The sequence below is a fragment of the Sinohyriopsis cumingii genome, unplaced genomic scaffold (genome assembly GCF_028554795.1).
Source record: "Sinohyriopsis cumingii isolate HCF-2022 unplaced genomic scaffold, ASM2855479v2 utg002173l, whole genome shotgun sequence".
In the NCBI taxonomy this organism is placed as follows: domain Eukaryota; kingdom Metazoa; phylum Mollusca; class Bivalvia; order Unionida; family Unionidae; genus Sinohyriopsis; species Sinohyriopsis cumingii.
Window position 1 is genome coordinate 50,206 of NW_028316146.1, and position 60,948 is coordinate 111,153.

The 60,948-nt window shown below is 38.6% G+C and overlaps 1 protein-coding gene across 2 annotated transcripts; it reads right to left on the reverse strand.

Moving 5' to 3' along the window:
* Positions 1-35,765: 35,765 nt before the first annotated feature.
* On the reverse strand, positions 35,766-60,508 carry LOC149770964 (intraflagellar transport protein 57 homolog). 2 transcript variants are annotated; one of them, XM_089948929.1, is made up of 11 exons: positions 60,389-60,508; positions 57,053-57,224; positions 54,243-54,351; positions 51,641-51,694; positions 50,745-50,863; positions 48,342-48,432; positions 45,053-45,133; positions 44,258-44,377; positions 41,810-42,076; positions 37,361-37,427; positions 35,766-36,724 (listed from the first exon to the last, which is right to left on the reverse strand). In XM_089948929.1, the coding sequence occupies exons 2-11, from the start codon at positions 57,208-57,210 to the stop codon at positions 36,546-36,548; spliced, it is 1,245 nt and encodes a 414-aa protein (XP_089805055.1). In that variant the 5' UTR covers positions 57,211-57,224; positions 60,389-60,508; the 3' UTR covers positions 35,766-36,545. The 2 variants fall into 2 exon arrangements, with proteins under 2 accessions (XP_089805055.1, XP_089805054.1); XM_089948928.1 differs by having other exon boundaries at positions 44,258-44,380.
* Between the last annotated feature and the right edge of the window lie 440 nt (positions 60,509-60,948).

Here is a 60,948-nt window from a genome sequence, read left to right on the forward strand (position 1 = left end):
AGTGACAATGAACTATTGGTCTTGGACGTTGTCCATTTTTATATGCTGACTAATATCGATGTGACCGTACGGCAACGTAAAGTGATTGGGAAGTCTCACTCGCTTCTGGTACACGATTTGATAGATTTTTTTCCAGGGGTCGACTGACGATGTGGTGAGTGGGTAAACGTACAATCTTGTTCGGTTGGTGAGTGGTCACTTTAAAGTTTCCATCCTCTCCCGATTGCAAGGCTTCTTTCAATACCCCAAAGTTGACCACACGACTGGTACGATAATTCAGAGTCAGTCCTTTCACTTTACACTCTGTGTGCACTTCTCCTTGTTTGTCCCGGTATTGGTAGCCGTAATTTTTAGGACCGCCACTCGCGAAACTTAGAATCTTGTCGTCGGGGTGTTCGTCTGTCCAGGCTCCTAAACGGTTTTCTTCGATGTCAGGGTGTTGCTGACCCGGTCGATCGATGTAGATGCAACTGTCCGTGTCAAAGTACAGGACGCGTTCCCCTAACAGTTCTAAAGCTTCGTACAATTTTAAGCGAGCATGAGCTGTCACGTAAGCAGCAATGATGACATTTCCAAAAGGGTCGTCTTGTACAAAGTCCAGATCTTCTTCGTAATTGACCAAGATCAAATTCTCTCCAACGACGTCCACGTGTTTCTTGTATTTGGTTTTGTCGTGAATCATCTGGAAGTAGCGGGAAGGTTCTGTCAAATAGTCCGTCTTGGGTAAACACGGTCGTTGTGCCATTTTACCCCACAAGCAATTTAACATCACTTTGGCAAACGATCGCCTGCCTTCGTTTTTCTCGATGTGGTCTAAAGAGATGCCTTCTTGTTCATAGTATTTCTCTTTGAATTGTATTTGGTCTTCGGGAGTGTGACACCAGGAAGGATAGCCGCTGGCTTCTTGTTTCAGTTTCAAAAAGGCATCCACGTAGTCAGCGAAAATGCCTTTCTGACTGGGGTCACCCTTGTGGTATTGTTGTGTCTTGGGAAAGTGACAAATTTCGTACACTTCTAACAGTTGGTATCCCATGTCCAGAGCTTTGAACAATTCTACGCTGACCCAGGTTCCTGTCAAGGCACGTTCTTCCTGGGTGTGATGACAAGGTTGGTCTTGGTTGCACGTTTCGGCACAAGTACGGCACAATGGAAACATCAGTTTGCCTTGACAATGGTGAGGTAAGACGGGATGGTATAGGTTCGTGGGAGGCAAAACTTTACACTTGATCAAGCCTTCGTATTGTCGAATGTTTTTCAGGTCGATGTGTTCCGTTAACAATTGCGGGTGCCCTACAGGAAAGCGACAATATTTGCACACGTAGGGATACAGCGAACACACGTCCAAGTATTTGATTTCTTCTCCTTTCTCTTCGTCGGCTTGGTACAGCAAACAGGTGGCATTGGTCCTTCCTCCGTACAAACTATCCCTCGGGTTCAGCGGGTCCATGAACTGGTAACTTTCCACGAGGCGTTTAAACTCGGGATCGGTTTTCATACGGTGATCGTACTCGTGTTCCCACATTTCCACCACTTGGTATCCTTCCTGTTCCAACTTTATGCGCCGCTGACAAGTGTCCTGGTACAAGTCTTCCATGGTTCGTTGCAAAAACTGATTTTTAGTGCTACGGTCAGGGTAACAGACGGGACATCCGTGAAATAAGCAACCGTTAAACTCGTACACGATCTTTGAGTTTTCTAAGTCCCAGCCATCGACCGAATACGTTCCGATGGTCTTTTCACCCCCTCCGTTGCGGGCATGCTGAATCCATTTGTTTTCCTTGTCGCACAAGTAATGTAACCAACGTAGGGCTTTGACCGAGTATTGACGTTTGACAAAGTTGGTCGTTTGAGGACTGATGACAGCCACGGTGTTTTCAGGCATGAATCGTTGTCGATACACTAAGGAACACGCTTTGGCAATGGTGCAAGCTTCTTTCAAAGGATCGACCCCTCCGTGTTCCATGAACAGTTCTCGAAATTTTCCACAGCAACGCCGTAAAATGTCCACGTCGGAACGACAATACTTTAGCATTTCTTCCTGAAAGTCGAAAGGGTCCGAGGCGTGAGCCTGGTACCAAGCGTAAAAAGCTTCTCGTTGTTCGGTACGCATGTTGTCGGGGTCGTAATAGTGAGCCTCAGGCAAATGGGGTAGAACGGCATGTTGATTGGCTTCCGTATTGAAAAAGTGTGGAAAGTACCCTTTAGCCATTTCTGTCATTCCAAACGTTTTAGGCATTCGACTCAAAGGCATGGCCAAATAGCTCATCGAATCTTTAAACTGTACTTGTCCCACTTGCATGAAAATGATTTTGGCTCCGTTCAAAGTCACTTTAGGACGCTCGGTGCCTTGTTCCGTATAGTACCTCAAAAGAAACTGTCCATCGTATCCGGAGAAATTGTGAGCCATCACCGTGGCATGACGATGACAATCTCCGTAACGTTCGATGTCCTCTTGGCTCCACGTCTTGTCGATGGGGTCTAAGACCCATCGAGCGAAATCGGCTATCGTGTTCGGTCCCCGAAAGATTTTTTCACGTCCTCCAGGAATCTTGCTGCAGTGAGGGCAATGACTGAAGATAGGTTCTTGAATGCACTTCTCGCACGCTCGATGAGCCACGCAGAAATTAGGAATGTGAATGCCAGTCTCTTGCATGCATTCGAAATCGAAAAAGATGAAATTGCTTTTCTTCTTGTGACCATCCTCTTTCTCTGGTTGGGGTTGGTATTTTTGCACGTAGCATTGGTGTTTCAAGTCCACGATGTGATGACAAATGTGACATTTTTTTTTTCCTGAACATACGTGTGCCTTGGTACTATTGGTACGTATGCCTTGTCTACACGTAGGGCACAATCTCAGGAGTTGACAAGCACATTTCTGCTGTGAACCTTGCGTCTTCAGATGTTGTTGGTAACAGGCAGGGCTGACAAACGTGCGCAGACAAGCAGGAGAATGCAATGGTTTTTGCCTTTCGCTCAGACAGGGTGGAGAGGCTAAACATCCTGGGCATTTCGATCCACAATGTTTGTGTTGCTCTCGATTATTATAACCACGGTCACATTTCTCACAGTAATATCTGTATCCCAGGAATCCGGGGATGGCAGTAATGGTATCGAAATGTTCATCGTGATAATAGACATGAATGTATTTTCCGTCCTTAAAGTCTTGGCCTCGAAACAACAGAGGTCCGCGCACTTCTTGAGGGTGCACTTTCAAGGTGTATCGTGGAGCTAGGGCATCTTGCAATTTTTGCATCTCAGGAATGCCACAGGGTGTGTCTTTGGACAGTCCGGCTTGTTGTAACAGGAGTTCTGCTTCATTTCGTTGTTTGGCTCGATCGGATCGTTGAATAGTTTTCCAGGTTCTTTTCCATTCTACCGTGTCGTTCTTGTTGGCATAGGTTCGTCCCACCACGATGGCACGGGCTAAACACATCTGGTCTTGAGGGTTGTTAATTCGGACGAGACTTGTTTTGGTGTTGCGAAGGTCGTCCACCAATAAGACCTTTTTGCGTCCAGTCCCTTGAGGAGGAGAGACGTGGGCCATTTTCAGTGTGGCTTTACCATCGGTGATGTCAAACTGATCATTAGATTGTTGTACGTGTTGAATCTTGTCCATGACTTTGGATGGGGTTAGTTCTGCGGGTCTGCTAAACTCGATCCAAACAGGGGATTTCAAGCTGTCGTGATCTATGGATAGTGTCAAGAAATCGTCTTCTTTGGGTTGACATTGTCGCTTTAGTGTGGTGAGCAAAGAATCCCACATCTCGGTGATAAACCCTTCTGCTTTCTCCAATGGTACGTCGGACTTGAAATCTTTAAACTTTACCGTGTAGGTGTAAGTCGTGGTTCTAAATTTTCTAGAGGGTCGCTTTTCCGTCTCTCGAATGTGATAGTACTTTTCAGGGTTAACTGGTGGACTTTGGTTTGGAGTGGGCTCTCTATGTCTGGTCGCAGACGTGGAAGGTGTTGGTTCAGATTTGCTCATGTCTTCGTTTTGAGCGAACACTTCTTTTCGTGTGTGAGGCGATACGTCACTTCGCTGCCTCTTACGTTCTTCTTCTCTCTCACTGAAATCGTGCGATCGTTTCATCTCGATTGCTGATTCAGAAATGATTTAACCAAGTTCATTCTTTCCATATATACCCTCTCTACTACTTGTTGTCACAATGACTTGGTATATTTCACAAGGGCAAGTGAAAGCCAAACATATAGGAGCCCAACGACAGCGGTGCGTCTTAAACACCTCATGCATCTTGATGACCCTTCGATTCAAACCCTACCACGAAAGAAAAAAGTTGCAAGAAAAAAAACCCAGACAGTTGGTGTCTTCAAGAGAGCTAGAGACGCCGGCACTGTGTCGCTGGGACACGTACGTACTCCAGAAAACTACGCCACTCGACAACGTTGTTTCCTTCTCTCAGTCACTTCTACTTTGTCGCTGAATACATTCTACCAACCCTGTTTTAACACACGTTTCTTCATCTGATATTTTTAAAAAATATACTAAACGCATTTTTAAAAGAACTACCCTTTTTCGACAGCAGTGACGGCGTCTCCTCCTACTGTTACCACTGTTGCTGCACAAAGATGATCTTTCCTTAAGATCAAAATATGAGACGGAGCAAGTAAGTTGTGAAGTTGAGCGGAGGTGTCTAAACAACAACTGTCAAGCCCCTATGTTCCATTTCTGTTTGTGATAATAACTTGTGATACTTCACATTTTCTAAAGTGGAAATCTTTACAAACCGTACAAAAGTTATATTACTTTGGCTTCTGACAGTTGTACAGATTCTTCACTTTATAAGTGTCACGAGAAAATAGTGTATCCAAGTTTTACCATTTTCCAAAACACCCACACACTTGCAACGTGACCAGAATCTGTACTTCTTTATTTGTGGATATCCAACAGACCCGTCCCAGCATATATAGCTGGTTAAGAACTGTAGGAATATCACCTCATTTTTTTCAGAAATATCAAAGCTTTTATGTGCATCTTCCCTGTTCCACCCTTTATTAGTGCTTAGGTATATTCCCTAAAAACACAAACAATTTGGAACAAAATTAAATTTTGAATTAAGGTTTCTCTCTGTTTATACGTTTTTTTTTTCAAGTTGTTGGTACATGGCATATGACATCCAAATACTTTCTCAAACTGAGAGGCATTTCTACACGTCATTGCCTTTGTTAAATTCGGTTTTGTTGGTTAGTCATCGTTAATCTTTAATTCTATTTTTATGATGTATTTCTTTTTTGCTAGAAGATTTAATTTATTTATGTTGTTTAGTCTGTTGCTGCAAAAAAGAAAATGCATGTATCTATAGCAAAGTGTTTAAGTTTGTTCAGTTTTTTATTTCAAGCTCTACAAAAGGTACCAAGTTTGTCTTGCAAGGGGATTGAAACTTTAAGTTACGCGGACGTGAAGGAAAACATACCTTTGTTACTACAATTTGCTGTCTGTGTTCGTTCTAATCATGCTTGCCTTATATCTTTTTGTTTTAGGATCATATTTCTTCTGATGTAAATACATACATCAATGGATAGACAGCTTGGGTTATCATCCTTGAGGTTCACTGTATTTTTAGTTTCTTTACTTCATACAAACCCCAAAATCACTAGCTTGAAGGGAAAAAAAATAACAAAAAACTGACACCTGGTACTGTAACACATCTGTCTCTGTTCATGTGAGTGTGCTTGACAAAGTGTTTGAGTAAGATTAAAAATGTTTGTCAGTTTCAAAACTCGAACCAGTACTGTGGCCGTTTAATATTTTCATGTGGCAAGAAGAAATGGTACAATACGCAACAAAGGGATTGTACATTTACACTCCAATCTGTCTGCACTGCAATGGTAACAACGCTCTTGCGTTGACATTATTTTGCCACACTACCTAAGAAAAAACAATTCATCACTCATCATAAACGATTTCATTGGTTATACATATTTTCTTACCGCTTTCGCTTCGAATTGACTTCAGTACCTTTTCGTACAGTGACAAGATCGGACGTGTTTTTTTTTGTTTTTTTTTTCTTCTGCGGCTGGTCGCTACACTACTTGCTCTGAATTTACAACCAAACATTGTGTTACGCATTGTAAGTGATTTCATTGGCCAACCGATATTTTACACTTCTGTCTCTATTCATGTGAGTGTGCTTGTCAAAATGTTTGAGTAAGATTAAAAATGTTTGTCAATTTCAAAACGCGAACCAGTACTGTGGCCGTTTAGTATTTGATCTGGCAAGAAGAAATGGTACAATACGCAACAAAGGGTTTGTACGTTTACACTGTCCAATCTGTCTGCACTGCAGTGGTAACAACGCTCTTGCGTTGGCATTATTTTGCCACACTACCTAAGAAAAAAAACAATGCATCACTCATCATAAACGATTTCATTGGCTATACTTATTTTCTTACCGCTTTCGTTTCGAATTGACTTCAGTACCGTTTCGCACAGTGACAAGATCAGACGTGTTTTTTTTTTTTTTTTTTTTTTTTTATTCTGCGGCTGGTCGCTACTCTACTTGCCCTGAATTTACAACCAAACAATGTGTTGCACATTGTAAGTGACTTCATTGGTCAGTCGATATTTTCCACCGCCTTAGCTTCAAATTGGTTTCACTTGTTATTCGCACCGCGAGATGATCAGACGCGTTTTTCTGTACCTGACCATTAGTCACTTCACAAACAATAAACTAACACACAAATGATCACGCCATGGGCGACTCGTGGAAATTATGTTAGTCATGTTACGAAATATATCACGACTTGTTTGGATGTACTTTTCTGTGGTCACTCTTTAATCACATGCGTCTTCAGTTCACTCTTGTGATATTTTTTAAAGGGTGTATTTTTTCTATGGATGTAATTGTTATGTTCTATATGTTCTTTCATGTTTTCAGTGATTTTATTATATATCTGTATTTTAATTTAGATGTATAGACTATGTAGTCTGAAATAAAGAATTCTTATCTTATCTTATATAAGTGGAATGAGTGTTTCTTTGAAACTTTCATAAGGAAAATATACCGTGAAAAAAAAACAAACGTACGTGTCGTGATATTTTTAAAGTGGGAATACATGCTCTCTCTCTCTCTCTCTCTCTGTGGTTTTGATTTATACCCTAATGAAATATGTTCCCGTTTGAAGCTACCTCTCCAAAATTGTGATCAGTGGTCACCATAATTACGCGAACTGTTCCGTTTGTCATCTTATTTTTTTCAAAAGTTTACACTCTAAAAAATTGTAGAACGATTTTTTTTTCTTCCATCAGTAAATCTTTGGATAAAATAAAAGCTTGAGTTTGCACAATTCTGGTATCTTAACTTTATCCTATTTTGGAACTGCAACATGTCACGGAATTTTTTTTTCTTCTAACATTAGATTTACAGTTTTTCAGAAAAAAAGACAATCACACGGCTTTTTCAAGAATGAAGCAAGCGACATTGCACTGTATAACCCTGCCTATGATTAACTCTGAATTCTAAAGTCAAAACATGGGTTCAGAAAAAATTGCAACAATGTTCGTCTTAGGAGGATAGGACGAACATTGTTACATTTTTTCTGAAAAAAGATACCAGAATTGTACAGAAAAACGCGTCTGATCATCTCGCGGTACGAATAACAAGTGAAACCAATTTGAAGCTAAGGCGGTGGAAAATATCGACTGACCACTGAAATCACTTACAATGCGTAACACAATGTTTGGTTGTAAATTCAGAGCAAGTAGTGTAGCGACCAGCCGCAGAAGAAAAAAAAAAAAAAAAAAAAAAACACGTCCGATCTTGTCACTGTACGAAAAGGTACTGAAGTCAATTCGAAGCGAAAGCGGTAAGAAAATATGTATAACCAATGAAATCGTTTATGATGAGTGATGAATTGTTTTTTCTTAGGTAGTGTGGCAAAATAATGTCAACGCAAGAGCGTTGTTACCATTGCAGTGCAGACAGATTGGAGTGTAAATGTACAATCCCTTTGTTGCGTATTGTACCATTTCTTCTTGCCACATGAAAATATTAAACGGCCACAGTACTGGTTCGAGTTTTGAAACTGACAAACATTTTTAATCTTACTCAAACACTTTGTCAAGCACACTCACATGAACAGAGACAGATGTGTTACAGTACCAGGTGTCAGTTTTTTGTTATTTTTTTTCCCTTCAAGCTAGTGATTTTGGGGTTTGTATGAATTAAAGAAACTAAAAATACAGTGAACCTCAAGGATGATAACCCAAGCTGTCTATCCACTGATGTATGTATTTACATCAGAAGAAATATGATCCTAAAACAAAAAGATATAAGGCAAGCATGATTAGAACGAACACAGACAGCAAATTGTAGTAACAAAGGTATGTTTTCCTTCACGTCCGCGTAACTTAAAGTTTCAATCCCCTTGCAAGACAAACTTGGTACCTTTTGTAGAGCTTGAAATAAAAAACTGAACAAACTTAAACACTTTGCTATAGATACATGCATTTTCTTTTTTGCAGCAACAGACTAAACAACATAAATAAATTAAATCTTCTAGCAAAAAAGAAATACATCATAAAAATAGAATTAAAGATTAACGATGACTAACCAACAAAACCGAATTTAACAAAGGCAATGACGTGTAGAAATGCCTCTCAGTTTGAGAAAGTATTTGGATGTCATATGCCATGTACCAACAACTTGAAAAAAAAAACGTATAAACAGAGAGAAACCTTAATTCAAAATTTAATTTTGTTCCAAATTGTTTGTGTTTTTAGGGAATATACCTAAGCACTAATAAAGGGTGGAACAGGGAAGATGCACATAAAAGCTTTGATATTTCTGAAAAAAATGAGGTGATATTCCTACAGTTCTTAACCAGCTATATATGCTGGGACGGGTCTGTTGGATATCCACAAATAAAGAAGTACAGATTCTGGTCACGTTGCAAGTGTGTGGGTGTTTTGGAAAATGGTAAAACTTGGATACACTATTTTCTCGTGACACTTATAAAGTGAAGAATCTGTACAACTGTCAGAAGCCAAAGTAATATAACTTTTGTACGGTTTGTAAAGATTTCCACTTTAGAAAATGTGAAGTATCACAAGTTATTATCACAAACAGAAATGGAACATAGGGGCTTGACAGTTGTTGTTTAGACACCTCCGCTCAACTTCACAACTTACTTGCTCCGTCTCATATTTTGATCTTAAGGAAAGATCATCTTTGTGCAGCAACAGTGGTAACAGTAGGAGGAGACGCCGTCACTGCTGTCGAAAAAGGGTAGTTCTTTTAAAAATGCGTTTAGTATATTTTTTAAAAATATCAGATGAAGAAACGTGTGTTAAAACAGGGTTGGTAGAATGTATTCAGCGACAAAGTAGAAGTGACTGAGAGAAGGAAACAACGTTGTCGAGTGGCGTAGTTTTCTGGAGTACGTACGTGTCCCAGAGCAGCAGGGAGGGCGAATCCTACAAAGGTCTAGAGACCGCCAAATGATAAAATAAGCCTTAAAAAAAAGCTAATCCTACAACAGCAACGAGACAAAAAAACGCGACCCCCCCCCCCTCAACTTGTTGTCGCCGCCCGGGCTGCTCTCTTCGAGTTTCTCACGTTAACCATACAATGTATCAAGGCCGACGCGGTATCGTGTTCGCGGGTCGTGTAAATTTATTGTTACAAATCCATGCGGGGTTCTTTGAGCGCGACTAAAGAAATTTTTAAATTTATTTAAATCCATATCGCCACCACACCAGGTTTGATGAATATTTCTCAGCGTATGAACATCAACTCCATTGAATATCGCAAGAAGATTACAGTTATCCCTGATTACTTTTGGTATTTGTGTGTAACGTTGAGTAACATAAATGACATCGGTGTTTTTATGACGACCCCGGGAGAATATCCTTGCAGGATTTTTTTGCTTGTCCAGCATCACATCATCATACACTACTAGGTTATTTATTTCCCCGTCGAGGTCCTCAACGCTGGGAGCTTCTTCGATATCAGTGATAAATTCAACTACTTCCTCACCGTCTTCACTCAGCGCTTTTGCACTCTCATTAAAATCTTTTATAACATTATAGCATCGCTGATCGTCTACAGATGGTGCTACCAAATACAGCTTATCCCACTTCATCCACTTCATAATCAGGTTCAGCAACAACTGCGTTTTACCCGATCCTGACGGTCCAATGATAATCATTCTGATAGAATTTGGCAACACCGAATTATGCTTGATTGGCTCCCTTCGCCGCGTCGCAGAAAAGTCTGTAATTTCCATTTGTATACAAAGAATAATAATTATGGATCTATATTGTGTGAAGTGTAAGGCACAAACCCCTACGAATGATCTAACAACCATTACAACAAAAAATAACAGACAAGCACTTTCTGGTAAGTGTGCGCGATGTGGCACAAAAAAATTTAGATTTCAAAAAAAAAGCCTGACAAAGTCAGCGGAGGTGACATCGCAGCAACCCTCGGACGACTTCCAGGTACCCCTTGGGCTAAATATCCCGGAGAAAAGCATCTCCCAGGATACAATTACTGCGGTCCAGGGACACGACTAGATATCAGACTTGATGAACAATCTAAACCAAAACCGGGAGAGTATCCGATAAACGCTATCGACGCAGCGTGTCACATGCATGATGTTGCTTATCGAAGTAAAGATCTGCAAGACAGGCATATCGCGGATGTGAAATTAATTCATGCACTAAGCGCCATAAAAAATAAATCATTTAAGGAGTCACTCGCTAATTGGTTAATAAGATCAGCGATGAAATCTAAATTAGTAATCGGGGCTGGATAATTAATAACAATGGAAGCGATTTATTATTCCCCGGCCGGATACTGGAGAGGTAATGCAGCAATTAATAAACTCGCCAACGCGGCATCAGTAACACGCGAGGTTGCCAAAAATTGGCTATCAAAACAAGCAATATGGCAAATCTACTTACCACCACCTCGACAAATCAACTTTGCACATTTTGATGTTAGTGTGCCCAATGAAGTTCATCAGGCTGACATACTATTCCTGCCTCATGATACTGTCCGTAGAAAAATATACAAATACGCGCTAACAGTAGTTGATGTTGCTAGTAGATACAAAGAAGCAGAACCGTTAGCGACTAAAACAGCGTCCGAAGTCGCCTCTGCGTTTAAACGAATTTATCAACGAGGACCTCTAAACTGGCCACGATTATTACAAGTTGATCCTGGCAAGGAATTTCAGGGCGCGGTGTCATCGTTGACAAAGCAGCATAACGTTACCATACGACGAGGACATACTGAAATTCATCGGGATCAGGCAATTGTTGAGCGATTTAATAGAACACTCGCTGAGAGATTATTCGGATACCAGTACGCGAAGGAATTTCTTTATGATACACGATCTCGTGAATGGGTTGCAAGACTGCCAAACGTGATCCACGCACTGAATAATGAAATTACCAGAACAACAAACATGAGGCCTGTAAATGCAATCACAAAAAAATATATACCCCGCGTCAGTGAACGTGTTTCAACGCAGCCAACGACGCTAGCGTCCCCGTTGCTGGGTAATGTCACCGTTAGGTATTTATACGAACCAGGCGAACTAGAAGGAGGAAAAAAAAGAGCAACCGATCCCACATGGAGTGTTACCACACACAAGATATCCAGCATAACCAGATCAACTGGGAGAAACGCAATCTACAGATTAGATTCGACTGCTCCTCAGCGTGGATTCACACGCGAGCAACTTCAGGTGATTCCCACGGATACACAATTACCACCTCGATCACTTAAATAACTGCAGCAACACCTCTGCGTCGATTACACTCAAGACAGGTCAGCATTACATTTTCACGCGTATGACCGAGATTGCTGTCTATTCTATCCACTGTAAATTGTCTTGGGTCGTTTTTCGGATACTGCCACAGCAATAAACAATTACAACTCGCACAGTGATTATTCTGACGCTCACGTAACGACAACACAGCGTTGATATCCAGGTTAAACTCTCTATTATTTTTCTTGTCACTTTGTCGGTAACTGTCTAATTTTTTTCTTATTTGATCTTTTTGCGTTAACTCAACAACGGCTGACTTCGTTGACGTATCTAATACAATTCTTCGTAACTGAGCCATCTTTCTTACTCTGGACACGGCTAAATAAACTAAATTTGACCATTCGATGCGGTCATCAACGATCCAAACAGTTGTATCAGAAATAGTTAATCCTTGTGCTGAATGAATCGTCATAGCATATCCTAGTGTCCACGGTGATTTATTTATTGCTAATGCATCTTCGACCGCATCGACGTTAACTGTTACTATATCATTCAATACTAAATTTTGTTTCTCTGGTTTTCCGGGAATATCAACATCAGTATTCTGCAATCGTGTATCATCTGGTCTATAACATAACGGCACTTCCAACGTTGGAAATTTCTGCCGCTGTAACTGAAATAGTCGCCGCTGAAGTGTATCTCTGACTGATTTTCTACTTGCAACAATTAAATCATCTGGTTTCCACGCCGTTAAAAAGTTATCAAATGAAGTCTCTGGAATTATTTCACGCATTATTTCACATTGGACTTTATTGGTTTGTAGCCTAATTAGTTTTTTAAACTCCTTTAATGTGTCATCAAGCGCTCTGATGTCATCACGCATTTCCTCGTAATAATCAACAAACCCTCGTAACCACTCGTGGGGGGATTCGCCGACAAATGGTGGTGGTTGACCATGATCGCCGCACATCACAACTGCGGTATTTTTCGTTAACAACCACGTCAGGAACCGTTGTAATGTATCCAGCGGCACAGTGTCTATTTCATCCCAGATGATTTTCTCCGGGATATACTTCGTTCCCATTCGCGTAGGAGTCCATGTACCGCCGCTGTATTTGAAAAAGCCGTGATAAGTGCAGGCCTTTACTCCCCGTTGTATCATTTCTCTGGCAAGTCTGTGTGTTGGTGTTAGCACGACCAAATCAGAACCGCGGAATAGTTCGATTGCACGAGTTGTCTTACCACAGCCTCCAGGTCCGTTCAAATAAACTGTTCTGTGTCTAGCAATTGGATCGTACACAGAAGGCAACGACAAAGTTGTCCACGACAAGGTTGTTGATTTACGATATTCATCTTTAATTTCAACATCAGCTGATTCACAGTACGCGTGCAACTCTTCCTTTTTTACTCGCCATGTTCCCCATTGATCATCCGATGTTGGTAAATCTAACGCTGTTAAATCGTCTTCGTGAATATAAAACGAATCTGTCGCAACTCTTGCCACGAAGGGAACTCTATTCACCATCGACAGTAAATTTATAGAAACATAAGCCAGCATAGAGGATCTCAAATGAGTATACTGAGCTGAATCACCGTCTATATAACTAACAACTGTTCCTAATCGTTTTCCGTCCGGGATTATTATGTCCTCGCGGGAGCAGAATGTATCTTTCGCAGTAGTATCAGCGATAATGAAATTTAATTCTTCCTCATCCATAATTAATCGACTGTGATGTCGTTTATGATCATATGCTCCGCCTTGAGTAAATTTACCTATCAATCTTCGGCCGAGATCTTTACAGTTGCGCTCTTCCTCGGACGTGTCCGCAGTTGGTAACCAAACTGAGGTTTGTTTTGAGTAACAAATAATCCCCGTACTGACAGTAATAGATTTTAATATTCCTTTATCAACCATAAATCGCAACAGCGAAAACGGTACCCATTTCTTTTCGTGGAAATGTCTGCCAAACCAAGCATAATTAATAGGATGTAACCGTGTTGCAAATTCGAACGATTCCACGCGAGCAAATCCAGTCAGGTCAAAATCAGGTAAAGGTCCGTTAATAGCTACTCTTGTCATTAAATTTGTGGGATGTCCAAACCGCGCAAAGTATTCAGCGCATTCACCACGGCCAAGAAAACTTCCTGGATAGCACGCAATCATATCCACCGATACCATATTATCACTAACAAATACACTATTCCATAAACCGCCGTGTCCGTATTCGATGCAACTCTGCTGAACATTCTCGAGAAAACTCTTCATGGTTGGTTTCCAATTATTTTTTTGTCGTGCTATATGTGCGGCAACACTTGGAACAGTAAAACAATTAGTTAGTAATTGATCAACTTGCTCAGTTGAATATTTTTCTGTGAGCGCTTTCATTTCATTTTGCAACTCCGCAGTTCTATATATTTCTCCGTTCGGGGTCACGAACTGGTCATAATCACCAACTTCAGAACTTCTAAACAACCATACCGATACCGGATCGGTTTTACTCATTTGATAAATACAATCAAACATACCCGCGGAATAATACCTTATAACACGATCGCGTGGAAATATTTTAACTGATTCCGTCCAGGCGTGGCTGTTATGATCAATAATTGTTATTGAAGCTCCACTACGGTTGTATTTCGATTTATACAATTCCTCGCCTGTTAGCGATAATACCGTTATAGGAAATCTTAATAATTTTTCTAGCGCGGCAACATCCTTAATTGACGCCCCTACATCTTTGACTCGATTAGCCCATGTTGTTATTTTATTTTTTCTGATCTCAGTTAGACCATTTCCACGTGCTGCGTTTTTAAAATGTTCCATTACTCGCTCAGCTACACAATTTAACACCACTGATGTTTTCATTGGCGTGAGTTTATCTACACTTGGTTTCTTTATCGGATATATTCCGTAAACGACTGCAGTTACTGGATACGATCTGGCGTAATACGGTATATCAACCCCCGTCAACATTCCTGGTCTAGAATTATTGCTCAACAAAATAGTTTTCCTTTTAATGTCAAGGATAGGATCATTTTTATCACGGATAATCCACGTGTCATCGTCGTTTTCGTTGACCACTTTGACAATAAATTTTATCTGCATGAAATATCTTCTATCGTCGAGATACCCAATTATGTTACGCGCGATTGTATCGTTCATGGTAGCATCAATGATAACGCTCGCGTGAGCGATGCTAGCATCGCCAAAAACTCTTCGCGTTTCGGGGATAATTTTATATGTCGACCACACATGTGCGGCACCATCACGACGAAACTCTTCCTTGGCATTCTTGATAACACCAAGCAGTTCTTTTAACTCTCTTCGTCGTACATCGCCGGTTAACCGGTCAAGATCGAATCGAGAACCTGATACGGGTTTTATTCTGGATAGTCTTTCAAAACTCATTATTATAATTACGACAAGTATTTAAATAGACAAATATATTATATAATGAACCATTGTTGCTGGCTTCGACTTAATTCATCAACTCCGTGTAACAAACCCTGCAGGGGCGAATACTGCGGACAACACGCCCAACAAGTAAGAAATGGAAGTTTAGGACCAATACCGTGTATCCGATGCCACGTTGGAGTTAAAGGAAAAACACAATTATGTGCACGTTGCGGTGGGAAACGATACCGCGAGCTTAAACGATATTATACTAAAAAAAATAATATTTCCGCGGTTGATTTTCATGAGCGTGATTACATAAATAAGTTTTCAGACAAATTATGAATTAGACAAATGATTTGCTTATAGTATAATGAATCAAGAATTCGTCCCCGAACAAGAATTTGTTCCCGAACAAAAATTTGTTGCACATCCAACTATTCCAAATTATGAGGCAAACCGAGATGGCACGGTGCGACACTGCACGCGAAGACGACCAGTTGGTACAGTTGATAATAATGGTTATTTAAGATTTACTGTTACCAAAGGGAGGTATTTATGTCATCGTTTCGTCTATGAATGTTTCCATGGAGTAATCGAGCCGGGTTTTGTCATTGATCACATTAACGGTAATATCCTTGATAACTCCATAAACAATCTTCGCATGGTCACTCAGAGCAAGAACTGCCTACTGGGTAACACAGGGCGTTGTAAAACAGTTGGGAAACGAGCTGTTAGGTCTCAAAATATACAGACTCGTGAAGAAATTGTATTCCAGTCAATGTGCGCCGCTGGTAGGTATTTCGATATTTGTCAATCTGCTGTACGGTATGTCGCAGCTGGGATCCACAAAACAGCATTGTCCAAAAAATTAAATCAAAAAATCACATTTTGTTATATCCCTCTTATCATTGACGATAACTCGGATATGCAAAAACTACATTGAAAATCTCTGATTTCAAAAATCTCTGATTTCAAAAATCTCTGATTTCACACGTGTAAAATGTTTACATTTTTCCATATTAGATAAAAAAAATGGTATAATAATATGAATTACGAAAACATAAGAATCGTAATTGATGAAATTCAAAAATTGAAACAGCGGGGTTTTAATATTTTAACAGACCCGGCCACAGTTATGTCGGATTTTGAATCCTTGAATGAGCTATCAACGAAGAAGAATACTCTTCCTTCCCGATACAGGTTTATTAAAATGCTGCAAAATTGCATTTATAGATCACTTGCCGAGATCACCAATGAACAAATACCCGAATTTATTCCACTGACGCGTGCAGTTGAAAGTATTCGTCGCACACTATCACACGAGTATGAGACTCGAAAATTAATTAATTCCCGAGTGAGATTGTTAAAAAATCAAATAAAGAATTCAGACGCGGCAATCTCAGAAATCAGAGATTTCCACGATTGCTCTGAAATGCAAGCATTTCCAGAAATGCAAGCATTTCCAGAAATGCAAGCATTTCCAGAAATGCAAGGACTTCTGGATACATTAAGCATTTCTGGAAATGCTTGCATTTCAGAGAAGTCAGAGACTTCTCTGGAAGTCTAACGTAAAAACGCTAGCGTTTTCAGAAACACCATTGTGAGTTTACAAGGGTAAAAAAAAAGTATTATTTTTTTTTTGTCTTTGAAATTCTACCTTGGAAACTCTTGAGTTTCTCGTGGAAACGCTAGCGTTGGAAATGTGAAACATTTCTCATGTGAAACATGCAAGCATTTCTCAAGAAGTCCTTAGATTTCTCAGAACTCTTTGAGTTCCAGGATTTGCTTGAGTGTTTCTGCGGAAATACACGAATGAGAATAGTTCATGATGTGTTCTTGGTCACAAAAAACTGTGATCGTGTGATACTTCTGTAACTGTTCCTGTTGCGGCCGTGTCAACAAGAAGTCTTCGTTGCCGTGGTCGTCAACGACTATTTCGACATCCGAATACTGTTCCGGGAAATCAAATGCGGTCCTGATTGCCGCGTTGAGAATTTGTTTGTCATGTATGCGAACTCGGACATGGATATACTCGCGCATTATACACAACTGCAATTTTTTTAAATGAGAAGTCTTAAGACGAAAATCCATTAGGATTTCACCAGCAGGTTTATACTAACAGTCTCGCCACGCAGATCCAACAGATTCCCCCGTTGGTCGGCGAGTTTAAAATTTATCGTTGACAACCACGGATTATTACACCGCAGATAGACCACATTGATTGGTTCTTGCACAATCAGAAAACCAGGAGGGTCTCTTGGTGTGAACGTATACAGGATAAACCCCTGTTGGGCCGTCGTTGTGTCAGCGCTGTAGCTACCGTCGATGACGTCACATACAAGATTGACCGCAATAACATCTGTGATATTTACGATCCCGGGTGAGATGTGTCTGCCATCGGATGCTGTACTGTTGTCGTGTCTTAAAATAACAGGTTGTGGTTTTATTTCCGTGTACGCGGCAAGAATATCTTTGAAAGATTCCGCGATAAGATCAGAGACTGATTTTCTCAGTGTGTGTACGTTATATCCAGGAAGTTTAAAATCTGAAATATCCTTCACGGGAATACCAAATAGGGTTGCAAAATTCGATCTTTTTCGGTTTCCATAATCGCCCTTGAGATCCAGTAGATGTTGAATTACTTTTTGATTCATAAATTCCATCGTGGATGCGAGTTTGTTTAGTTTTTCTATGGTGGTGATAATGTTCGTGCGAGAATGCAAAGCATTCCGAGAACTGCTTGCAGAAACGCTAGCGTTTCCAGTTCCAGGTTTTGTTATATCAGAGATATAATCTTGGAAATGTCCCCGCAACAGGTCTAGCTGTTGTTTATGTGCTTGTTTGATCGGATTAAAAAAATGAGCTTCTATATCTTCTGGCCGGTAATCCCGGCCTCCATACCCCTCAAAAAAAGCTGCCCCTATTATATCCAAGGGAACTTGATCTGATGTTGAAAACCGGGCTTGGCCTGATCGTAATTGATCTGAAAATAATAAATACTCGCCGCGCACGAGGTCGTGTAGTTCTTCCTTGGTGGTCTCGAAATCCGACTTCGATGGTGGCGGTAGATCCGGTTCAACCTCGGGTCGTTCTCGTGGCCATCCTAATACTGTTCGGATTGAGCTGCTATAAATATCCACGGCGTATCCCGGTGTTGAGATTTCAATGACCGCAGACAGCGTTGGTTCGTGCGCGGCTATAGATATTTTGGCTTCCTTGCCGGTGATTCGTTTTATTTGGCGTTGTATTTCCGCGTTGATTTCTTCGATCTGATAACTCCCAGTGGGTAGCGTAATTGTATCCCATTCAAGTTCACGTTGTTGTGGGTCCGCGCTGGGTCTCCCGAACACAAACGAATTATTCGGCTGTTGACCAGAAAATGATTCCGACCTAATATTGGGCCAGCTGTGATACACACTGAGCTTCGACAACGCGATTTCGTTCACGGCAATTGGAGTTCGAAAATTAATGCTGAATTCTGGTGTCGTCGAGGACACTGATATCATCGTTGTCCTTACCGGTGTTGTGTTTGTGACTATTTGTTGAAGCAGTTCTTGTGGAGTTGCCATCAGTGACATTATTTATTTGTTTAGTTTTCAAATAGTCATTGTACACATCTGACATTAGTTTGAATTCAGAATCTGATATCAACGCGGCGTCGCTGGATTGCGCGTCTAACGATGATGATATCAGCGATGATAATTTCTGGTATGCGGTCGTGGCTGTATTTAATTTTGTCGTGTAATCGTGTAATTTTGTGTTAGCACACGAGGATATTTTTTTTGCTATGATGCCGAAAACTCCTGCCGTGGTTGTGGTCGCACAAACAGAGATCGTGGCGGCGACTGCAATTACCGGAGTGACCGCTGATAGTATTACTCCCGCGGATGCAACAACGGCAGATACTGAATAAACCATAACGTCTAACACTGTTATGCGTCTGCGGTATTTTTTTACTTTTTGACTGGTTACTTCGATGACAGTTTTTAACTCAGATTGCCACTCACGGACTTGATTGTATCTATACGCGGATGCTTCCATTATTACTTTACCCGGTGACCAATTAAGGTGTTTCGGCGACAAATTCCAAACAATACAAGTAATTAACTGTGTCTAATCCTCCCCGATTTTCGGCTTCCAGCGTAAAAATTTCTTCGGTTCCTTTGTTTATCACCACAGACGCAACTCGGGAAAACCTGTTAGTTAAATCATGTCTGGTAGATATCTTAAATTCTACAGCAGAGAGTACTGTCAGTCTGTGTATTCCAGTAACATCTGCAGTATATGGAATAGTCTTGTTTTGTTGTGACCATGTTTTCCTTTCTGATTTTATCGTATACACAATGTTTTTTGGGGTTACTCCGGCAGGAATTTTAATTAAATTAAATTTTTCCATTATCTGCGGAATTCCATTTACTACGTTATTTAATGTTTCCTTAATTTCGGTGAGTTTCATACTGACGGCATTAGGTTTCCCGAAGAACTCATCTACGGTGTTAAAAACGTTTCTGCGAAGTCTTCCAAACTGGGTCACATGAACATCATACTCAGCTCGTAACGTGGATAATTTGGTATCTATGACGCTGTCGGCTGTGTCCACATACTGTTTGTTTGTGGCATCTTCGAGACCTTCCGGATTTTTTAGAACGGTTATTTTGTTTCCATTCATGCTAAGTTCGCCTGTCATTACGTCGCCGGCTTTTTTCACACATTTATCAACACCTTTATCAATACTGTCTTTGATGCTTGCGATTGATATGTTCGAGTCCTTGATCCGGCCGCCATCACTAAATGCAACGAAGTTATCCTTGGTAGCTCCAAGAACTCTGCGAATTATGTCATTGAACTTAATGTTGCTCGTTCTTAGTTTTCCCTGCTTGTCCTGAAAAATAGCAACTTCATCTGGGTCAACTCCAGCTATATTCAAAAGATTATCGACTTCATCTCGGGTCGCATATTTTGAGAGATCAACATCCGTGCCAGGTTTGACTTTTCTTGTGAAAGGTCTTCCGTAAATATCCACCATTATTCTTATTGCTGTTTTTCAAATGCGTGAGAAGTCCTTTGGACTTCCGGAAATGCTAAGCGTTTCTCGATGCGGTATATTCATACACTACTCGATGCGGAGACGTTGCTGGATTTCTTGAGATTGCATCAAGAACATTTAAAACCTCGTTTCCACAAATGGGCGGATCAATTAATGTTTGTGTTGGTAGCGTCGACTGCCACACTGGAACATTAGAAAATCTGCTGTTGAGAGTGCGAGGCACTCCGCGGACATACCTGAGAAACTCAACTGGCGGTGCTAAACCGTACGAATCGAAATAGATAATTCCACGTGGATCGATCGCGTAAGCAACCCAGTGAGTTCCCGGACCATCTTTGTTGTCGAGATTGATAATGCCAGTTTCCGGATTCCGCGGCCGCGTCGGTAATTGATCTCGCATAAATACTCCTCTGAAATGTTTTATACGCAATTTTTTAACAGCATCGAGTAAATCAAAATTGCTCAACGGCGTTAGAATTTTTTTGGATACCATGATGGTGGAGTTCCTGGTAGTCTTAGCCCTGATCCGCGAGTGGATCTCCCCTTTTTTTTCTTGTATCCTTTTCCCGTTGCCTTCTTTAGTGCCATTCCAGCTGCGGTTCCAACTGCACCTAACGCTGCAGCTTTTGCCGCTGCGCCAAGTAATCCTGGAATTGCAGCAGCTAGTATTGGGATGAGGGGAAATATTCCACCGGTTTTAGTCATGTCCTTGATAGCTGCAGCAGAGAAATCAAGGCGGATACCGGTTTTTGCTGTTAGTGCCTTATTAAAATGTTTAATCTGAGTATTAGTCAACGACAGCTTGTTTGGACCACCAGTAATCTGATCTCGTTTTAGTGTTATTGATGTCCCGCACGTGCTTGCGTGTTTCGATTGCAATTTCTTCGTTTGACCGGAAGTCAAGGTGACATTAACATGACTGTATGACATTATATCCTAAGTTTGATTTTAATTGCGTTACATATTCTCGATTGGAGCGTCGATGACCCTCATTCGTCCGCCAACACCTTCAAGCAGCATTGCTTTATCGGAGAGTATGACAGCAATCGCTCTAAAACCAGCAGGCGGGCCGAGGGGAAACTCACCTACACGAGCTTTGAAGTGTATATCAACGACAGATTGTTTTGTTAGATCCAAATGTTCCAGCGAAAAGTAATAAATCGGATACAGCGTTGTAAAATCCAGTTGTGATATCTGCAACCCGGTATCAATATTTTGATCACGTCCCATAAATGTCATCAAACGATGATACGCCCGTGCAACTTCATTTTGCTCATAATCTATCAGTATATCCTCGGATGGTTCCTGATGCCCGTTTATTCGCAGCGAAACCTCAGAGACAGCAAGTTTGTCAAATATCATATTACTCTGTAGTTGGGAAGACAACCTCGCATTTTGCTGGAGTGCAACAAAAATATGTCGCGGCGCTGATATTCCCTGTTGTGATGCTATGTGCCACGTGAACTGCCCAGCACCGGCACCTTGAATGGAATCTGTTGATGTTGTTAACCACGATATCAGTGATTTACCACCTGTGTCCATGAAAGAGAGTAATCGTTGCTCTTCAGTGATCGATGGGGACATCACTGGCATCCACAAAGCAAGCTTGAATAATATTACTTTACCGCCAGCAACACCGTCTTCTCGCCAGATAGCGTCAACGTCATCACTTTTTCGGTTAAGTACAACTGTATGATTGGCTCCAAAAATAACCTTTCTGACATGTCTGCAAAATCCAAAGATGTGAGACAGTGGAATTGCGCATGAAAATCTCCTACGTTCACCTTTTAACATTAATTTACGTGTAGCAAACCCTAAATTGTAATCTGGACTAGGCCTTAATATTGGAAAATTATCACCTGGCCTGGCCGCAAATCCAGCCGGTTGTGGGTCTAAAGCAGTGCCTCGTGCTGTTTGTACTTGAATAGCAGATCTGTGTTCAGGATGATCAGAATTATCCTTAGCGAACATCATAGTCGGACCAGCTGATCTAGTGTAATCATCTGAGTATCTCGCTAATCCCAGGATTGTTGTAGCAACGTCGACATTATCCTGAATTATTTCAATTTCTCTTCCGTCAATGCTGTATGAAGCACTTTTGAACAGCGCCATGATACCGTTGTTAACAAAACCAACTCGAACATTTTCTCCGTATTCTGTATTAGCGTCAACATTTGTTACAAGTTCACCCGTGACTTCAAGAAATGCTTCAGCGGGCAGGAAATATCTACTTGTATCCTGGACTCGTAATTCAATTCGTCCGCGTTGATTAGGTACTGTTGCCTCATAAGAATAATACTGATAATCACGCACGGACTCATCTTTTAGTGTTGGTGCATCCATGTCGAACGCTGGATCAGATATAGGTTTGAACATTATATAAAATTATTGTCTTCTAAAACGAAATCCGCTTCCTGATATCAGGCTTGTATTTATTTGTTCGGGTGTTTGGGTTACAAGCTCTGCAAGTTTTTGATTGGCAGCCTGATTTATTACTTTACTGACGTCCGCGGGCATAAGTTCAGTACTGGCCAGTTTCACCGGTGGTGGTTTTTTTGATCTGCGAATTAACCGTGACAGTCTGTCCTTGATTGACGCGAATGCTTTCCCGGCGAGATCACCAACAGATCCAAGGGCTTTATCCTTAATGACATCAATAGCTTTCATCGACAATTGTTTTGCAATCGGTAATGCCTTAGGGGCTATTCTTGAAAACAAACCAGTAATTGTATCACCGAGACCATCTCCGTAGGTTGCTCTGTAGACTGGTAATCGCGAGTTCACTACGCGGACTTGTAACACACGAGCGTGTCCGGGTTGAGAATTGTGCACGATCATTTTATTTAATTATTGTTTCTCTAACTAAATTTGCTAGTCGCTGTGGTAACCATCCGCGAGTTCATCAATGAGTCCCCGGTAGATGCCGATATCCATAATGCCACGCTGAAATAGTCTCTGACAGATATCTGCGGCTTCATTTATAATTTCCGGAGAGTTGTTTCCGGCGCGTCTTCCTCCGATGAGAACTTCCAACCGTGATACGTCATTGATGATATTATCAGGACAGATATTATAACCGTGACCGGTGTAACCTTTTCCCATTTTCCTTAGTTTTTCTTTTGTTTTAGCAATTTCAATAGTTACAAAATTTTTACTTTTTCTTTTGTTTAATAAAGTAGCTTTAACACCCTTACCCTTTGTTTTTTCTAAATTTTGTATTTCCTCGTTTAAAATTTTTAATTCATCATTTAATTCGATTAGTTGCTCTTTTAGTATTTCCCTTTCTGACACATCGGGTTGCGGAGAAGGAGGAGGAGATTTATAATCATCTTCTTCCTCTTCTTCTTCCAGAGGTGGCGGCGCTGGTTTTTCAGGTTTTCGTTCAGGTTCCTGGCGCTGTAACGGTGGAGGAAGAGGATAAGGATCTTGCGCTGGTATATATTTTGGAGGCGGAGACCGTGGTTGAGCTGCAAGATTCTTTACTTTTTTTATAAATTCATCATATTTCTTACCACCAATCTTTTTTCTATCATAGTATATGAGAAACATATTTTTAACAAAATCGTTGGAGCTCATAGAAAGATATTTTTTGTCCAAAATAATATCCCTCTGACTCCATCCTTGTATTACCATTTCGGCTAATCTATCTTCTGGTATTTCCCTGATCGCCTTAGCAAATCCTGGGGCGAATTTTTCAGCGGCGGGAATAATTGTCCTGGGTTTAATCTTTTTAGCAACAACAGCTGGACCTGCAACAGCGGGATCTGCAACAGGTTGAAGTCTATCCGAAATAGTTTCCAAAGTTTTTCCATGCTGTTGTAATACTTCAAGTACTCCCGGTTTTTCCTTATCAGGATCAGTAGGATCGGGTTTTCCTACGATTGCAGTTTTAACAGTTTCAGTAGCTGTTGTAACAGGTTTAAATAATTCCTCGGCGGATTCTGTAAAAATCTCCTTTTGTTGCTGTCGTAATTGTAATTTTTGTCTAACACTGTCACGGACAGGAATAAATTTCTTGATTGCTTCTAGTCGTTGTCGAGCTAGTCTAGTTGTAAGTGCTTCTCCAATATTTGCCATTATTTATTTGTTTACGATTTAATTTCGCCACGGATTTGTGACAATAAATTTACACGACCCGCGAACACGATACCGCGTCGGCCTTGATACATTGTATGGTTAACGTGAGAAACTCGAAGAGAGCAGCCCGGGCGGCGACAACAAGTTGAGGGGGGGGGGTCGCGTTTTTTTGTCTCGTTGCTGTTGTAGGATTAGCTTTTTTTTAAGGCTTATTTTATCATTTGGCGGTCTCTAGACCTTTGTAGGATTCGCCCTCCCTGCTGCTCCCAGCGACACAGTGCCGGCGTCTCTAGCTCTCTTGAAGACACCAACTGTCTGGGTTTTTTTTCTTGCAACTTTTTTCTTTCGTGGTAGGGTTTGAATCGAAGGGTCATCAAGATGCATGAGGTGTTTAAGACGCACCGCTGTCGTTGGGCTCCTATATGTTTGGCTTTCACTTGCCCTTGTGAAATATACCAAGTCATTGTGACAACAAGTAGTAGAGAGGGTATATATGGAAAGAATGAACTTGGTTAAATCATTTCTGAATCAGCAATCGAGATGAAACGATCGCACGATTTCAGTGAGAGAGAAGAAGAACGTAAGAGGCAGCGAAGTGACGTATCGCCTCACACACGAAAAGAAGTGTTCGCTCAAAACGAAGACATGAGCAAATCTGAACCAACACCTTCCACGTCTGCGACCAGACATAGAGAGCCCACTCCAAACCAAAGTCCACCAGTTAACCCTGAAAAGTACTATCACATTCGAGAGACGGAAAAGCGACCCTCTAGAAAATTTAGAACCACGACTTACACCTACACGGTAAAGTTTAAAGATTTCAAGTCCGACGTACCATTGGAGAAAGCAGAAGGGTTTATCACCGAGATGTGGGATTCTTTGCTCACCACACTAAAGCGACAATGTCAACCCAAAGAAGACGATTTCTTGACACTATCCATAGATCACGACAGCTTGAAATCCCCTGTTTGGATCGAGTTTAGCAGACCCGCAGAACTAACCCCATCCAAAGTCATGGACAAGATTCAACACGTACAACAATCTAATGATCAGTTTGACATCACCGATGGTAAAGCCACACTGAAAATGGCCCACGTCTCTCCTCCTCAAGGGACTGGACGCAAAAAGGTCTTATTGGTGGACGACCTTCGCAACACCAAAACAAGTCTCGTCCGAATTAACAACCCTCAAGACCAGATGTGTTTAGCCCGTGCCATCGTGGTGGGACGAACCTATGCCAACAAGAACGACACGGTAGAATGGAAAAGAACCTGGAAAACTATTCAACGATCCGATCGAGCCAAACAACGAAATGAAGCAGAACTCCTGTTACAACAAGCCGGACTGTCCAAAGACACACCCTGTGGCATTCCTGAGATGCAAAAATTGCAAGATGCCCTAGCTCCACGATACACCTTGAAAGTGCACCCTCAAGAAGTGCGCGGACCTCTGTTGTTTCGAGGCCAAGACTTTAAGGACGGAAAATACATTCATGTCTATTATCACGATGAACATTTCGATACCATTACTGCCATCCCCGGATTCCTGGGATACAGATATTACTGTGAGAAATGTGACCGTGGTTATAATAATCGAGAGCAACACAAACATTGTGGATCGAAATGCCCAGGATGTTTAGCCTCTCCACCCTGTCTGAGCGAAAGGCAAAAACCATTGCATTGTCCTGCTTGTCTGCGCACGTTTGTCAGCCCTGCCTGTTACCAACAACATCTAAAGACGCAAGGTTCACAGCAGAAATGTGCTTGTCAACTCCTGAGATTGTGCCCTACGTGTAGACAAGGCATACGTACCAATAGTACCAAGGCACACGTATGTTCAGGAAAAAAAAAAATGTCACATTTGTCATCACATCGTGGACTTGAAACACCAATGCTACGTGCAAAAATACCAACCCCAACCAGAGAAAGAGGATGGTCACAAGAAGAAAAGCAATTTCATCTTTTTCGATTTCGAATGCATGCAAGAGACTGGCATTCACATTCCTAATTTCTGCGTGGCTCATCGAGCGTGCGAGAAGTGCATTCAAGAACCTATCTTCAGTCATTGCCCTCACTGCAGCAAGATTCCTGGAGGACGTGAAAAAATCTTTCGGGGACCGAACACGATAGCCGATTTCGCTCGATGGGTCTTAGACCCCATCGACAAGACGTGGAGCCAAGAGGACATCGAACGTTACGGAGATTGTCATCGTCATGCCACGGTGATGGCTCACAATTTCTCCGGATACGATGGACAGTTTCTTTTGAGGTACTATACGGAACAAGGCACCGAGCGTCCTAAAGTGACTTTGAACGGAGCCAAAATCATTTTCATGCAAGTGGGACAAGTACAGTTTAAAGATTCGATGAGCTATTTGGCCATGCCTTTGAGTCGAATGCCTAAAACGTTTGGAATGACAGAAATGGCTAAAGGGTACTTTCCACACTTTTTCAATACGGAAGCCAATCAACATGCCGTTCTACCCCATTTGCCTGAGGCTCACTATTACGACCCCGACAACATGCGTACCGAACAACGAGAAGCTTTTTACGCTTGGTACCAGGCTCACGCCTCGGACCCTTTCGACTTTCAGGAAGAAATGCTAAAGTATTTTCGTTCCGACGTGGACATTTTACGGCGTTGCTGTGGAAAATTTCGAGAACTGTTCATGGAACACGGAGGGGTCGATCCTTTGAAAGAAGCTTGCACCATTGCCAAAGCGTGTTCCTTAGTGTATCGACAACGATTCATGCCTGAAAACACCGTGGCTGTCATCAGTCCTCAAACGACCAACTTTGTCAAACGTCAATACTCGGTCAAAGCCCTACGTTGGTTACATTACTTGTGCGACAAGGAAAACAAATGGATTCAGCATGCCCGCAACGGAAGGGGTGAAAAGACCATCGGAACGTATTCGGTAGATGGCTGGGACTTAGAAAACTCAAAGATCGTGTACGAGTTTAACGGTTGCTTATTTCACGGATGTCCCGTCTGTTACCCTGACCGTAGCACTAAAAATCAGTTTTTGCAACGAACCATGGAAGACTTGTACCAGGACACTTGTCAGCGGCGCCTAAAGTTGGAACAGGAAGGATACCAAGTGGTGGAAATGTGGGAACACGAGTACGATCACCGTATGAAAACCGATCCCGAGTTTAAACGCCTCGTGGAAAGTTACCAGTTCATGGACCCGCTGAACCCGAGGGATAGTTTGTACGGAGGAAGGACCAATGCCACCTGTTTGCTGTACCAAGCCGACGAAGAGAAAGGAGAAGAAATCAAATACTTGGACGTGTGTTCGCTGTATCCCTACGTGTGCAAATATTGTCGCTTTCCTGTAGGGCACCCGCAATTGTTAACGGAACACATCGACCTGAAAAACATTCGACAATACGAAGGCTTGATCAAGTGTAAAGTTTTGCCTCCCACGAACCTATACCATCCCGTCTTACCTCACCATTGTCAAGGCAAACTGATGTTTCCATTGTGCCGTACTTGTGCCGAAACGTGCAACCAAGACCAACCTTGTCATCACACCCAGGAAGAACGTGCCTTGACAGGAACCTGGGTCAGCGTAGAATTGTTCAAAGCTCTGGACATGGGATACCAACTGTTAGAAGTGTACGAAATTTGTCACTTTCCCAAGACACAACAATACCACAAGGGTGACCCCAGTCAGAAAGGCATTTTCGCTGACTACGTGGATGCCTTTTTGAAACTGAAACAAGAAGCCAGCGGCTATCCTTCCTGGTGTCACACTCCCGAAGACCAAATACAATTCAAAGAGAAATACTATGAACAAGAAGGCATCTCTTTAGACCACATCGAGAAAAACGAAGGCAGGCGATCGTTTGCCAAAGTGATGTTAAATTGCTTGTGGGGTAAAATGGCACAACGACCGTGTTTACCCAAGACGGACTATTTGACAGAACCTTCCCGCTACTTCCAGATGATTCACGACAAAACCAAATACAAGAAACACGTGGACGTCGTTGGAGAGAATTTGATCTTGGTCAATTACGAAGAAGATCTGGACTTTGTACAAGACGACCCTTTTGGAAATGTCATCATTGCTGCTTACGTGACAGCTCATGCTCGCTTAAAATTGTACGAAGCTTTAGAACTGTTAGGGGAACGCGTCCTGTACTTTGACACGGACAGTTGCATCTACATCGATCGACCGGGTCAGCAACACCCTGACATCGAAGAAAACCGTTTAGGAGCCTGGACAGACGAACACCCCGACGACAAGATTCTAAGTTTCGCGAGTGGCGGTCCTAAAAATTACGGCTACCAATACCGGGACAAACAAGGAGAAGTGCACACAGAGTGTAAAGTGAAAGGACTGACTCTGAATTATCGTACCAGTCGTGTGGTCAACTTTGGGGTATTGAAAGAAGCCTTGCAATCGGGAGAGGATGGAAACTTTAAAGTGACCACTCACCAACCGAACAAGATTGTACGTTTACCCACTCACCACATCGTCAGTCGACCCCTGGAAAAAATCTATCAAATCGTGTACCAGAAGCGAGTGAGACTTCCCAATCACTTTACGTTGCCGTACGGTCACATCGATATTAGTCAGCATATAAAAATGGACAACGTCCAAGACCAATAGTTCATTGTCACTACCAAGACCAATCGACAAAAATGAATCCTTTCAAACAGCAAGTATAGAGCGTAAGACTCAAGTCCAACGAGAAACTCGGGTGTGATTCTATGCCTCACGATCACATCACCAATACAATACCACATCTTAGTTGTTATGTACTAATGCCATGACAAACTACGTGCAACCAGTGAAACTTCCAGACCACAAAACTTTACCTTATGGACATGCTGATATCACCCAGTATAAAAAGAGACGACTTCCAAGAACGACACTTAATTGCAAGGACAAGCGACGAGAAAGATGAATAACTCTACGCAGAAGAAAAAAGAGAAGGAACAAACATCATTGACCTCTTTCACCACCATACCGTCACAGCAAAGTGCGTTCAAGAAGGGAAAGGATTCAATAGACCTAAAGGAGTATTTTAGCATCCAAATGACCCAGACAGCGACCTCGAGAAAATTTAGAACGACAACTTACACCTACAACGTGAAATTTAAAGACTTCGCGTCTGACGTTCCAGCCGAGGAAGTATCAGGTTTCGTTACGGATCTACTTGACTCACTGTTAGAGGAACTCAAATGTCATTGCCAAGTCAAAGATGAAGGTCGTTTGAGCCTATCTATGTATCACGACAGTTTGAACTCGCCTGTATGTCTCGGATTTAGCACACCTGCAGAAATAACTTCTTCCAAACTTTTGAGGGCTATTGAAGACGTGCGGTCGGTGAGAGAAAAATTTGACATCACCGATGGAAAAGTGACTATTCATATGGCATATGTTGTACCTCCATGGGAAGAAGACGACCACTGCTCTTGATCTGCTTACCGATAAGTGTACCTAGCACGATGGACGTAACAGCAGATTTACGACTGACAGGGAATACGAGATCGGAAACATCTATGCTGGGACACAAGTGGTAGCTGACCAGATTTTAAACGTGTGTAACGGATAGAGAGACAAACACGAACTTTCTCTTATTTGATTGTTTGTTACTTGTTTTGTTTTAACTTTTTCTTATAAACGAACATTTAATGTAAATTCGTTGCATATGAAGTGATTTTAGAAAGGAGTGAACGTTAATTTTAAACATTAGTTTACTAGAGTCAATAACTAAACAACTCGTAAATATGTTTCTTTTATGTTCAAATGTTTATGTATTTAATGGATAGTGCTTAGACCAAAGCACAGGCCAGAGAGCCCATGTATATATGTACTTGAATAAATGTTTTGAACCCATACAACAGACTTTTCTTTATCGAGTCTCTATTCTATCTGTGAGTCTTTCTTTAGAATATTTCTGTCCTCTTTTCTGTGTGTTTCAATGTGTATTTGTTTGTTTCTGTATGTCTATGTTTGTCCCTATCAACCCTTTGTCCCTACAAATACATTTCACCTTATAAAAGGTTTTGACCCTATAAACCTATGACGTTACCAATGTTTAATTCCCACTGATCCCCAGGTGACATTCCCATGTTCAATTTCCATGTTCAATTCCCCTTGTTGCTAGAATGACCCAGGGTTTTTCTCCATGTTAAATTTCCCTTGTCGCTAGAGTGGCCCAAGGGGTTTTGTAATGCTAATTCCCATTGTCGCTAGGGTGGCCCCATATACTACTTACGTATCAGCGTCCATATATACCGTTATGTCCGCCTGGGGCTTCTCCAGCGGCATCCCCATGGTCAGCCAACCTGAGCTGCTGATATGTGCCACTGACAGAGGAATTATCGTATCTCAGCCGTGACCCTGACTAATTGATCGAGAGGACCTGAAAAGTTGAGCCATTGCACTAGCAAGTTAATTTGTAAGGGACGCATATAAAGACGGCCGAGCGAAATCATGTCCGCTGGTGCACTGAATAATCCGACGAGTTGCAAGAACTTTTTCTCTGAAATCTAAGTTCTGTTCGAAACGTACACGACGAATTCGAAGATTCTAATTACGCGAAAACGAGGAAGCCGCACCAAATTCAAATTCATGAAAAACTCCATACCCAGATGGCCAAAATTCTGAGATGGACAGAGGTCGGCCTTTTCCATGTTTACCAGAAAGCCTAGATGATCTAACGGAGAGAGGGAGTTGTTTCTGCCTTGGAGAAGGATCGAAATTACCATGCATTTCTGGAAGATATCGTCCACATACGCTACGGTCGTTGTAGATGACGTCACTCGGAACAGGGTAACGACGCAATCCAAAACCTTGGTAAAAGCCCAAGGGCTGATATTGAGGCCAAAGGGAAGGACTTTGAATTGATTCACCTTGTTGCGGTAAGCAAAACAAACTTCCGTGATGCTTGGTGGATAGAGACTTGACAATACGCGTCGGTCAGATGAAGACTGACGAAATACACCTCCCGTCGGATGGAGAGATGGATTGATCTTGCCATCTCGATCTTCAATTTCGGAGATGCAATGAATTGGTTGAGATGACTCAAATTGATGATGGGCCTCAACTTGCAGTTCGCTTTCCTAATAAGAAACAGCATTGAGAAAAAACCTCGAGATTGTGGTCTTTGCACAATTTCCATCGCCTATTTTTCTTTGTGAGTGACCTTATCTTCTGTTGTAAAAAGGCATCATTCTCCCGATCTGACGGTACGTCCATGAATAGAGGAGAGGAATGGGAAGGATGTGGACAAATGAAACGCGAAGTCCCTCCGAAATGACCTGGATCATTCAATCGTTCTGAGGGAATAGGGAGATTCAGTGAGTCCGAATTGCAGGAGTCGGCCGTCCATAGGTAAGCTGTCGGCAGGCGGTCGGGATGGTAGGTCAAAGTTACGGTTAGGAGGCATTAAGATGGAAAAATATGGTTTCTTACCGCCTCTGTACGATTGCCTCCTAGTTGGGTTAGACTGTTGTCTCCTGGCATTGGGTTGAGATCGATATTGGTGCACATCTGACTAAAAAAATCCCTTTTCCCGAGGACGCTTAGCGCCTCTTCGCACTAGCGAAGTTTCCAAACGCCTGTGTTGGTTGAGCGGCGACTTGGAGGGACAGTTCCTGAGCTGCCTGCCTCGGAATTTCTGATTCTTCCTCCAAAAGACAACGGTGACCCAAACGGGGTGACCCGTAAAGCAAGGGTATGATGAGGTTTGAGCGACGTGGACCGCAGATGTGCGTCACGTCGTATCTGCTATAAGTTGGCAGAGGCGGTCAAGACATTGTCCATGGTATAGTAAGCTGCCCGGTTAATGACTCTAGCAATCCTGGCCGTCGCCTCCCAAGCGTGGCCATTATTGGATTTCTCCACATGAGGAAGATTGCTAACGAGACCAAAACTAACATCGAGGCCGTAGCCACGACATTTCGAACTGGTTTGGACGTAACACTGAACACATTTTTGTTTACTGTGTAATACAGAAAAGTGGACATGTGAACGGTTGCTACATTCTTGTTGAGAGCCAGAAGATCGGTACTGAAGTTGTCTGAGTGAGTTCTATACCAGCGAGTCAAACGTTGCTGAAACGTGGCTTTCTGAGAAGAAAGCACTAGAACTTCCCAGGTCACTAATTCTACCCAAAAGCCAGTCACTGAGCTCCTTAATTTTAGCCAATAGAGGAAAGAGTCGGAATGATGGCGTCTCTTCCTCCTCGCCGAAATCTACCGACACTTTAACTTTATAGTCTTGAGTCTTGAGTAGCGGTAGGGGGCATTCTCAAGTTGCCAACACCAAACATTTTTTATAGCATTAAGTCTGGCAGTTTACCCAGCTGGTGGTATAGAAGATAGGTTATCTCCGGTACTGGCTGAAACAAAGACCTGGCTTGATGGACAGGTTTCTTACTGAAAAATCTGGCACAGTAATGGTAAGTTGCTTACGGTGTGGCTAGACAGACAAGACTAATATCCCCATATAATCAAGTTGGCTGCATTTCAACAAAGGGGTCCCCATACTGGGATGGCTGGATAGTCGGTGACAGCTGGACAGCCAGTAACGGTGCCGCAGTATTACAAATCGGATCCACTGGCTCCGGTATAAAGGTGGCGCTCACCAGATAATATGTACTTTTGAGAGAGTGACGTATGTAAATTGAAGTAGTTTGCATTTAAAACATGCACAGTGGAGAGAATGTTGGCATATCTCTATGCTACATTAATGTAATGTGGATGATATTTCTTTTGGATATTGTACTTTTGGAAATTTTACATGATTTAAGCACACTGCTAACTAAAATGACTGCTCCCTTGTGTTAAAAAATCAGTCTGAATTAGTCTAAAGTGCACTATACATAGCAGCTATTAAAATAGGGAAAATGAATTTTGCCAGACTAGACAATACCAGCTTCTGAAAGTGCAATGAATGAATTACCAAATATATAAAATGTAAAAAAAGTTATCGGCTCTTTTTTTATACAATTGACCTCTGACGTTCAGGAAGTGAAAATGACCAAGTAGAGCTAGCACTTTTTTGAAAGGTGCACATTTGAAGTAAGGCCAAGCTGTATACTCTATAACCCATAGTACACCCATCAATCATACACCAAAATAAAGGGAATTAAAGGTTCTTTGCATTATACCTAAGATATACAAGGTCTTTTTTAAATAGCCAGTATAACCAGTGAGGAAAGCCGAGGAAATTCTTTTTCTTTAAAATCCTAACCCTATGCAAAATGCGAAACTGTATAGCGCCATCAAACCCCAACTTACAGGCCTGATGGTCATGCTTGAACATGCGGGGTGACTTATGCTGCCTAAAATTTGTGGGAATACTCTCTCGATGTTGTAGGGTTTAACGCCATTTTTCAGCACAAGATAGGCTATACATGGCGGCCAATACAAATGGTGATTGCAAATGACAAACTTACGGGGGGGGGGGGGCGCTCACAATGGACATTGACTTAGGATGTATACTGAGGCCATCAATGCTTTCCTTCATTGATTTATTTTGTCGTTCATTCCCTTTTAGTTCCTTCTAGACTAATAAAGCCCAGACTTCCTCTGACCTGTATTACATAAGCTGCATGGCATCAATGATATGAAATTTGTACATACAATATGGGAGACACGGTTGTTCTTCCTTGCTTTTAATTTTGTACATACAATACGGGAACCATGGTTGTTCTTCCTTGCTTTGAATTTTGTACATACAATACAGGAACAATGGTTGTTCTTCCTTGATTTGAACTTTTTGCACTTAATGCACTTGGGTGACATTCCCATTGAAACGACACAAGAAAAGCATAAATCAGTAATACAGTATATTACTCACTAAATCACTCTCGTTACTAATAGAAAGTGAAAAAAGTGTTGTGTTTAGGTGCCTTACACTTCATGCCTTGAACTAATGGATTCATGCCTTTAGTTAACATTTCTATTTAAAAAATAAGAAAGAAAGCCAAGCATAAATCAGCAAAGCAGCATATTATAAACTCGCTAATACTATCTCCATTCCTAATAGAGCAAGCAAAAATAGACAAAGTCGTGCTAACTAGCAAATGACAACATGAGATCAATGATTGCATGGTGTAACATGTCTTAAATAGATGACGTCCATACAAGTGACAAAATCAATCCAATTTGGCAGAAATTGTCAAAATAATGACTGTTCCACACAATAAATCCAAATGAAAAGGCAGATGGTCAAATTTGAACACTAAAGTGGCTTGGATTGTCGGAGGTAAAATGTACGATGTTAAATTTAGTGAAGCCTAAAATTAGGGACACCAGGCGATGGCAAGGGGTCGTAATAGGCAAGAGTTATCACTCTTAATCTATATTAGATAGACAACAATTTTAATCTTTTAGTAGGGCTGGATTCACGAGGTAGCAGGCTAATATTCCTAACATATGGTGATTGGGGAATGTATTTGAAGGAGAAATGTGTGTGAATGTTGCACCTGGAGAAGGCAAGATTGTCAAGCAATTATATTTTGCAATCATATTAATAAAGAACCATGAGAAACCCTCAAAGTCACTGCCATGAGAAAATAACTGAAGCTTAATAAACAGTGTGTTTGATTTAAGAAATATAAACAATAACACCATACACACAAATACAGAATTGGCTGTCTTACCATTGCCAGTGTTTTGACTGTTGTTGTTGATATTTCTAAAGGGTGTGTTAGGTATATTTTTGAAAATTATTATATCTCAAAAAAACTGAAGATACATAATATTTTACAGTAGCTGAAATAATGTATGAAACTGGTTGAATAATTTCGCACAGCTAAATATTTACATTTTCTCTCAATTTCATTTAAAGTAAATACTTATGTGAATTTCCCTACCATAATACTGGAAGAACACATTCATTTAGCATACAAACCATTGTGCAATACAAGTTTCTTATTAACTATTTAGAATTCATTAATATAATGTTAATCAAGAACAAGGTTATGTCCAGCATAGCATCTGGAGAAATACAAGTATTAATGTAGATAGACTGAGACACAATGAGACAGTAAATAAATTTTGTATGCAACTGACACTTGCAATGAACTTTGGTGGTAAAAAAAAATGCAAATGTCATTGGAATGATACATGCATGCATGTTGAATGAACACTGGAAAGTAAATCAGAACAAATCAATCAAGGATCCTCCATCTTCAAACTCAACATTTCTAGAACATGTTACTCCAGTCTTGGAAGTATTACTAAAAACTGACAAATGCAGACTTTTCATTCATGAGAATAATTACAAGTATAAAGATTTAGAGTGGAATTTAATGGTATACACATAGCCATCCATACAAGAATGGATGCACACAACAAATATGGCCACATTAGATACACTGAAAAAGGAGTTAAAGTCAAAATAGGGAGGACAAATGGTCATACACATGAATACACAGGCGCACACAGGCACACCAATAGATGTAAAGAAGAATAGAGTGAAACATATATCAGATCCATCTTGAAACAAATAACTGGTACAAAGACAAATGGAATGCCATACAATTTTACATCATTTTAATTCAAGAATAAAACATCTACCTTTGAAATAAATAAATGGAATGTTACAAAAGTTGTGCCTTGTTACAATATATCTGGAGACCTCTGAAAGCAATATACATGCAATAAGCAATCTGCCATGTACAGAGGAAATAATGTGTACCATGCCTTAATACAGAAACTACAAATATCTCAACTGAAAAGGCATGTTATGCCATATATCCCAATTTGTATTCAAACTCTTACATCACAATATGCATTAACAACTAGTTTACAAAATGAATTAACAAGTGCTAAAAATTACTGAGTAACATAAACTAAAATTCAGTTTACAAATATATTCTGTAGCGAATAAAGAATAAATCAGGTCAATGTTTGAAGAAGAAAAAAAATTATACATATTACTACACAATTTCTTCTCTATGCATGGCAAGTTCTTACTGCTGAAGCTTGGACGGAATCTAATACCCAAGACAACATCTTCAGAAACAATTCTAATTCACAATAAAACTGTGGATAGCATGACCATGTAAAATAGTCCACTCTCAAGGACGGCATTCATGTACAATTTACTTTAGACGTCAATGTTTCTACTGCCATGTATTTCATATAATCGGTATATCACAGACGCTTTGAAATAAAACATTTTTCTTATTATTCATATTATGTTCCATGATGGAAAGAACACACAAACGATGCGAACAAAGATATGTTATTTATGTGCCATGAATCCCCATTATAAAACAAGGCTCCTTCTTCCACAGAATTATCCTTAACTCCGTATTAGAACTTCAAGTCCATTGGGTCCTCAGTGGTGGCAGTGTGAACTTGCTTGTTTTGTGTTGCTTTGTCCTTTAGTTTGGCTTGCAAGAGAATATGTTCTACCACACCGATTCTAATGTCCATCTGTGTCGTCTCCTTCTTTAGCTGCTGGATGGCCTGTTTAATCTTCACGAGTGGAGCTTAAAAGTAAACGAACTGAATTCAAGGAAACTAATTTCCATCAACAAAAAAAGAAAAAGCGCAAATGAATTTTTTAAAATATATTATCATTTATTATTAATAGTGTTACACTGCACAAAATAATAATAATAATAATAATAATAATAATAATAATAATAATTATTATTATTATTATTATTATTATATGCAGTGTACAATGTCTAAAGTACTAGCAGTTTTAATGATCAACTCAAGCATATTAAGTTTCATCCAACGTATACATTCAAATATTGTTGTTGTTGCTGTTCTAGGGTTTATCGCCATTTTTCAGCACAAGATATGCTATATATGGCGGTCAGTATAACTGGTGGAGGAAGAACCCTGGAAAACCCAGGGAAGAACCATCGACCAACAAGAAGCTACTGGCAGGCTTTCCCACGTACCCACGCTAGCCGAGCCTTGGACTCAAACCCACGCAGACAGAGTTGAGTTGGCAGTGATCCGGAATGGTGAGCACTTTAGACCACTCGGGGCCCCACATTCAAATATAGATTCCAATATTTAAAAAAATGGTACACCAGAAACAGAATTCACAAAACATTCAACATTTATGTTTAGTGACTTTGCATCTGTGTCAATTAATATTTTAGTGTTACCTCCATCTGTCATGCTACTTCCTCTATCCTCCATCTCTTGTTTCACTTTTTCCAATTCTTCAGTCACCTGAAAGAAAAGGAAAACAAACAAGCTGCATTATATAGTAATGACTGTAGATGTAATATTTAGTGAGTTGGCCCAAAAAGAGGGGTTTTCAACTTTTTTAAGGCTCTATTTTAGCAATATGAGATACCCATTATGTTATAATGAAATATATTTCATCAATAATACTCGCCTGATCATAATACTACCCCCACAAATCTAGCCCTATGAGCTGTAACTTTTTAGTTAATAAGTTAAAAGTTACTTGCCCCCACAGGTGGCAGTTAGAGTGATCTCCCCTTGATACTGGGATTGGCACCAAATCCTGTAAATATTTCAGTTCCTACTGGAGCAGAGTGCACTCTCTATGTAGATCTAACTAGGGGGAGGGCATATGTGTATTATGATTGGGTAAGTATTATCAATAGAAACATGATTCATTAGAAGAAAAAAAATTGTTTCTTTTTCAAATATGTTACCCAATCATAATACCTTAAGAGAGCAGGTACAAGGTTAAAGGAGTTACACCCTGTTAGTTCAGAAAAACTATCTCCCATCCCCAAAATCATGTATGTCAAGCTGCTTGATAGACAATTCAGCTGGAGAGTTGACTCCATATTCCAGAGCATGGCTTCTGAAAAGAAAAAAAATACCCCACCCTCACACAAATCCAGTGTAAGTACTGAAGCCTCATCTTTAAAAAGCTGCCAAACAACCTGGGAATGTAGCCTGTTGCACCATGGCTTTAAGTTCCACCAGGTCTTGTTGAGCCTTCTGCTCTGGGTAAAGGTGACTCTGACCTCCATACCACAACTTCAATAATGTCAGCTTGGGAACAATATTACTCAGCTGCAATCCTTGTTGTAACTGCCCTAACATCACAAGATGAAATGCACAGCAAGTTCATGTGATCTTGGTTTAAATTCCAAATAAGTGAAGCAGTTAGCTCCTTTTATTCAAGATGAAGGGGCCTGTACTGATGTCATCCTTTCTCTCTTTGGGAGGTAAAATGAGGTGGGATCTCCCTCAACGCACTTTCCTTTTCATGTACCACTTCAGATTTCTCATTAGGTCCTGTAGACAACATTGATATGAGGTGTTCAAAGAGGATAGGTAAAGCTGGAGAAGACTGTCCAATGGGGTGGGACACAATGCTGACAAAACATCTTGACTGTGATAAAGTAACTTCAAATTTATTACACTGAATAACATACTGGACAATGCTAGAGATCCATTCCTTGTATGGTGTGGGGTAGGCATACATTGCCTGTATGGTATGGGGTAGGCGTCCATTACCTGTATGGTGTGGAGTAGGTAAACTGGACAAAGATCTTTCCATTTAGACACAAACGGTAAGATTGATTGTGGTGATGACCTGCTGCGATCTTAGATGCATGGCTTAGTCTGGTCATGATGGAACAGTCCCATTTTATTTTGCATGACATGGTCCTGTCATGATGGAAAGTCCCATTTTATTTTGCATGACATGGTCCAGTCATGATGGAAAAGTCCCATTTTATTTTGCATGACATGGTCCAGTCATGATGGAAAAGTCCCATTTTATTTTGCATGACATGGTCCAATCATGATGGAAAAGTCCCATTTTATTTTGCATGACATGGTCCAGTCATGATGGAACAGTCCCATTTTATTTTGCATGACATGGTCCAGTCATGACGGAACAGTCCCATTTTATTTTGCATGACATGGTCCAGTTCTTTATGTTGACATAGGTTAGGGGCTATTAGATGCACAAAACTGCTCCATATTTCTGAGTAGGCTTACTTTGATATGAATCAAATATAGTCAATAACGGCAATAGGCTGTCAAACCCATTGCCATAAAAGGTTTGTCAGGATGAGGGAGTGAGATGGCAATAGAACCGTTGCTGACTGGGATAACTTGGATCACTTTCTGGCTGATGTTCCTTCTGGCGTTCAATACCTTTCAAACCATAAATCATTCACCATAAAGACTTTGGCTTGTATAATAATGGTGTCCTTGTCCTTAAAGTATGCATCTGCATCTTCATCTTTTGTGCCCTGAGTCCCCTGCCATTTGCATGTAATAACAACTGGCAATAAGTAGGGGCTTGCTAGACATGTTGAATGGTTGTCATTCCCATATTTCCACAGCTCACACTTTATCCTGCACATGGTCTAAATCTGTAAGACAAAAACAGAGCCAACATCACATAATGCTGTAGCTAGGAATGCATCCTGTTGTATGAACTCAGTGAGTGGATGTACGAATCTACATACTATATGAAAATTGAATGAAATGCCCATGTGGTACCCTATACAGGAATAAAACTATTATTTAAGTAGCACTGTTAATACTTGTGAAGTGGAAGCTATGATATCAATTCCAATAAAACCTACCTATAGGAAAGGCCTATTGACTGCTTATACAGGAAAAATTACTGAATATGTATCGAAACCATACCTTTATGTATCCAACTATAGCAGATATATTATTGCAAATTACTGAGTTTTCTACAGCACACATTATAACAGCTCGACATATAACAAAGTAACACCAATCCGAATGGGAACACTAGTGACCCAAACAGGTATGTACAAGGAGTGCATGAGCATGACAAAGATATGAGGTACAAGAGGAATAAAACTTTGCCATGAAAAAAGAGGAACAAGTTGGAAAATAATAGATTTTTCAAAGACAAAACTGCTCCTACTTTCCTCAGTGTTGAATAACTTCCAGAATACTTGTAGGTTGACCTGTGAGACCGCTATTCAGAAAGAGCATGTGACCTGGCATGAGCATTAGTAGTAACTAGAACATTCACAAGATTTGGCGCCAATCCCGGCATCAATGGTACATAACTCCAACTGCCACTTTTGTGTGCAGGTAACTTTCAGCGTTAAAATGTTTTAGCTGAGAGGGCTTGATTTACGAGATAGCAGTAAAATATTATAAATGTATTTGAAGAAGAAATAAGGTTTTTATATTAACAAGGGCAAACAGTTTTGTTCAAAAGGAAATTTTCTTTTGAGCATAGGCAGAATTATAACTGATTACTTAAAACAAACTCAAAATGGATTATGAACATTAAATTATGGAAATTAGGAAGAACAAATATAATTAGAGTATGTCCTTTCATGGACATACCAGTTTGTTCTTCTAAAAATAAAAGTAAGATGGTGTTTTAAAAAAAAACTGAGTTGAAAATCAGAAACAAGAATACTCCCATCCCTTTCTACTATAAGTTTACTTCCTTACAATTCCAGTCAATGTGTAATGCACTACTGTTGTGAATCTGTCCTAACAGCGGTAAGGTTGTAGTGCTCTTGAACTCCTTATTCACATCCATGACCATGATGCTTTTTTATTATTCACTGTACCAAAGATTGAGAAGGAATAAACATTTACTATGCCAGGAAGGCAGCAAACACAGAAAAAACTACTTCAGACTTTATCTGAGGTCATTTTTGACTATGCTGAAAAAGGTAACTAATGATGTATTCTAAATCAAAAAAACGGATGATTATTCTCTCATATTTTATGGCCACATTTTAGCAACTAATACATTTTTAGAGGATTTATTTTCATAATTTCATTCAAAGACAAATTATTAAAGTTTCTCCACCATTAAAATAACTAGCTATATGGTAACTACTTAACCAAAACAATTTTCCATCGTAAGACTTTAAAAACAAGGGTTTCGGCTGAATCCTTACTTTTTGACTTGATCCTCTTGGATAATATGATGAAATGCTTAATAAATTTACCATAAAACCATATTTTGTTTAAAGGTTACAATCTATCTATGCTAACAGGAGATACAGATGCTTCCAAAATTGCCCAAACTGACCCATGAGATCTTGACTTTGTTCTTTTCAGTCATCAGTCTCTGAGGTTATTCCAAAGTTACTGGACTAAACTTTAATGCAAAATCTTATGATGACAAACTGAAGCTTGTTTGGTTCTCAGTTGAACTTCAACACATAAAAGGTTATAAAGCGCTTAAGCAAATAATGAACTGGGATAAAGTATCTTGACCAGAGAGACAGCACAGTATCAAAACTGACCTTGTCTGTGCAGGATTCAAACCTGCATCAATGTGATTGCCTTTCCGGAATAAAAAAACAAATGGGACATCAGAACTCTGTCATAATTCCCACATAAAAGATGTTACTAACACATACTTATTGACTGCTGTCTATTCTTTGTGAGACTCATTACAGATCAATTACTGTAAATCTATTCATTACTGTGGAATCCGTTTTTGGTGCTCTGTTAAAGAAAAGACATTTCTGCCACTTCTTGAATTTGTGGATTGATCAACGGGTCATTTTGTTTCAATGGAATAATCTATGGGTCTCTAAATCCATATTTCGCAGCATGTATTAAATCTATGGCAATTAGAAGAAACAAGAAATACATACATCAGCAAGTTGTCTGGATCTTTCTGTGACACCCCCACTGGCTTGTCGATATCGTTCCTTTGTCTCAGCTAAATTGTCTTGAGTTCCTCTAAATTCCCCTAATAAATGCTCCAGCTGGTTATTTATATATTTTTCACGACTTGATATTTTTTCCAGGGTGCGTGTAATTTCCTCATGGAGTTTGTCTAGATAGGTTTTAGTCTCTGTCAGGGAAGTCTCAATTCCATCCTTATGACTGTGCATCTGCTCCACATGAACTCTCCAGTCCTGGAGGAAAGAAAGGTTCATAAAAAGTTATTTAATATCTCAGAGACTACCAAAATTGAATGAAATACTGAAAGTGATTATAAAAGAACTGCTTTTAGCTGTGCAGCTGAGGCATTTATTTCCAATTAAAATTACTAACTATGGAATGTTTATATTTGTCAATTGTTATGAGTATCTTAGCCTTGTACCATCTTAACTTTGTACTAATTAACTTTGTACCAATTAACTTTCAACCATCTTAACTTGCAAGGTCACAGCAGGGCTGTGAAACTCCAACAGAATGTTATGGATCTCTCATGACGTTGTTGTAGGGTTTAAAGCCATTTTTCAGCACACGATAGGCAACAGATGGCGGCCAGTATTAATGGTGGAGGAAGAACCCAGGAAAACCCCCGGAAAGAACCACCAACCCACAAGAAGCTACTGGCAATCTTTCTCACATACCCACATTGGCTGAATCCAAGACTTGAACCCTAGCAGACAGAGGTGAGATGGCAGTGATCCATAATGGATGGAGAGGGCTTTAGACCACTCGGCCACTCGGGGCCCCCTCTCATGACATAGATACATTTATAGATGACATATATACATATGACATAGATACATTTATAGATGACACAGATACAGATGACATATATACATTTATAGATGACATAGATAGACATAGATACAGATGACATAAATTTATAGATGACATAAATTTATAGATGACATAGTTTTATAGATGACATAGATACAGATGACAGATACATTTATAGATGACATAGATACAGATGACATAAATTTATAGATGACACAGATACATTTATAGATGACATAGATAGACATAGATACAGATGAAATAGATAGATTTATAGATGACATAGATACAGATGACACAGATACATTTATAGATGACATAGATACAGATGACAGATAAATTTATAGATGACATAGATATATTTTAGATGACATAGATACAGATGACAGATTTATAGATGACACAGATACAGATGACACAGATAAATTTATAGATGACATAGATATATTTATAACAATGTAAAATTATGCAAAAATTATTATTTAATGAGTCTGCCTTTTATCCTTTTATATTTAGATTCAAATACTGAACATTTTTCAGTTTTCTGTTTTACTGTTCTTTCAAAATTTATAATACTTGCTAATACTCAAATACCCTCAAAAGATATTGTGAGTGGAAATCAAATCTTGAAAACCCGATACTGTCTGGTCTGACAAACGTCTGTAGTGTCTTCCATCAATATGCACATACTCCAAATTCCAATAAATCTCTTCAAAAGACAAGTCTACTGCAACCTCTAAGTTCAAGCTGAACTTGAGTAGAAATGGGTCATTTAAATATTTCTAGACTGTCGGAACTCAGTATTTGTACAAATCTGACAAAAAATAAGCAGCCAGCAGTCAGATTTCACCAGTGAGGCCCTTTAAAGCATGTGAGGAAATTTCTGTATTTAATTTCTATTTTACAGGTTTAACACAGAGCATGTATCCCAATATGCAGCATGTCATGATTGTACATAACATAATTAAACAGCATATAATGATTGAACAACACGATAAATATCAGCTTGTTTTGACTGTAAATCATGATATTTATTATATCATGACTGTACATCATGATATATATATATATATATATATATATATATATATATATATATATCACCATGTTGTGACTGTACAGCATGATATATATCTGTGTCATGACTGTACATCATGATATATATCAGTATGTCATGACTGAACAACATGACATGTATCAGTTGTTGTTGTTGTTGTTTGTTGTAGGGTTTATTACCATTTTTCAGCACACGATAGGCTATACATGGTGGCCAGTATAAATGGTGGATGAAGAACCCAGGAATATCCTGGAAAGAACCAACAACCCATAAGAAGCTGCTGGCAAGCTTTCTCACATACCCCAAACCCAAGACTCGAACCCACGCAGACAGAGGTGAGATGGTAGTGATCTGTAACGGTGAGCACTTTAGACCACTCAGGGCCCCAAGAGGTATATCAGTTTCTCATGACTGTACATCACAATAAGTATCATATTAACACATTACTGACCATAGGCTCTTCAAATGAGCATTCTTCATAATCATTAAAGTTCTTATTAGTGAAGTTCATCTCATTTTCATTTTCTTTAACAACTAAGTTTACCTTGTTGTCTGTCCGTATTGTCACTTTCAGCTGTGGTAAAACCCTCTCCACTTCAAGCCTCCAATCAGCGGCATCTGTTGTGGACTCTAAAATTTCTTCAGGCTTTGTACTCTCTTGGTTCTGCTTAAAAATATTTTTTTTTAAATTTCAACCAGTAAATTACAAAATTATGATACCTGATTTTTAAGGACTCCAACATACAAAATACATTTTCTTTCTATTACTAATACATATTATTAATTAGCAGGTACATGTTAATAACACAAAGAATGAATGTTACCATTGAGATATGGCTTTATTGCATTAAAGAATGGCCTTTACCATCAAACAGCATACAAAAAACAAGAAACAGCCAAACAGACCACATAACTTTATGAAATACTGACTTGAAAAAGTTGAGAACAAAAACTTGATGCTAATCATACAATTATAAACAAACTACATTATAATTCATTCATCCTTTTCAACAGAAGCTAACTTGGAGAAGAAATGTTTACAGTGTAAAAACCTATATTTTGCTCAGTACTTTGTGAAGTAATTTTCCATAAAATTCTTATTAAAAGCAATATTAATTTTAAATAGTACCAAACTTAAATTCTGAAAAAGTTGGCTATTTTCAAAATAAACTTAAAAATTACTATCTCATATTTAAAAAGAAAAACACTTCTTTATTAAAATACCAGTCACAGTTCCGTCATTTTTGCTATCTCTACATCATGCACATGAGCAAAATACTGTAAAATCTCAATCTGATATATACTGAAAGTATTTTAATGAAACAGTGAACATATTTACCTTGCTCAAATTCAGCCTTTTAAGTCCCTCAAGATCTAAAATCTGCTCTTCCTCTTCAAACTCTTCTTCACCAGCTCCAGGCTGTTAAACAGGAGATGGAAAGAGTGAGTAATTTACTGTTATTTTCTAGCCTCTGCAAGCCAGCAAAGATAAAACATAAGGATTATTTAAATGGCATCCATATTTTACTTGACATTTCCCCATCAACCATTTCTATTAACATACTTTGAAATTCCTAGTTATCTTAAAAGATTCAGTTTGATAACATATCTTACATCAGCTGCATAAACTCTTTTTAAAAATGCCATCAAAATTGCTACATTGCAACCTTCATAATTCATGGAGAACATGGACTTGGGCTACATTTACCAATATCGTCTCACTTCCCAGTGTTACTGGTTGTACTTGATTTGCCACAAACTATCTTCTCTGAAACATTACATCAGCCTGACATGCAAAAGCAAGAGTGATAAAAAGATTTCAGTGGCCTAACATATCTCCTATCTCAATTCAAAGAATGAAATTATGCTCCAGTATGCTAATAATTTGTTATTTATTGTCAAACCCGTGTTAGTGGGTGTAAAACACAGCAGTCACAGTGGCATCATGAACAGTTTGTCAGGGTTTGGGTTACAGCTATTTTTCCATATACTTCCTAGACCTATATATGCCTTTTTTAAATACTTTGAATAAATCAATATAACACCATAAAAATTCATTCTGCAACAATATTGAAGGCCATCTTGATTGTCCAAGGTCACAGTCCTGGAAAACATGCTTAAAGTTTTTGGTCAAAGGTCACAGTCCTGGAAAACGTGCTTAAAGTTTCTGGTCCAAGGTCACAGTCCTGGAAAACGTGCTTAAAGTTTTTGGTCCAAGGTCACAGTCCTGGAAAACGTGCTTTAAGTTTCTGGTCCAAGGTCACAGTCTTGGAAAACGTGCTTCAAGTTTTTGGTCAAAAGTTGCTTCTTGGTGAATTTTGTTGGTATGAATCATTTAGTCATTTGATTCTGCATTATGCTCACTCAATCTTGTAACCTTGGGATCAAGGTCACACATTTTACAGTATTACCTCAGCTACGGGCGCTATTTATGTACCCTGACTTTCTTGTAATTCATTATATTTTTACAATTTCAATTATCTTAGTACATACAAGTTTGTAATCTACTGAACTAAAACTGAACTTCAGCTTTACATTTTGTAGTGCAGTTCAAACTTAATCCAGTGTTGCTTACTTTACCATAAAATCAAAATATTACAATAAAATCAAAACATCTGTTAATACCATGTCTTTATGTGCACCTATAAATGATAAATAACTCCAACTAAACATTTTGCAGTAATGTGAAATAGACATATGTGTCGCCAACTAACATTTTCAGATAAATTCATTCAAAAATGTATGTCCAACAGTCATTTCAGTAATGTTTAAAAGCTTAAAGAATAAACCACAAGCAGTTACATGAAGATTTCAGGCAATCAGAGTTAAACATTGTCTGCATCTAGTGTGAGTTGTGAAATGTGCACAAAATGATGAACTACACCATTTTACTGTCAACCAAATATAACAACAAAATTCTCAAAAAAGAATTTAAATTATCAACACTAATACAAAGTAAGTCACACTCTTCACAGCTTATACTCTTTCAGAATAAATTTCTGCCATAAGGCTGTTTTAATCCCTGGTTCACCTAACCCCTTACCCATCATCTCAACCCATTTGTACACAAACATACAGTACTAACTGGAGCCAAATTTCCTAATCACAGATTTAAATACACTCAAAAATGAGGTACAAACAACCAGATTATGTCAGGTGGTTCAAATGCACATGACTGCAATGTTATCGATATAATGTGACTTCAGATTATGTCAGGTGGTTCAAATGCACACGACTGCAATGTTATCGATATAATGTGACTTCAGATTATGTCAGGTGGTTCAAATGCACACAACTGCAATGTTATCGATATAATGTGACTTCAGATTATGTCAGGTGGTTCAAATGCACACAACTGCAATGTTATCGATATAATGTGACTTCAGATTATGTCAGGTGGTTCAAATGCACACGGCTGCAATGTTATCGATATAATGTGACTTCAGATTATGTCAGGTGGTTCAAATGCACACGACTGCAATGTTATCGATATAATGTGACTTCAGATTATGTCAGGTGGTTCAAATGCACACGACTGCAATGTTATCGATATAATGTGACTTCAGATTATGTCAGGTGGTTCAAATGCACACGACTGCAATGTTATCGATATAATGTGACTTCAGATTATGTCAGGTGGTTCAAATGCACACGACTGCAATGTTATCGATATAATGTGACTTCAGATTATGTCAGGTGGTTCAAATGCACACGACTGCAATGTTATCGATATAATGTGACTTCAGATTATGTCAGGTGGTTCAAATGCACACGACTGCAATGTTATCGATATAATGTGACTTCAGATTATGTCAGGTGGTTCAAATGCACATGACTGCAATGTTATCGATATAATGTGACTTCAGATTATGTCAGGTGGTTCAAATGCGCATGACTGCAATGTTATCGATATAATGTATCATCAGCTCTAAGCCCCATCTCTGGAAGTAAAGAATTCCTGACATTTTTGTCCACACATTGGGTAAAATCTTCCTAATAACATTCTTACAGTATAAAAAGTATTTCCAAGAATTAAAATTCATGCCTATTCTTTAAAGGTAACAATAAAATGTAATTTAAATAGTTGGGGACATCTATGTTATCTCTCAGGAGCAGTAAGACATCATTATATCACACTCCATGCTTCATGTCTCGTACGATCCAGTACAACATTCACACTCTATCTGATATAACTATTGCAATCAATGTACTAAATAAACAATGCATTTTTAAAAACCTAAAAATAAAATATTCAATATGGCCACAGACCAAATGGATCAGTAAACATTATTTTTATGGGGTTGATAAATCTTTGTATCAGCTTCATCAAAAGTCATTCACTGTCTAATATCAATAACCGAAATCAAATTTTCTTCTGGCAAAACCCTGACTTTTATGATGGCATCTGAAAAAGCCAGCATCGCCATGCCAGTGCATTTTGAACAATAACTGACAATAACAGGAAAAGAAATGTCAAACAGGAACTGTTGAAAAGAAACTAACAGAAATGGATTTAATCTTAGAAAAGTGCAAGAAAGGAGAGACAGACAGAGGTGCCAGAAAAAGCCAAATGAAAGTCCGTAATAGACTATTGTAGAGTGTAAAATGTTAATGATTATAAAACGTACAAATGGAGACTCCTCTACTTTGTTCAGTGTGAGCTCAGCATCATCTTCTACTATATTTTCTTCCTCCATTTCCTCTTCTGGATAGTCTGGTCTGAAAACAAAAGCTGTGTAAATTTATTTTATTTTATACCAATATGCAACAAATCCTAACAACTTTTATGAAATACCCTCAACAGCTTAGATGTTGTCATGAGATGTTTAGTAAGAGAAAGCACGTCATGTAGGAGGATATTAAACCCTCAGGAATGGCAGCCACAAACACTTGTATGTGTCACACAGAAGTAGTAAACTCAGACACAAACACCTGTAAGTACCACACAGAAGTACTGAGCTCAGACACACCAACACTGATATGTGAACTCAGAGCTACAAATAATGTAATGTGCCACACAGAAGTAATGAACTCACAGCCATAAACACCTGCATGTGTCACACTGAAGTACTCAACTCACAGCCACAAACACCTGTAGGAAGCACACAGATATACTGAATGATAAGTCACAAACACCTGTGTATAGCACACTGAAGTACTGAATGCACAACCACAAACAACTTAAGTGCCCACTGAAGTACTGAACTCAGAGCTATAAACATTTCTGTATGCCATACAAAAGCACTGAACTTAGTGGCATCAACACTTGATTATACCATACAGAAGTACTAAACTCAGAGCCACAAACAGTTTTATGTGCCCAAGAGAACATTTGCATGTTTTACACAGAAGTACACTTGAATATACCACAAAGATGTACTGAACTCTGAGCCACAAATACCTGTATGTGCCATACACAAGTTCTAAAAACTAGCATGATATAGCTGTATGATTCTCACCTCACAGTATGATGATCTCATATTAAAACTCATAGTATGATGATCTCATATTAAAACTCATAGTATGATCTTATATTAAAACTCATAGCATGATGATCTCATATTAAAACTCATAGTATGATGATCTCATTAAAACTCATAGTATGATCTTATATTAAAACTCATAGCATGATGATCTCATATTAAAACTCATAGTATGATGATCTCATTAAAACTCAAAGCATGATGATCTCATTAAAACTCATAGTATGATGATCTTATATTAAAACTCATAGTATGATGATCTCATTAAAACTCATAGTATGATGATCTCATATTAAAACTCATAGTATGATAATCTCATTAAAACTCATAGTATGATGATCTCATATTAAAACTCATAGTATGATCTTATATTAAAACTCATAGCATGATGATCTCATATTAAAACTCATAGTATGATGATCTCATTAAAACTCAAAGCATGATGATCTCATTAAAACTCATAGTATGATGATCTTATATTAAAACTCATAGTATGATGATCTCATTAAAACTCAAGGATGATGATCTCATATTAAAACTCATAGTATGATGATCTCATTAAAATTCATAGTATGATGATCTCATTAAAATTCATAGTATGATGATCTCATTAAAACTCATAGTATGATCTCATTAAAGCTCATACTATGATCTCATTAAAACTCAAAAGATGATGATCTCATATTAAAACTCACAGTATGATGATCTCATTAAAACTCATAGTATGATGATCTCATTAAAACTCAAAAGATGATCTCATTAAAACTCATAGTATGATGATCTCATACCAAACTCATAGTATGATGATCTCATATTAAAACTCATAGTATGATCATCTCATTAAAACTCAAAGGATGATGATCTCATATTAAAACTCATAGTATGATGATCTCATTAAAATTCATAGTATGATGATCTCATTAAAATTCATAGTATGATGATCTCATTAAAACTCATAGTATGATCTCATTAAAACTCATACTATGTTCTCATTAAAACTCAAAAGATGATGATCTCATATTAAAACTCACAGTATGATGATCTCATTAAAACTCATAGTATGATGATCTCATTAAAACTCAAAAGATGATCTCATTAAAACTCATAGTATGATGATCTCATACTAAACTCATAGTATGATGATCTCATATTAAAACTCATAGTATGATGATCTCATATTAAAACTCACAGTACGATGATCTCATATTAAAACTCATAGTATGATGCATCACTCATCTGAAATCCAAGTTCACATTAGGAAATAGCTGTAGGACAAAAATTACTGATCCCCATGCTAAAGGAAAACCATGCATAAGAGAATGACTTCAAACCTAGTTAGTAGGTTCATAAACACCAGTCTATAAATGCTACATTTTTTCTTCTTTTCACTTTAAACCTAACAACTTGGTTTTATTTTTCATAACAAAAACAGTGTTTTCCTACCATGTGCTGCATTTAATCAAAGAGGAAATAACTCCGTCAGAAATTACAGATCCATTCAGACAGTTCTTACAGCTATATTCACAGGATCAAACTACGAAGATTTACCTTTCCCATCTGAAGTGTGTGCTTTTCAAAGCCTCATCTGTTAGTCGATCAAGAACATAGAGACAGTGCTCACCACATCCCTGCTTCAACTTGGATGGAGGAAAGTCCACCGAGTGACCCTGTAATAATATGCAAGTTACATTTTCTCCATCTAAAATAAGCAGGGTTGAAAAAATATCCCTTCTCCAAAACTCCAGAACAAATTACAAACTTTGTGAGACACAACAGAAAATTGTGCTAATTGCCAGTATTAGCACTGGATTTTATTCTGACCAGTCTTATATAAATTATTATTTACATACTTTTCCCATTCTTTCAATCAAGATTCATCCTTTCTGTTGAGAATTTTTCCATCTCTAGACATAATCTACGCAATCAAGTCACAATCTACTCTTTAGTGCCTCTTTGGTAGATATTATGTCACATGACATTACATTCTGGTACAGCTGATTTCATCAAATGATCATTTTGAAAACCATCATATATATTATAATGGTTGATTCTATCAGACCATTAAGAGTTCTTCAACCAATTATAAAATGTGTTACATTTTTAATTTACGCAAACCCAGTCAACACGGGCAAACGTTTCCTTCACAAGCAACCAGTAACTTATTTCAATACTCCTTATGTATCTAACCCAACAACAACTAGTCACCTCAGAGTGAAAAAATGTGGATTTCTGCTGACAAATTGAACATTTTTCATGAATGATTCAGGCAAACAATTAATTTCAGCACTAAAAATGAAAAATGACAGCCTACAAGTGCATTTCAGTTAACAAAGGATATGATCTATGGTAAATGACCCAAAATGTTTCAAAAAGATGGTGGAGGTACCATGTTCCTTTGAAGCTAGAACAACAGTTAAAACTGACTGGTGCTAATTTTTACTTACATATTGTTTAACTTCAGTAATGATACTGGAAATGGTCGCATTAGGGTCATCATACTGAAAAAGAAAAGGATTAAGGTAGCTACTACATTGAAATTATACGTGCCCAGCAATGATTAGGATTAGGGTTGCTACTAACATGAAAATATACTTGCCCAGCAATGATTAGGATTAGGGTAGCTACTACATTGAAATTATACGTGCCCAGCAATGATTAGGATTAAGGTAGCTACTAACATGAATTATACTTGCCCAGCAATGATTAGGATTAAGGTAGCTACTAACAGGAATTATACTTGCCCAGAAATGATTAGGATTAAGGTAGCTACTAACATGAAATTATACTTGCCCAGAAATGATTAGGATTAAGGTAGCTACTAACATGAAATTATACTTGCCCAGCAATGATTAGGATTAAGGTAGCTACTAACATGAAATTATACTTGCCCAGCAATGATTAGGATTAAGGTAGCTACTAACATGAAATTATACTTGCCCAGCAATGATTAGGATTAAGGTAGCTACTAACATGAATTATACTTGCCCAGCAATGATTAGGATTAAGGTAGCTACTAACATGAAATTATACTTGCCCAGAAATGATTAGGATTAAGGTAGCTACTAACATGAATTATACTTGCCCAGCAATGATTAGGATTAAGGTAGCTACTAACATGAATTATACATCCCCAGAAATGATTAGGATTAGGGTAGCTACTAACATGAATTATACTTGCCCAGAAATGATTAGGATTACGGTAGCTACTAACATGAATTATACTTGCCCAGCAGTGATTAGGATTAGGGTAGCTACTAACATGAATTATACTTGCCCAGCAATGATTAGGATTAGGGTAGCTACTAACATGAATTATACTTGCCCAGCAGTGATTAGGATTAGGGTAGCTACTAACATGAATTATACTTGCCCAGCAATGATTAGGATTAGGGTAGCTACTAACATGAATTATACTTGCCCAGCAGTGATTAGGATTAGGGTAGCTACTAACATGAATTATACTTGCCCAGCAGTGATTAGGATTAGGGTAGCTACTAACATGAAATTATACTTGCCCAGCAATGATTAGGATTAAGGTAGCTACTAACATGAAATTATACTTGCCCAGAAATGATTAGGATTACGGTAGCTACTAACATGAATTATACTTGCCCAGCAGTGATTAGGATTAGGGTAGCTACTAACATGAATTATACTTGCCCAGTAATGATTAGGATTAGGGTAGCTACTAACATGAATTATACTTGCCCAGCAATGATTTTTAGTTGTGCTGGCTAGATGGGCTAGAAATTGTCACCCCCTGAAAGTATTTTATATATGCAATCTACTGAATTTTTAATAAAGAGGGAAAAAACATTAATTTTTAAGTATTAAGCTCAAAATATAACACCTAAATAACTTTCATGACTTTGACAGCAGGCCAAAGAAAATCAACTCAATCTCTGTGGAATGAAGGAATGAATCAAAATTTAATGTCACTCAAGAAGCAGTGATGCTGCCAGGAATGGGTGGAGAGGGTGAGATCACCACTTTACTTTCAAACTTGGGGAGAGTCAGGAAAATTGCAGGGTGGTTTAAATTTTACAGTTAACACCTGAAAATGTGGCCATTGCATTTTCCCTTTTCATGTCTCCAGTGCTGTTGAAATCAAAACCTTCAAACAAACCAACCAGCAGCTGTATGAGCATTATTTTGTTGACATTTCCTAAAAGCTAATCTGTTTCTGATTGCAGTATAAATGTTAGTCTATGCAGTGAAACCCATCTCACAATCTTCCATTTGGAGAGACATGAGCATGGCGAACTTTTTAGCTTTAGCACAAACATGACCTGAAATTTTGACAAAAAAATTTCTTCTTCTTCGGGAGTTAATTATATGCAGCCTGATTCATAGCTGACAGTGAATCAAAATAATCACCAACTCCCGACAAACTTAAATTGATTCTGTTCAATTAGAGGTCCCTAAAGATGCATTCAAAGTATTTTAAGTCTCCCTTTTATCCATTATGTGTTCAAGATCCTGTAATACATTAACTTAGACCAACCATTGTCTAGGGCATGCCTGAAATGATTTTCAGTCTTGCATGGTCAGACAGATTGAAAGACACATGGAAAAGGCCAACAGACACCCAGAAAACCACCTTGGTAATTACAGCAAAACATGGCTACTGATAGTGTGTGATTAGCGCACTCACATGGCCTCACTGCTTTGCTCTGATAAAGATCAAGATGAAGAAACAAAATGTGTGGGTGTACAAATGAGAAATTTGAGTGTCGTAAATAAAATGCATGGGACAATGAGAAATAGATATCAGTATCTGAGTGTTATAAACAAAATATATGGGTGTACTAATGAGAAATAAATATCAGTATTTGAGTGTCATAAACAAAATGTATGGGTGTACAAATGAGAAATAGATATCAGTATTTGAATATCATAATAAAATGTATGGGTGTACAAATGGGAAATAGATATCAGTATTTGAGTGTCATAAACAAAATGTATGAGTGTACAAATGAGAAATAGATATCAGTATTGGAGTGTCATTAATAAAATTGTTGTTGCATAAAATGTTATGCAATGTACCTCTTGTGGTTGTTCAAATGGTCGTCCTGCAGTCCTCAACAACCAGGCTGCTAAGGAAGTAAACATGTAAAACTGCTCTCCTGGGTTGGTGGGAATTGCAAAATAATGCCTGGAAAGATACAAGTAAGATCCAAAAATGTGCAAATGCAGTCAGTTATAAAGATACACTCTTCTTATATAAATCAAGGAAGTGAATTATGCATTTACTTGCCATGTGATGACACCTGATTAATTCCGGTATCTACATCAGAGAACTACATGACTAATTAACTGACACTAACAGTGATCTGTACAAGAGCTTATAATAAAACTGACAGCTTGAAAAATGAGAACAAATTAAACCTAAATGTTGAAATTTGAAATGAAAGGAAACACTGATCACTCATATCATCCTGGCATCATCACAAGATGTTTTGTCCATAAAACTATCAAAAGCTTATTTTTTTAGACAATATGTCAAATTTCTGTGGAACACAACTTCTTGCATTTTAATTTTGATGGAGATTTAGGACATTTCTCAGTTTGTTTTCAAATAACAATGTAATTACTGTAACTGTCAGGATGTTGCTATCATGTTGGTTAGGTATTTTGTGCTGGGCTCCTCCAAATACTGCTACAAAACTAAACATTTCTGAAAACTTAAAAACCAATGAAATTAAATGTCATGTTGAATCTGAATGATCTGAATTGTTATATTCAGGATGACAATGGATTTTGCCACTGCTCAATGTGAAATAGTACTGTTAAAAACAATGGACATGCAAGTCGACCTAAAACACCTGCTAAGACAATAATGGCTGTCATTCTTAATTTGGATAATTTCACCTGTATTCATGTTTTAATCAGTCCTTTCATTATGAATATTGTACCTGATTACAGATCTGGAAATATGAAATAAAAATTATCACTACTATCATCATCAATAAAAGTCAGTCACAAAAATAATAAAATATATAATAGTTCTATTACATCTGTTTGCTTGTCTAAATTTGATTTGACCATTATTTGAACTATACCCATTTTACATCATCTTTCATTTTGCTCAGTCCTTTCATTAATAACCATAATTATACAGTTTTAATGAAAAAAAAATAAATCTATAAATATTCTGAGTTAGAAACATGCTGACATAATAAACAATTAAATGATCAAGCATGACATGGTACAGTGCTGAAAGAAAAATATCTTTAGACACGGGCCCCAGGCTGGTAACTTATATAAACTCACAAGCCTTAATTGAAATTCCACAAGCCCAGACTCCAATTTCCACATGTCCAAAAAATTTCCCCTTTTTAATACTGTCACATAATGTTGCAATAGCTACAATTCAAACATAAATTCAATCGGATCCAAAGGAGTTTGAAGGTAATGCAAGTGTCATTAGTTTTCATTGCTATGCTGAGATTTATTTGTATTGGGCTTTGCTGATAGCTAATTGCTTCCATAAACGGCTCCAAAAATAGCATCTCTTTGATTTACCTTTAATGAGTTGTTCCACATCCTGATCCTACCTATGCAGAGTAGCACAATGGGCTCACCCACTGCAGCCCTCAAACACATCTCAGTGGCTATTGTCAGCCAATTAAATAATATGTGAAATGGTGGCTCATACCAAACCTCTTTGCAATTGCTGCTATTTAAACTGCCCAAGGGATAGTTTTTCATCAGCTCCAATCGTGACTGTTTACCATTTATACATGCTACATGTTATGGACATGTAGTGAAAGAGGCTTTTGGGGTTTGTTTTTTGAAGATTACTGAAAATTTTCTTTTCTTGGGTATGACCATATCTGGGAGTACACAATTTTATGCCATGCTTCAATTGGATTAAATTCTGATCTCAATTTCATGGAGGATATTGGTCATCTGATTTAGACTGTATCATGTAATGGCATGTATGTCAACATCTTGAAAATACATTTACACATTTCATCAGCACAATCAAAGTTTCCTCAGGCAAATTAAATTGTTTTTTGACAAGCATGACGGCCACCTCACTTAGAATACAAGATGGGCCTGATCTAAAATTAGAGGGGCCCCGGGCATCAGACTATCAGATTGTTTTAGTACTGCAGTGACATTACACAATTCATGCTTTATTCATTCATCCTCACACACATACAGAAGTGTGTACAGCAAATTATTTTCAAAAACCCAAACCATGTCTCACTATTCAAACTTTACTCACTTAGCCTAAAGAAGCAAAAGATGATCAATTTCATTTGCAAAAAAACTCATTGATTTTTTTTATTGGATTGGCCACCAAATGTCTCCATGATTTTGATTGGATTGGCCACCAAATGTCTCAATGATTCTGATTGGCTTGGGCATTGAAATACAACATCTGGTCTAATTATTATGAATAGAAGATGGAAAGCACTTAACCTGAAATTGTTATCAAAAGTACTATTGCATTTATTTCCAAAGTAAAAATAAAGGCAAAATTTGTCCAAAATAAATTCTAGAGTGGAATCATTACTCTGTTTTAATCCCAGTTATGGAAGGCCTATGGCAGTGGAGCTGATAATGATACAGCAGTTATGGAACCTGACTAATGCATTATAGCGGGGGAGAGCTGTATGTGCTTTAAATGTCTTGAATAACCAAGAAGCATGTAAGGACATTTGCTACCCATTTACTCACAATACCCCCACCTACTGATCTGGTTGGGGCCATATCCAATACTTTTCCATATCTGGAATGAACACTCAAGGAAGTTTATAAAGACACACATTCAAAAACAATGACACTGTATATAATATCATAAGAAAACAGTATGCACAGGCAAAGGAATTATGTACAATCTCTACCTTGACATAGGCTTCAAATTCAACTGTCTACAAAATTCCTTTTCATAATTGAGAAGTCTTAGTTTCTCCAGTAATTCTTCCATTACAACAAAAGGCATGTAGACAAGCCCTGGTCCACCATCGTCAACATCTTCTCCACGTTTTTTATCTTCAGACATTTTGTTAAGTTTTCCTGAAAATAAAAACTGATAAGATCCAGAACTGTATGGAATTAACTTTACAGTCCAGGACTGCTTCCTTTGAAAAACTTGCAGCCCCAATAATGATTTTTCCCCCTTTTCAATAATTTAGAATATTATTAGTGTTTAGCTAACAAACATATAAATCATCAAATTAATTCATCGTGAAACAATATTATGAAAAATTAAGACAGATAATAATGCCTTTAACTTGCCATTATTTAATTTTGTGAAGAAATCAATAAAGAGTTAAAATTTTCTTTTCTATATTAATTTAATCAGCTTCATTCCATTTCAAACCAATCAAGTTCCAAGACAATGCATTAAGAAACTAAAGACCATATTCAATCACTTTTGGACAACACTGCATTTACTTTTCTTTCAAAAATAAACTTTAACTAATTTCTCCACAGCAAATTTTGGACCACCCTCTATCAATTACCCTCATCAATTTCATTATAATTTCTTGTTTGAAATGTTCATGTTCCATTGTCTTGATGTGACTGTGTTACATTGCAATTTTAGTTTTACACTGGGTTTCCACTGCATTATTCCTTCCATAGTCTGGCAGCAGAGACCAACATTCCATACTTAAGTTTTACGCTGTATTAACCTCCCCATCAGTTCTGACTTATCAGACGCTCGCTAGTAATTAATAAATTTATTTCGAATGACCTTGGTATGCGGATGATAACTAAAAACCCTCTTCTTCTGAACCATGGAGTTAAATCCTTCAGAGCACTCACCTTTTTGTAACAATCCCTGCTATTAATGACTTTATTTTTTTAAATTACTGACGCATGCATGGAAGTAATACATTTTTAAAAAATCAAAACTGTAATGCTATTAATAACAAAAAGTATGTGTGTGTGTATGTATGTATGTATGTGATTAGGATTTTTAACGTAGGTTTAACAATTTTAAAGTCATATCACTACGATGTCTGCAGTGTGGCAGTCTATAGTGTTGTGTTGTTGTTGTGATTTGGACTTTTAATGTAGCATTAACAATTTTTCAGTCATATCACTACAATGTCTGCAGTGTGGCAGTTTATAGTGATGTCTAGCACTGGGGCATCATGCCGTAGACATGTAGCATGATGTCCCACCCAGTCACATTATCCTGACACCAGGCTGACCAGTCCTAACACTAACCTCTTAATGCTGAGCGTCTAGCAAGGCAACTATTAGTACCATTTTTGTAAGTCTTTGATTTGACTCTGCTGGGGTTCGAACCCATGACCTCCTGCTTCCAAGGCGGACACTCTAACCACTAGGCCACCAGAGAAGTCATATATGTATGTATATGTATTATTATCATTTAGCATATCTTTACAGCTCATTAGTTTGACCTTTTTAAAATTTATTTATCATTCTCTCAATCTCAAATTTCCGACATGTCTGTCTCTGTCTCTCAAAATTCTGCTGTGACATCCAGACCTAACTGCAGTTTGGTTCCAAGCATTAGTCAGTTCCATGTTATACTCCTCGCTAGAAGGTTTCAGCAGTTGTTCTTGTCTTGGGGTGATGCTGCTTTCCATGCATGCATAGCAATTTAAAAATAAGGTCATTAATAGATGTATACACAAGTGTTCTGTTCTGACAGGAATTGTTATTAAAAAGTGAATGCTCTGAAGGATTTAACTCCATGGATCAAATGATCAGGGTTTTAAGTTACCATCTGCATACTAAGTTCTAGTCCTACAATGTAATACACATCACCTGATATTTTTCTTCTGGGGTTGATGGGTCTTACTGCCTAACTAACGGTGCTGTGTAGCATGTTTTGAGGTCGAATAACAGTGTAACGCATGTCAAATTTTCAGAAATGGCACACATATCTGGCAACCAATAACGACACTTTCCTACAAAAATAAAGTTATACTGTTTTTATCAAACTTTACTTACCCTGATGTTTTCTCTAATAAATTCAAATTCTCACAAAAGAAATGGACCTATTTTCAAGTTTTGTTAGCCTAAATTTCAGTTGGCTGGAAAGCAATGAAAGCAGTGAATGCCGAAATCATGTTAAGCTGAAATATTATTCTTTAATGAGTTGAATAAAAATATATTATACCTGTTGGAACTGTAAGCAATGTTTCATTTCGTTCAAGGGGCCCCGAGTGGCCGAGTGGTCTAAAGCGCTCTTCGTTACGGATCACTGCCATCTCACCTCTGTCTGCGGCGGTTCGAGTCAAAGATTCAGCCAATGTGGGCATGTGAGAAAGCTTGCCAGTAGCTTCTCGTGGGTCGGTGGTTCTTTCCGGGGTTTTCCGGGTTCTTCCTCCACCATTAATACTGGCCGCCATGTATAGCCTATCGTGCTGAAAAATGGCGTTAAACCCCACAACAACAACAACAACATTTCGTTCAAGAAACATATCCCCCACATGAACCTACTTAAACATAATTTGGCACACCTCAACTACTGTCACATTGCAACAAATTTAAATGTATGTCAATGAAATATGAAAATGTGTCCATTTACTAGTGTCATATTTTCATTCTGCCAGGATAAAGACAACACAGTATATTAACTACACATAAATTAGTGGAAGAGTGTGTGAGATATTCCTGAAACTTTGACTACTCATTCTGATGCCAACCAACATCGGAACACACTATACAAGGACGTTATATGGGAAGTAAGACATAACACTAAAACAAAAATAACATCTGCTATGTCTTACATTGTAGAACTAACCAAGGTCAGTCGAAATAAATGTATTAATTACTAGCGAGCATCTGATAATTCAGAACTGATGGAGAGGTAAACACAGCATAAAACTTCAGTATGGAATACCGTCCGACATCGTTGGTCTCTGCTGTCAGAAGAAGAAAAAAAGCGGAGACCTACTTGTTGGTCTAATCTGTATTTAATGCATAAAATAGCTGATTTTAAGGTGATTTATGATGCTTAGCAAGAAGTTCATATTCCACTGACACACAAAACAAATCCTGAACTCTTGGCACTATTTTTCTAAAACTCGCTAACGACCTATATAAAAAAAATATCAGGATGGACTCGTACATTGTGTAACTACCGCAGTAATGTAGAGGGGCAATTGTCATGTGTGTCTAGGATTCTTAATATGCTTTCAAGTGTATCGATGAATAGTCCTCTGGCAAAAGAGTACCCATTATTTGTTAAAACTTACAAGGTTTAGATGATATGTGGAAAATATAAATATTCCCCAGAACACTAGACAGTCTTCACATGATAGAGCAACTGAACAGGTATCTAAGAATCGGTTGTCAAAACTATTTGTCAAAGTGCGCATGACTGTCCATGACCGGAAATCTAAAGTTCTCCGATATTACTTAATTCTAAGATGGTATAAATCAGATTTAGGCGTTTAAAAAATTGACTACATCATTTCGAAATTTAGTCATAAAACGACCGGTTCCTTGCAGAATAGGCCTATACTAAATCTTGACACAGTCTTTAATGATTCTGTTTTTCCAAGATTCAAGCAAAGTATTTTATCGGTAAATTCTGGAACATGCACTGAATTACTCGCAACAGAGAGTTCTACATTGTAAGGTAAGAAAAGAAACATTGAAAACAACAAGCTTTCACAGATTTTTAATATTTATCAAATTGTGAAGAGACAAAGCTCTCTTTTTATGAAAAGAAATATAAAGACAAAAAATCATGATCAAAAGATGTGCTTATAAATCTCTCGTCCGCCCGCGGTTAAAGCGTTTGTCTATTTTT

Excerpts from the sequence above, each read along its gene's own strand:
- LOC149770964 (XM_089948928.1), bottom strand. The coding sequence starts at position 57,210 with ATGTCTGAAGATAAAAAACGTGGAGAAGATGTTGACGATGGTGGACCA. Across the intron at positions 54,352-57,052 it reads AATTTGAAGCCTATGTCAAG|GCATTATTTTGCAATTCCCA; the intron begins GTAGAGATTGTA and ends GTATCTTTCCAG. Across the intron at positions 45,134-48,341 it reads AAGTAGAGGAGTCTCCATTT|CCTGGAGCTGGTGAAGAAGA; the intron begins GTACGTTTTATA and ends CCTGTTTAACAG.